The 70,289-nt window shown below is 47.1% G+C and overlaps 3 protein-coding genes across 4 annotated transcripts; all 3 read left to right on the forward strand.

The window, feature by feature from the left end:
• Window positions 1-11,377: 11,377 nt before the first annotated feature.
• Window positions 11,378-14,497, forward strand: HMX3 (H6 family homeobox 3). The gene is made up of 2 exons (XM_043927009.1): window positions 11,378-11,777; window positions 12,433-14,497. The coding sequence occupies exons 1-2, from the start codon at window positions 11,378-11,380 to the stop codon at window positions 13,110-13,112; spliced, it is 1,080 nt and encodes a 359-aa protein (XP_043782944.1). The 3' UTR covers window positions 13,113-14,497.
• Window positions 14,498-17,510: 3,013 nt separating this feature from the next.
• HMX2 (H6 family homeobox 2) lies at window positions 17,511-25,850 on the forward strand. The gene is made up of 3 exons (XM_043927010.1): window positions 17,511-17,599; window positions 23,508-23,776; window positions 24,721-25,850. Exons 2-3 carry the CDS (start codon window positions 23,509-23,511, stop codon window positions 25,275-25,277), a joined length of 825 nt encoding a protein of 274 aa, XP_043782945.1. The 5' UTR covers window positions 17,511-17,599; window position 23,508; the 3' UTR covers window positions 25,278-25,850.
• A 3,746-nt stretch (window positions 25,851-29,596) lies between these two features.
• On the forward strand, window positions 29,597-42,009 carry BUB3 (BUB3 mitotic checkpoint protein). Of its 2 annotated transcripts, none has more exons than XM_043926203.1 (8): window positions 29,597-29,812; window positions 30,347-30,541; window positions 31,919-31,988; window positions 33,890-34,041; window positions 36,536-36,694; window positions 38,476-38,653; window positions 39,025-39,241; window positions 40,234-42,009. In XM_043926203.1, the coding sequence occupies exons 2-8, from the start codon at window positions 30,347-30,349 to the stop codon at window positions 40,247-40,249; spliced, it is 987 nt and encodes a 328-aa protein (XP_043782138.1). In that variant the 5' UTR covers window positions 29,597-29,812; the 3' UTR covers window positions 40,250-42,009. The 2 variants fall into 2 exon arrangements, with proteins under 2 accessions (XP_043782138.1, XP_043782139.1); XM_043926204.1 differs by having other exon boundaries at window positions 41,484-42,009.
• Window positions 42,010-70,289: the final 28,280 nt, after the last annotated feature.

Consider the following 70,289-nt stretch of genomic DNA (forward strand, 5'->3'; position numbering starts at 1 on the left):
ATGGGGAGGGAGAAGGAAGGACAATTCCCAGGCAAGAAGGTACCTCAATAAATTGAGGTCCATTTCCTGCTGGGAGTGACAGCATAAAGCTGTGAGCACAAGGGAAAGCAGCTGTGGTTTGCAAAAAGATTGCCGTACAGTCATCCCTCAGTAACCAGGGGAGTTCCAGGACCTTTCCCAGATACCAAAATTCAAGGATGCTCAAGTCCTCTATATACAACTTCTGTATAACTTATGCATATTCTTTGAATACTTAAAATCATATCTAGATTACTTATAACACATAATACAGTGTAAATACTAGGGAAATAGCTGTAAACACGATGTGAATGTTCTGTAAATAGTTATAGAAGCATGGCAAATTCAAATTTTGCTTTTTGGAACTTTCTGGAAGTTTTTTTTCCCTGAATTTTTCTATCCAGGATTGGTTCAGCTGCAGAAACCCACATATAGAGAGGGCTGACTCTACTCAAAAGTCATATCTCAGTTCTACCCTTTATGGCTTTGGGTCCTGGGGCAGATTGGTCAACCTCTGCTTCCAAGTGTGATCTTGCAGAAATGTAAGGATTCATTTAACACGTGCTTAGTACAGCAGGTGCCCTAGAGTAGGCACCCAGGACATTTAAGGAAAGAATGATGGAGAAAAAAGTCAGTCTTTCACTAAAGACTTGTCCTGACCACTAGGCTTAATCTTTAGGTTTGGCAATCTGGAAATTAAACATACAGTTGAAATTAAATCCTGTGGGAGGCTAAACACTAGAATTACCAAACAAGAAAATTGTTCTAATTCTATAAGAATTATTATTTCTTATGTTCAACCTTAAAAAAAAAAATACCATTATCCCGTTTTACTTGTTTCAAAGTCTGAAATCTTGTTTATCTCATTTCGTAGTTTGTCTTCTCCACCAGAATGTGAACCCAGGAGATCAGTGTCCTCATGTGTTTTACATCTGTCTTCTCAGGGCACAGGCTGGAACCTGACACTTAGAAAGTACTGGAGAAATGTTAATCTTATTGGAGTGTGTGGTTCATGGTGGCTGTGATGCCATAGTGATCTGGTTGACAAAATAGGGCCCAGGTGGAATTGGACATGGGAACATTAAAAATCAGTGCAGTTTTGGGACATTTGTAAGTTGGGACAGAACACATCCTCATCAAAACTTTGAAATTACAATTTATATGCACATATATAGAAACATGGGCTTCCCTGGTAGCTCAGCTAGTAAAGAATCCATTTGCAATGCAGGAGACCTGAGTTCGATCCCTGGGTTGGGAAGATCCCCTGGAGGAGGGCATGGCAACCCACTCCAGTATTCTTGCCTGGACAACCCCCATGGACAGAGGAGCCTGGTGGGCTACAGTCTGTGGGGTCACCGCAAAGAGTCAGACACGACTGAGCAACTAAGTACAACACATGTGGAAACATACTATTAGGTCATGTGATCAGTGTTGGATTTGAACTATGGTTAATCTGGAATAGATCAGGCTCAGAATATTGTGGCTAAACCACCGTTGACTCTATCTTATTGCTTTCTCTTATCCGGATTGGTTTTTTCCTACTCAAGATATATAAACCCAGATTCATTGCTATCAATGAATCATCTGTATCCATCAGCTCTTGCTGCATAACAAACAGCCCAAACCCAGTGACTTAAAATAACAACCATTTATTATCACCAGGTATTACTATGGGAGTGGGCTGATCCAGATTCAGTTTGGCTGAGAGACTCTGCTTCAAGTTGAGTGTTCAACAGGACTTAGCTCCTCACCAGGGGTTGGGCCCAGGTCTGAGCCCCAAGACAAAAGCGCAGTAGCTACTCCAAGGGAATTCTCTCCATCTCTATGGTATAAAAGGTCTAGGTCCACTGTCCGAGCTCATTTCAAGCTCCTGCTGGCAACATGTCTGCTACCATCTCACTGGTCTAAGCAAATCAGATTAGCTAAGCCTGAAGTCAAAGGACAGCCACAGACACTCATCAACCACAGCAAGTCCAGCACCAAGCTTCACATCAGTGGGGTGGGAAGGGAATTATTCCCAAGGATGGCTGACTTATTTTTAATAACAATTCAATCTGTCACATCCTCAAATCAGGCTTTCCTCTTATGTTCTCTCAAGTAGTGTATTTCCCCCATCTAAGGTATATATGCATTTATATTTAACATTTCTGAAATCGGGATATGAAGGACAATTAGCACGTACACTTTTTTCCAGCTGTGCTGGGTCTTCATGGCAGTGCTTGAGCTTCCATAGTTCCAGCGCTTGGGCTTAGTTGCCCTGCAGCACCTGGGATCTTAGTTCCCTGACCAGGGATCAAACTTATGCCCCCTGCCCTGGAAAGCAGATTATTAACTGCTGGACCACTAGCGAAGTGTGTGTACTTTTTGATTAGCTATTTCTTGCTTTTTCTTTTGCCTAAAAAGCTGTTATTAAATTGATGGTGCATTTCAAGACTGACACTGTCTTAGAATGGTGGAAATTCAGCGATTTATGATCAACTTCCTGGACATTGGAATCTCAAGTGTGTTCAGCTTCTCCCTCTCCCTGACTCCGGTGCTGAATTGGTTACCACGTCCTGTGGCTCTGGCTCCTCAGTGAATCTCAAGTCCAGGCCCTCTCTTCCCTCCCCATGATCATGTTCCTGGACCTAATATCCTCTTCCCTCAACTGGAGCCATAACCTTCTGCCTGGTCTCCCAGACGCTAGACTCTCCCTGCTCCCACCCACCCGCACGCAGAGGGTTGATGTATCTCTGTGAATTTCAGCTCTGATCCAATAGTGCCTTTGCTCCAACACCCTCTCTGGCTCCCCACTGCCACAAGAATATCCCACTCCCTAGCCTGGCATTTAGGGTCTCATGACTTGGACCCAACCTGGCTTCACAGTTAACTCTCACTCCCACTGCCCCCTGCCTCACAGACTATGCCCCACTCATAGCAGGTGGGTCAGCCCCACGCTGCAGGTGCAAGTCTCTGGGTCCGGCACAAGCTGTTCCCTCTACCAGGAATACCCTCTCCTCCCCTCCCATCCACGCTTGTCGAAATCATCTCCATCTTAAAGTTGTTGTAGTTGTTTAGGTGCTCAGTTGTGTCTGACTCTTTTGGCGACCCCATGGACTCTAGCTTGCCAGGCTCCTCTGTCCATGGGATTTCCCAGGCAAGAATACTGGAGTGGGTAGCTATTCCCTTCTCCAGGGGATCTTCCTGACCCAGGGATCAAGCTCATGTCTCCTGCTTCAGCAGGTGGATTCTTTACCACTGAGCCACCAGGATGCCCTGGGTCAGTCCCACCCTGCAGATGCAAGTCTCTGGGTCTCCACACAAGCTGTTCCCTCTAAATGGAATACCCTCTCCTCCCCTCCCACCCATGCTTGCTGAAATCCATCTCCATCTTAAAGACCTGGATTCAATGCCATCGGCCTCCCCTCCCAACAACCATGAGACTTTCCAAGACAGAGGTTCCTTCCCGTCCAGCCCCGTGCCCTCTCTTCAGAACTCACCTCCACTTCCTCAGATCTCACCTGGAGCTTTCCCTCTATCTCTGTGCTTGCAATGATCCAGTTCCAACTTGACTTGAAGCTTTTTGTGGTCCCTGTCTGCTTCCTGCCCTAGATGGTAAGCTTCCCAAGCCAGAGATCACATCTGTCAAGCTTGCACCCTGGGTGTTGACATATAGCAGTTGCTTGATACATGTTTGCCAAACTAAATTCATTTTTCAGCTTTCTAATCGCCCCCATGTTGCAGAAAAAGCACATACACAGGGAGTGTCAGCATGCAGACCACACAGGTCACAGGGGCCTGCATACTTCAGATGATCAGTTTATCTGATCAATCATTATAGCCCTTTCAGAGTTTTAGAAAATGCTCACATCTTTCAGAGAGAAACCTTCAGAGCTATCGTTGCTTTTGGACCTCCTATTTAGGAGAAAATTGGGGCAAACTCGTGTCCTGGGATGACTTCCTTCAGCTTGGTGTTCCTGAAAGAACCAGCCTCATGGAAGGTCAGTTATGAACTGCAAGTGTGAGAATGTGCCCCTCTTTCAATTCTATCTAATCTCCAGGAGTTTTTCAGGGAAGTGAGAAAAGGACATGACAAAATAACAACACTTTTGAGCTGGATCCATCTAGTGTAACCCTTCACTTTACAGATGAGGACACAAGGACAATTGAGTTCTAGAGCGGTGACATGGCTCAGTCAAACCACACAGGTGCCCGTGACAACCAGGACTGACTCAAATCCAGGCTTCAAGCCCTTCCCCTCGGTTGTCTACTGAATGTTTGTGCCCCCTAGCCCCCAACACCCCTGCCCCCACCCCCACCCTGAATTCATACGTCAAAGCCCTAACCTCAGATGTGATGGATTTGGTGGGTAGGGCCTCTGGGAAGTGATGAGGTCATGAGGAAGGAGCCCTCTTGAATGGAAGCAGTGCCCTTATGAGATATGGAGAACGTCTGTCCTTCTGCCACGTGAGCATATGGGGAGAAGGTGGGCATCAGAAAGCAAGAGGAGGGTCTTGCTAGAGCCCTGATCTCAGACTTCCAGCCTCCAGAAGTGTGAGCTATTAGGGCAGCAGATGACAATGTTTTCAAGGCAGTCTGAATCAAGATACTCTGTCACCTCCCTCCTGCCCTCTGTCTACCCCACAACCTTTAATCAGCTACCACTTACTGAGCATGGACTAGGCAGACAGACCACACTGACCACTGCTCATTTCAGCTTCATGACTGCCCTGAGAAGTGGGCAGGGTCATTACTGTAGCTCAGATGAGGAGACGGAAACTTAGGGGTAAATAACTTGCCAAAATTAACACAGGCCATGAGTCACCGATTTGGGATCTAAAGCACAGTCTGTCCAATTCTAAACTAATTATTCGATGCTTCAGTTGAATCCCTATTCCCCGCTCAAGCCCGTAATAACCTACAACAAGAGGAGAGAGCTTTCTTTCATGACCTCTTGGGAGTTCTTTGAACCCCATGTGAAGACCTCGGTTCAGTCTGACCTGACTCTCAGCTTTTGAGGGCCTCATACCAACTTCTAACAGATAGATCTGAACTGAGTTTTCAGGGAAGGGAAAGGCTGGGCAGATTGGATGAGAAAGAGGAATGCAAGTTGCTCTTTTTTTTTCCACCAATATTTTGGCTTTATTTTCTGAAAAGGAATAATAAATATGTCTGATCATAGAGTCATGAGGAAGGTGTGGGAGGTGAGATGGGAAAGGGATCTTCAAAGTGCAGCACATACATAAGATTTGGTTAGCAAGGGACATATGTATACCTGTGGCTGATTCATGTTGATGTATGGCAGAGGCCAGCACAATATTATAAAGCAATTATCCTCCAATTAAAAAAAAAAAGACTTGGCTGGGATGGCGGGTGGTTCTTGGTTCACAGGTTCTCCTGTGGGACCCTTAGCTCTGACCCTACCCAGAGCCTCCCTTTCTTACTGCTATGGACTGAACTGTGTCCCCCCTGATCCCAGCAAATTCATGTGTGGAAGCCCAATCCCCATTACAATCATATTTGGAGATTGTATTGGTGCTTTGGAGAGGAGAGTAGGTCATGAGGCTGGAGCCCTCAAAAAGGGATTAGTGCCCTTAGAAGATGAGATGTGAAGGACCTCCCTGGTGGCCCAGTGGCTGAGACTCTGAGCTCCCAATGCAGGGGGCCTGGGTTCCATCCCAGGTCAGGGAACCAAGAGTTTGCAAGCCACAACAAAAGATCTTACGGGCGGCAACTAAGACCCCACACAGCCAAATAGATAAATAAACAAATAAATATTAAACAAGATGAGACATGAGACCCCTCTCTGCCACATGAGGATATATGTGGCAAGGAGGCAGCTGTCTGCAAATCAGGAAACATGTCCTCATCAGACACCAAATCGGCCAGCGCCTTGATACTGGACTTCCCAGCTTTCCATCCCTCCCTCCTCTGACAAATCCTTCAACTTATTCAAGTGACCTTTCCAGAACTTAAATCTGGTCAGATCCTCTTGCTTCCTGTTGAAAAGTTTTCCACTGATTTTCGATTGTTCTGTGCCACCTGCATGTGGCAGAAAAGAACTGGTGGTTCAGGGAGAATGGGTCATTCCTCAGGCATGGAAATAAGGAACACAGACTCAAAGGACGTCCGAGCTGGAAGGGAGGCGGCCAGGATAGCAGTCCTATGTGGACCGTGCGGACGGTCAACGGGCTCAGCTCCGGTGACTCCGCTGAAGGCTGAGAGGGCGAGGCTCCCCCCGCCCCAGTGTGTGAAGAGAGTGTCGCACGCACAGCAGACAGAGCCCCAAGTCCCTGTGTCCCTCGCTCCTTGCCCAGCCACCAGCAGAATCAGGAATTGAGTGGGAAGAAGTGAGGGAGCCCCAGGTCACAGGATCAGGTCCAAGGGACTCACAAGACAAGAGGCTTTGGAAAGCCTGTACCTGTGCCTGGTGGCTGGGAGGTGGACTTTTAAACAACACCTTGATTGAGATACCATTCATGTGTCACATGATCCATTCATCTAAAGTATATAGTTCAAGAGGATTTTGTATAGTCAAAGAATTGGGCAACCATCGTCACATCAATTTTAGACCATTTTCATCATGCCCCACAGAAACTGTGTACTCATTAGCAGTCATTCCCCATTTGCCCTCAATCCCCTAGCCCTAGGCAACCACTTTTTCACTTACTGTCTCTGTGAAGTTGCTGATTGTGCCAACATTTCATATAAATGTAACCACACAATATGTGTTCTTCTTATGTCTGGCTTCTTGCCCTTAGCATAATGCTTTCAAAGGTTCATCCGTATTGTAGCATATATCAGTATTTCCTTTCATCGATGAATAATATTCCAGTGTGTGCATATATCCCATTTTCTCTATTCATTTCTGGAATGTGGATTTTTTAGGATACAAATCCCTTTGGAACTTGATGAATCCAACACTGATGGGATTTTCTTCTCAGAGAAGGGCTAACCACTCTAAGGACATTGCATGTCATTTTATACAATCAAGGACAGCATAGCTATGACCCATTTCCGAGGGCTGGGCATTTTCTCAGAGTCACAGTCATTGACCCCTTCTTTAGCTGAATTCCAGGCAGCACTGGAACACACGGGAAAGAACTTTCCAGGAAAGAGGGCCAGAGCACATGGAGCCTGGGGCAGCGTCCTCAGGCCAACTGCAGGCTTTTGTCTAAAGTGTTACCCTCAGGACCAACGCAAATCCTGGCTAGGTTAACTGTGGGGAGCCCTCATGCCTGGGGGCTCTGAAATCTTGTCTAGAAGCCTTAAACAGTCACTCCCATTCCACAGATAAGCAGGTGGACTATCCCAGGAAACTGTTTCAAAAAGAAGGATCCTATGGAAGGAAGCAGAATTTTCTGAGATTATGAAAATACTCACCTCCCCAAGAACTCACTACTTGCTGACCTGTATGTGTGCATGTGTATGTATGTGCTGTGGATGCATGGATGCTGGGGTTAGGGAGCAGGCGCCCTTGTGAGCATCCTTTGCCAGGCCTCATTCTTTCAGGTGAAAGTCGGGTGTTAGTCATTGCATTTGCAGGCTCCCTCTGCCCTGTGCTGCAGAGGCCCTGTTCTGCACAGTCTACGTGCCTTGGATTAGCCCGTGAGGACTCTTCAGGGGACCTATTGCTAGGGCTCCTTTAGGCTTTGTTAAAGTGTTAGTCGCTCAGTAGTGTCTGGACTCTTTGAGACCCCATGGACTGTAGCCCACCAGGCTCCTCTGTCCTTGGAATTCCCCAGGCAAGAATACTGGAGTGGGTAGCCATTCCCTTCTCCAGGGGATCTTCCTGACCCAGGGATCGAACCTGAGTCTCCCGCATGGCAGGCGGATTATTTACCATCTGAGCCACTAGGAAAGCCCAGGTTTTCTAACATGCATTGTCAAAAGACTTCAGGTTCTCATTAAACCCTTAAAAAAAAAAAAACAACAAAACCTGCTTTAGGGTATGAACAGGCTATCTGAAGGACCCTAATCAGCTAGGCAAATCATCTGCAATGGAACCTGAATTCATTCATTCACTCAAGCATTCAGGCATTATTAAGAGGCTACTGAGCATCACTGGTTGACCAGTTGTGTGCTGAGTCCCGGGAAGAGGAATGAGACAGCCCCACCGCCCTCCGCCCTTCCAGCAGTTCACATCTACCCTGAAGACAGGGTGGGGGCCTAAGGGGTCAGTTAAAAGCAGGAACATGAAATCTGCCCTAAAACAGGGTCAGGGAAGAAGAGAGGCAGGGGGAGAGACAGGAGAGAGCATTTGCTATGGTGGCCAGGTAAAGATCCGCAGAGCTCCGCAAGTGTTTCACACTCTGCTTGTCTCGGAATTCAGGGGAAAAAAAAGTGCTTTTTTTGTTCGCAAGCCAAGACCGGGAAGAGTAAGCTCGCGAGTGTTTTTAAACGCTGTGTGCCAGGACTGTGGTTTCTCACCGGGAGCCAGCAGGTTTGGTTTAGAGGACGTCCCATAGAGGGCGCCGTTTGCCTGACTTTGAATGGAGTTGCGGGCACAAGTAAACAGGCTCGACGCCGCTCGCCAGAGGGCGAGTGAAGGTCTCTCTGTTCCCGTCTGGGACCCTATATCCACGAGCTTTCCGGAAGAGCCAGGGGAAAAAAATCTTTTTAAAAAAATCTGTTCTCCTGGCTGTTGAAATTCAGCATTCCTGAAATTTAGCAGATGGGCTGGGGGTGCTGACGCCCGAGCATCTCATCTCCCTGATCAAGACGCACACACACGAGCCAGCGCACCTGCGCGCCCCTGGGAGGGAAGACGCCGCGAGAGCTTGGGACCAGAGTGAGGTTCCGGCAGCGGCGCCGCAGGGCGCAGGGTCTGCTGTTCCGGCGGACTCTTCTCCAGCCTGCCTGCACCCCTTCCCATCTGGGTCTAGTCCCCCGTTGCAATTAGCCAAGAGCTCACTTTCCCAGCCAAAACTTTTCGGCGAAGTCTGCGGAACGCTTCTTTCTTCCCCGGCAATGAGCAGCTTTCCCGCTCGCTTCAGCTTAAAGAGCTCTCCTTGAGTCAGAACTTTGGCCAAGTTCTGTACGCTTCTGCCTGAGACTGGAGCGCTCCCTCAACGCGCGCGCGCGCAGAGACACGCAGGGGCCACTCCATCATAGTCTGCCGCGTGGCCGGTCGGTGTGGGCGGCGCCCTCTGAACTGGTTTAGACATAGGCGCCTCCAGTTATTTCTGCAGTTGGGGAGGAAATGACTTCTGGGTGTCCAAGCACTGGTTGGGTGACCTTGGCCCGGTCTCCTCTCCAGGAGCCTTTTTCTATCTATAAAACCTGAATGTTCAAGTCTTAGGGCTGTAACTGGTTCCAAAGTCAGATTTTTGGATGCAATGGCGTTTTATATTTCAGCAAAGCCCTGTGCAAACTCGAGGAAGTGATGATGATAATGAGGATAATAATTGTTTATGGAAGCACCATTTACAATGATTCCTGGTTCCCAAAGCAAATCAATACAGGGTTCACTACTGCAGGTGAATATTTGCTGAAAGAAACATTAAATGCGCCCTTTGAGATTTGTTGGGGAAAGGTGGGAAGCGCGGGATCGGAAAATAAAACGTGCGTACTTCTCAACTGGGTAACTAAAGCAGTCGCTCCAGCCAATGCAGGGCGGCCTTGAGTTAGGTGAGGGCTAGATCTAACGAAAATAAAAAAGACGATAGTAGGAGAAGGGGCTACCAGAAGACCTCGGGTGTATGGAAGCTCACAGTGCGGGGAAGGGAGTGACAGCCACTTTCCCACCTTTCTCTGACCAGGGACTCCGCAAGCAATTCTGGTTTATTTGATGCTTAGAGTCTTAAATGCCTGCCTTCCAGCTTTCTTGTGCAATTTGGAGAGTTGATTTTAAAGTCCATGGGGCAGAGTAACCTTCCGTGCAGCTCAGAAGTCCATCAGGGTTCTCCAGGGACTTGACGGCAGTCGGGACGTGCTGTGGTGCTGTGCCAAGCCCGCCGCAGAGGAAGGTGCGCCGTTGGCCGACAGATCGCACTGCCTCCACTGAAGCGTTAGGCGGCTCCAAACGCTGGCGGGAGAGGCTTCCCGGGAGAAAGTGCGTTTTCGGGGCAACGGGCTCAGAGTGGATCGTCAACGTTTGAGACCCAGCGGCCAGACGAGAGGAATGTCCTGCAGAGCGTAGCCGTCGGTGCCCATCGCCCCACCGAGTGACGCGCGGGCGTCAGCCTGTTTTTCGCGCACACCCGGTGCGTAGAGACGCACAACCGCTCCTGCTCTCGGGGGAAGGCTCTCTCCTCGGTTTCCCAAGGCCAAAGGCCAAGGCCACGCGGATTCCTGAGACCGCGGACGAGGTGCAAGGACTTTTAGTCCAGGCCCCTTCCTGTCGACGAGACGGTGGGTGGGGAACCTAAATCTCCTCTTCTTGGCTGCGCCTTTGGCATGCTTTAGGGAAAATGCTGGACCCCCAAAGCGTAGGCAAGTGCTGAGTTCACCGCAGATCGGAGGTCGCGTCCAGCCTCCTGGGCTGGCGCTGCTTGGCTCTCCAGCTGCGTGGGGGCGGCGGGCCCCTGCCAAGCCCCTGGGGGGCGGAGAAGAGGCAGCTGCGAGCGCGGATAACCCCGAGGTGACCCGGGCGGGCCCGGCCCGCCCCTTCCCCCTCCCGCAGGCCAGGCGGCTGGAAGCTGGTCCCCGAGCTGCAGGGGGGAGAGGGAGGCGCGGGCTCCGGGCGCCGCGGCTGTCAGTGCGCTCCGACCCGGGGCGCCGCCGGCTCCGCGTCCCTCGCTCGCCTCCTGCGCTCGTCGGAGCGCTCCGAGTGCCTCTTTAGCAGGAGCCAATATCCTTTTGTGCTAATAGGCTTGTCCTCATTTGCTGCCTAATTGGACTATATAAAGCCAATAACAGGCGGGCTCTTATAGCCCGAAGCCAAAGCGCCAAAATCCGAGGCTAGGCGAGGAGGGGGCGGTGGCGCAGGCGGCTGCGGGGCCCGGGCTCGGGCTGCGCCTTCGCCTGCCTAATCCCATTTGCCATTGTACGCGCCCAATCGCCGTATACTCCCCGCATTTAACTTGGATGACATTTTGATTTCATCATTAGCATCCGGCGCCGGATTGACGCAGCCCCAAGCCGGGGACTGGTCTTGCCGCCTCCTCCCCGGGAGCCGCCGCCGCCGCCGAGCCGCCTCGCTCCCTCTGTGCCGCGGCAGGGCCGCTCCCCGCCCCTCGGCACCCCTCCCCCATGCGAGCCCGCCCCGGCCGGGCCCTCACCCCGCCCTCCTGCCGCTGGATTTGCGCCCGGGGCGGCCCCCGACTTTGCGCCCCGTAGTTGAGTTCCGTTTATGGTCTGATTTCCGGCGCCCGTCCGCTCTCCCAGCCGCCCGCCTGTCCCGCTCCCTCCCTCCCGGGGACTCGGAGGAGAGGGGACCATGCCGGAGCCCGGGCCGGACGCCCCCGGCACCGCTAGCGCGCAGCCCCCACCGCCGCCGCCCCCGCCTCCCGCGCCCAAGGAGTCCCCGTTCTCCATCAAGAACCTACTCAACGGAGACCACCATCGGCCGCCCCCTAAGCCGCAGCCGCCCCCACGGACGCTCTTCGCTCCGGCTTCAGCCGCCGCCGCCGCGGCAGCCGCCGCGGCCGCTGCGGCCAAGGGAGCCTTGGAGGGAGCCGCGGGCTTCGCGCTCTCGCAGGTGGGCGACCTGGCTTTCCCCCGCTTTGAGATCCCGGCGCAGAGGTTTGCCCTGCCCGCGCACTACCTGGAGCGCTCCCCGGCCTGGTGGTACCCCTACACCCTGACCCCCGCCGGCGGCCACCTCCCGCGACCTGAAGGTACCGACCTATCTTTGAACTTTCGTTGTCTTTCCCCACGAGCCTTTCCGCACTGCGTCCCATCGCAGCCCCGGGACCACCACCCTCCCCCGCCCCATCCTCCCCGACCTGCAACCCACAAACGCGCTTGTTTGGCCAACTTCCTCCGTCCCCTAACTTGGAGCTCCTGCCCGTGCGCTCTGTTGCGCTGCCCGGGAATCCAATCCCACTTGGTGAGGAAAGAAGTGAAGTTGGATCCCGGGCATGGCGCTTCCCGGGAAAAAGGGATCTCGGGCACGAATGGGGAGGTGGCGTCAGGTGGCTGGGACAAGGGGAACTTGGCCTGGATGAAGGGAGTGACCCGGGGGGGGGGGTGCCTAAGCTGGAGGCGAATCTGCCTGCGGGCCCCTGGTGGGAGAACTGAGGAAAAGAAAGAAACCGGCCCTGCCGCCTTGTCGCTCCAGCCTGTCCCCGGGAGAAGGTCGGATGTCGGGGCGCGGCGCCCCTCTTCTGGCCCAGCCGGGAAGGAGGCTCGCGGGAATGGTGAGGCCTCGAGGCCTGGGGCCCGGAAGCCGTTGCGGTGTGAGCCTGCGGCCCCCCAGGCGCCAGGCCTCGCTGAAGGTCGTGTCCGTGTGCGTGTGTGTGTCTGTGCGTTCGTCTGTCTGTCTCTCCCCAGCCTCGGAGAAGGCCCTGCTGCGAGACTCCTCCCCCGCCTCGGGTACCGACCGCGACTCCCCCGAGCCGCTGCTGAAGGCCGACCCCGACCACAAGGAGCTGGACTCCAAGAGCCCGGACGAGATCATTCTGGAGGAGAGCGATTCGGAGGAAGGCAAGAAGGAGGGCGAGGCGGCGCCGGGCGCGACCGGGGCGAGCGTGGGGGCGGCGGCGGCGGCGGCGACGCCCGGCACTGAGGACTGGAAGAAGGGCGCAGAGAGCCCGGAGAAGAAGCCCGCGTGCCGCAAGAAGAAGACGCGCACGGTCTTCTCGCGCAGCCAGGTCTTCCAGCTCGAGTCCACCTTTGACATGAAGCGCTACCTGAGCAGCTCGGAGCGCGCCGGCCTGGCCGCGTCCCTGCACCTCACCGAGACGCAGGTCAAGATCTGGTTCCAGAATCGCCGCAACAAGTGGAAGCGGCAGCTGGCGGCCGAGCTGGAGGCGGCCAACCTGAGCCACGCCGCGGCGCAGCGCATCGTGCGCGTGCCCATCCTCTACCACGAGAACTCGGCCGCCGAGGGCGCAGCGGCCGCGGCCGCGGGGGCCCCGGTGCCGGTCAGCCAGCCGCTGCTCACCTTCCCGCACCCCGTGTACTACTCGCACCCGGTGGTCTCGTCCGTGCCGCTGCTCCGGCCCGTCTGAGGCCCGAGAGGGGAGGAGGAGGGAGCGCCCGGCCCCCTTCCCAAACCCCGGAGGAGACTGGGCCGGGCAGAGGGCGCCGAGACGTCCAGCGGCCTTCGGGAGCCGGGGCTCCGGCGCGCGGCCCCGGCCTCCCCTCCCCCAGTCGGTAGCGTTTTTTTTTTTGTAAGTATTTGCAATGCATTTTCGTGCAATTCACCCCTAATGGATTTGAGGCGCTTCCCCTCTTACTTTTGGTTTCGGTTTATATTAAGAGAAAGCGAGAGACAACATTTCCAGGTCAAATATTTCGGCTGGAAGCTTTTGTAAAATGTGCGATCCTCTCACCCCCCCACCCCACTCCCAGATTCTCATTGCGCTGTGACTTTTTGGGTTTATTTTTATACAAGGAAAGTAAACGCAAAGCCTGAACCCCCAGTTTATTCATTTTCTAAAGAACTATTTTCAGAAGTCGAGGGAGAGAGAGAGAGAATTCACATTGTACTTTTATTCTGGATCTCTGGGTGTGGCTGTTCCCCTTTACTCCCAATCAATTATTCCCCAATTTTCAGAATCTGAGCAGCTTCTCATAAGAACCCAGACTCAGGCCACTTTTCTCTCTCCTCTCTCCGGCAGAGGTCTGTCGCAGTTCACCTCTTCATTGGTCCCTTTTTGTGATGGATGAATTCTCTAAGTGTTTAAAGGGAAAGGACAAGATAGCCCACAATCGGACTTCTGATTTTTGAAACACCTCCACATCTGGCCTGGTGTGAATGATCTTATTTATTAGTAGCCTCTGTTTGGGAAATTTCATTTGTTGGTAAATTATTATTAATATTCCTATTGTTACTTTGTTCCCTGTTTTGAGAGAGTGATTTCAATATTAAAAAACAAACAAACCTATTTTTTATCCTCTCCCCCTATCTTTTTGTTCTGCAGTAACTGTTGTACTTTTGACCTGTGCAATATTGTACAAAATTTCCTGAGAGCCCTGCTTCTTCCTCTGCGGAGAGAAGCTGACGTTTTCAATGTCTAATCCCAGTCAATCGTTTATGAGGAGGAAATTAAGGAGAAAAGGGGGAAGGAAGGAAACAAGGATAGGTAGGGATGCTCAAAGAAGTAAGATAGGCATACTGGAGCGCTTTAAGTGAAGGACAATCAATTTAGGAGAATTTTAACTTATTTGATAAATGTACAGATTTCTTGTAAAGTTCACCCTCAACTCCTCAGGGCTCCTGGCTCTGCCGCCCAATCTTTTTCCTTTCTGTCGGCTACACCTGTTGTTCCGCGGTAGTTTGTCCCTGCCACCCATCACCCTCCCCCCTGCCCGGATTCAGGCCCTTTTTAAGAAAAAAGGGGGGGGGGATCACAAAATATTGTTACACTTCATGTTGTCGTGAAATGGAATTAATTAAAAAGAAAAGCGAAGCATTTCCTGTGGCCAGAGTGTGTAACTTTGGACGGTTTTCCCCAGAGCAGGTGTCTCCAAACTCTTTTCTGCCTCGCTCTCTGGCTGCCTCTGCAGACTGGCCGAGTCCGACCTCGACGTACACCCCTCTAATCGGGGGGCGGCGGAGACAGAGGCGGCTTTGTTCAGAGACCAGAGCTGCGCTCTCCGCCCCCCCCCGGTGCCGTCTGCCTCTTGAAACGCCGGTGCGAGCAAGGGAAGAATGCGAGGCGGAAGGGGTGAGGACCTAGTCTTATCTAGTTCGAGAAATCGAGCGCAGCGATAGCAGCGAGCTGAGACCTCTGGTTATTTCCGATCGCAGGGCAGCCGCCTCGTATTCCGTTCCCAGGCCGCGGGGTCCTTTAGGAGCCGCGAGCTTCTGGGCAGAACATCCCTGGGCACCGTGGGCCCGAGTGGAGTTGGCTCCGGCTTCCTCCGGGATGCGGGCTGGGGAGGGAAGAAGGGGGTGAACTTGGAGCTTAGCCGGGGGAGCCAGAGGCCGATCGCGACGTCCTCCTGGGCGCGGCCAGGCCGCGAGAGGGCGACCCTAGGGAGGCGAGCCAGCCCTAGAGACCGCGGCTCGCGACTCCGGTATAGAGAGGCCTCCCCAGGCCTGGAGGCACTGTGGCTCCCGGGGCGGTTCGGATGTGGACACGGCCATGGTCTGTCCAGTGCCGGGGAGCAGAGGCCACCCGACTGCGGCGGCGGCGGCGACCGAGAGGACTGTCTCCTCGTGGCCAGATCCTTTTCTGTGCACCGCGCCAACGCCTCGCGGGCGCACGCTTTCTTTGGGTCCCCCACCCCGATCTCGGCCGCTACGGGGAAGCGCAGCGCTGGCGGTTCCCGGGCTCTCGCCGGGCCCCGGCCTCTACGCTCCGCGTAGACCGCCTGCCGAACCCCGCGCTCCCGGAGCCGCTCGCGAGCGCGGGTCCTGAGGGCGGAGGCAGGGGCTCGCTCCGGAGCCTCTCGCCTGTGCGGCGCGGCAGCCTGCCTTAGGGCTTGGGGTCCGCACGCCCGGCTCCTGGCTGGGCGCGTTTGAAGCTGGGGAGCCAAGAAGGGGGAGATGAGGAACCCGGAGACGGCGAAGACTCGGGCGAGCACACCAAGGGCGCGGCCGCTGGGGAGCGCCTGCACGCGCCCCCATGCCTTCTCCCAGAGCTTTACAGTTGCTCAAGCCCAGTCCACAGGATTGATTATACTGTGGCTGAAACGTCGAGTATCGTTTTCTATTGACGGGAAACTGCCTCCAAATAAACTGGCATGCGTATTTATGGCAAGATTTAGCCTGGACCTCAGTGGAAGACAGATCTGCCTTTATTTCCCTCTGGTTTGGGATAAAAACGAGGGCATGTGTCACAAGTGAAAAATAAACAGAAATTCAGGGGCCAAATATGTTATTCCATGTGTTACCTGCAAACACAGTGATGCCTTTTACTGTTGGCAATACTAACTGCGGGACAGGCCAATAACAGCTCATTAAAAATAATGTTGCAATAGCAAACACATTCTTAGATTTTACAGCCAGAACACGATGTTATCAACCGCCAAAATACTTCTTTATTTGTGTTTGGATTCTAGAAAACGGTTCTTGACTGACCCGGTCTTTACAAAGTCGAGAAATAGCTGGTTCTCCACCGGCACAGTTGATTCTTTGTCCTGGCCTCCCTTTCCCTCCCTTTGAGGACCCCCCCCCCCCCGTTGCCCTAGGCAGGGGAGTCCCAGGAGCCAAGGTGCATGCCCTGGGGGAGGAACGTGGCTGGACTGTGGCCCGGGACTGGCCGAGATGTGAGCCTAGAAGCCTGCCCAGGCAGAAAACCTCCAACTCGCTACTTTTGGGTGGGGGGGTCTCAGTATTTCTCAGGACGCAAGAGACAGCACGGAGGCTGCTCCCTGAGCATGAAGCATTCTAGGCTCTACTGCAAGCCTGTGTAGAGGCCAAGACAGCACTTGGTGAGACTGAACTGGCCTGGGGTCATCTGCCCCCTGCCCCCCACCCCCAGAGAGAATGCTTCTGTAGGTGCTGCCTCGGGAAATTGCCAGGAGCTGCCAGAACCGCTCAGCAGAAGGGGTTATGTGGGGGCGAGTGAGGGTACCTCCAGCTCAACTCCTTCAAGACTTCTGTCCTGGGAAGCCAGAGCTGCTGGTATGCCCTAACCTAGGACACTGAGCCAACACCCCTGACTATCCCTTCGGATGGTGGAATCCAGCCTTCTCTCTGATCCTAACTTCAGATCCTTCCCCCCATGGGAACCCCCAATTAAGTCAGTGCAATGGCATCAGCCTCCTGGCTTAATAGTTTCTGCACCATACAAACAGACACACACAAAAACAACATACAGGATACACTCACACTCATAGGTGATTTAAAACACTCACCCCACCCCACCCCACTTTGGTTAGAGCTCCTGACAGACCCCATATGCAGGGGTTCCCAGGAAGCAACCTGTATATGTGTTGAGCATCACATCTGCATTATGATCCCACAGCATCACAACAGCAGACTCAGTCAGGCACATGTTGTTCTGGGTGCCTGGGCAGCTGGTTTTCTCTGATGGCCCCAGGCTAAGGCAAGCTGGGGAAGAGCCTTGGGGAGAAGATTGGGTAGGGAGCGAGGTGGCGCTGAAACCTCTGCTGCACGAAGCTTGAAATCTTCCGAGCAGAGATGCCTCCTGTTCCCTCCTCACCAGCCACCTGGGACAAACTGTGGACGCCACCAACATCCCACTGCAGACCCCCATATGCTTATAGGCCAGGACCTCACTCGGAGCCGGGGGTCCCACTGTGTCCGGCTCTGAGCACCGGCGAGCATCTCGGAGCCCTGGGAGACTAGTGAGCAAGCTCTCGAGCTGTTTCTGTTGGCAACACAGATGTATTTCTTTTATTTGGTAGTAAATAGAGCAGGTGTGTGTACATCAAATAAGGCCAAGACAGATATAAACTGCCCCCGCCCCCGCCACTGGACGCTCATTCTGAACCAGGACTTCCCTTGGCAGGCCCTGGCACGCCAGAACCCCAGAGCGCGCGCTGGAGGGTAGAGCGGGGAGAAAGAGGAGGAGGCACGCAGGTCGGTGGGATTTGCTTTCTCTTCTGCAAGCGCACGCTGGGGCAGCCTGGGCCCGGGCGAGGGGAGTGGGGGTCAGAGCAGCGGTGGCCCTGAGGGCTCCACAACTTTCGACCCTCGGGGGCTTTGACGAGAGCTGGTGTTGTTGAGCTGCCTGGGCCTGGGCCAAGCGTTCCTGCTTCTACCGCGCGGGGTACCTGAACTTCCCTGGAGAGGCCCTGCGGGGGCTGGAGACTTATCTGAGAACCGCCCTGCCCGCCTCCCGGGCCCCATGTCGCCCCACCCCTCGCGCTTGTCCACGCCCCGGGCCCTGAGACCCATTCCGGAGGTTTCTTCCCCTTAGCGATCCGAGCGTGGACCGCCAAGCGGCCAAAGACCTTGCTAGTGGTCACGGCGGCGGGGTCGGAGTGTAAAAGCCGTGAGTCCCTTGGAAACCCTCACTTGGGGGTCCAAAGCACAGCTGGGGAAGCCCCTGGAATGTCGCCCTCCAGGGCACTTGCACCTGGCCGGGCAGAGGCACTTCTCCGCCCCTCCTCCCGGCTTCCCGCCCATTCTCTGCTCGCCCACCCCCGCCCAGCCTGCTGCCAGTCTCTGCCTTTTGGGTGCGAGCGATCCGTTCGCCTGGGCGCGCGCATCTCGCAGTGTGCACGGCCACGTGGGCAGTGCGCCTGTCTGGGCGCGCGGGACGAATGGTGACCTTCGGCCTACGAACATTTGGGAGGGTGCTGTAGGCGAATGGCGGAAGAGAGAAGAGGGCCACAAAGATAACCGCAGTGCTGTACTCTGGAGCCCCGCCTGGAGCCCCGGACCCGGATCTTGAGATCTGGGATGCGCCCGTTCCCGAACCTGGCGCCTGTTGCGGAAGTACCCTGGAGGTTTATTGGGGGTTGGGGGGAGCGCTTTCTAGGTAATCCGGTCTCAGACAGCAGCGCAGCGGGTGTCCACTTTTCCGCTAGGGATCTTTCCCCACCCTTCTGCCTCCAGGATCCCGTTGCACTTCCACCGTGTGTCCGGGCAGTTTCGGAGACCAGCGACAAGAGATAGTTGGAGGCAGCGGGCCTTCTCAGTTTCCAGGAGATGCCCACTTGTACTCGCCCAGCTCCCTTCCTTGGCTGCTGCTCCAGGCGATGCCTCTTCGCAGCGAAAACTGCCCCCCAAATCTCTGTCGCCGGATTCCTAAAGGATCCCTTCCGGTTGCAGTGGACCGAGAGGAAAAAGAGTTGAGGGAGAGGTGAGAGCGAAGAGAGCGAGAACGCGCCGAGAGCGCGTGGCTCCCATCATTTAGACTGGAACTGCGAGGTGGAGTCACCTGGCGTGCCTCACCCGAGCGCTAAAGTCTTAAAGAAAAAGAAAGAATCCCCTTCTCTCGTGAGCTTCGCCGCCCTCGCCCCCCTTGGTGATGGAGTGCACGCATCAGATTTTCATCAAAGTTCTATTAAGTGAAACATAGGTTGCAGGGCACCCTTTGATTGAAACAGTTTAAATTTTAATTGTGTTTTTAATTTGACATATAGTTGCAGAAAGGAATGACACTGCGTCGCCAAGGGGCGGTCGATTTTCTTAATTTCTCCCAGAGGAATTGATGAGTCTATCAGGCCACTAGATTGGAAACCCATTAAAGCTCTCTGGTTAGGCTGTTAATTGGAACTTGATGGATGTGGGGAGGGGGGTGTTGGGACTCGGCTATGCTGATCCAATCTTCATGACTTTCTGTTTTCCAATAAATTACACAATTCATTTTCCAGCCGCAGATTACATAAATTGTACACCTCTGGGGCTCTCTTTTTCAAATAGGGAGCCCTTTTCCCCAAAAGCCTATTGCAAGATGTCATTTGCACCAAAGAACGAACAGCAGAGGCCCTTGAATGAAAATCGAAACATAATCAACGTTTATACTTAGAAAATTTATTGAGATCATTTTCTCTGGTATTTCCTTATTTTAAAGTTTCGACGCGCCATATATCATAATCCACTCGCACAAAGGAGGGGTGGGGGCAGACTGTGTTTAATATTTATCGAAGCTTGATTCCAAGATCAAACTTGTTTATGACTTCATCTGTCATTTCGGAGGGAGCCTTCTTCCACTATTACCCGGCTCAGCCAGCCTATTTCCCGACTGCCGCAGAGCAGAGAGGATCAATTTTTATTAGGCTTCTCGGCAAGTTTGCTCTGGGCCGCTTTAATATTGAGCAGCAGCATAATCTCGAGACCTAAACTTTAAGCGTCCTTTCAGTCTCGGAAAGTTTATCATTCCTTGGAACTCGGTTATGCCTAATTCCCAGGAAACGGGAAGGGGAGGGGGGAGCGATCCCAAGGATGACGAGGGGCCTGACTCCCGGGGTAGCGATGTTAATCTGGTTGAACTAAGGAGGGGCGGAGCTACCCCAAGACTAGGAGGGTGGGGCGGGAGGTGGGACCGAGTGGAAGGATTACCACGCTCTAGGGCAGAGAGACAGGGTGTCTGTGGGTGGTTGTTCCTGAAGCTGAAGGTTCCTGGCCGTGTGGTTTGCAGCTGCGCTCAGCCCAGGAGAGGGCGTCTGGGTCTCTGCCTTCGCCATGAATTCTCGGGGATCCCCCGCCCCAAGTGCTAAGAGAGGGCGGGGAGATCCTGTCCTGGGCCTCTGGCCCCTGCAGTGGGACTGCTGTCCGTAACCGAGGGGTAGCGGGAGACCCCGCCCGTGACCAGTTAAAAGGAGAGGAGGCGTGGAGGACCCGTTTGCCCGGTCTCCCCCCACAGCCTCTCTGCTGCAGCCTTCCCGCCTTCGGCCTGCGCCACCACCACCATCATTTCCCGGGCTCGGGGCAGTGTGTCTGGCGCTGCAGCGCACGTTTGCGGACGAATGCTTGCCACGGCGGAAGCGTTATGCCGACGCAAGCCTGAGGTTTACGGTGTTCGCGTCCGAAGAGGTGCCTGGGCGGAGGAGGAGGAGGCTGCGCAGGAGCGCGCGCCTGTGCAGAAGCGCGCGCCTGTGCAGACCAGACCGTCGAAGCGATCGCGAGGAGCGTAGCGAGCAGGCGGAGAACCTGGCCAGAAGGCTCCTTCTGGCTTCCCTCCCAAATTAGCCCGCGGAAGCGGGTGGTGGCGGCGGCTGTGGGTCGCGAGGCTGCACGGTTTAAGAGTCCTCAAACCAGGCTGCACGCCCGCCCCCGACCCCCCGAAGCTTGCCGGGTCTGGGAGTTGCTTCTCCGAGGCTCATCCCAGAGGCCCCGCCTCTGCCACACCTGGCCACTGCCTTGGCAGAGGCCAGCTCCACCCAAACACCCGTCCGGGCGGGCTTGAGATAGCCGGGGTCCTCACAGTCTACCCCGCAGCCACTCCCAAGCTCAGCATCAATGCTTGCCCCCGCCCCTCGCCCCTTCCCCAGGGCCGCGTACAGGCAGTGGGACAACCTCGGGCTTCCATCTTGCTTACTCTACTTGGGCTGGTCACTTTTTTTTCTCCTGGGCCTCAGTTTCCCCGCCTGTACACTGGGGCTAAGGATCGGCACCACAGGTTTGCTCTGAGGATTCAAGTGAAGAATGGCCAGATGCGCTCTGGATAGTCCAGGTTGCCGGCGTCGAGTATTTGCTAGCTCAGAAGGGTTCAACGAAAGCCCTCCTTCTACCCCCAAGGATGTTTCTTCCCCAGGCTCCCGCTCGCCGCGTCGGCCTATTTCCCGCGGGGTGGGCGCAGCCCGGCCGGGAGACCCACGCGGAGAGGTCGCACGCTGGTGTGAGTCGGCTGATGGTTTCCAGGATGCTCCCTTCTACCCCGCAACTGTGCGGGGGCGCGCGGGCCGGGCTGTGACGTGGCCCGGGAGCTCGCGCCGCGGCCGCGCAGAGGAGGACGCGCAAATTGTATTTCAGCACCGGGTCCTTCCGGGTTAATGAGCTGACACCATGATTAAAGCTGACCATTTGTAATGTGTCTCGACCCCGCCGCCGAGCCCTGAAGAGGTTAATGCGGTGACGGAGGCCGGCACCTGCCCCTCGCCGGCCTCCCTCCCGGGCCGTGGCGCACAGCCTCCGGCCCCCGCCCCCTCGCCTGCCCCTGCCCCCGCTGCGCCGCCGACTCCTAATCAATTAGCCCATTAACGAGCCCTTGGAGGAGTTAAGTAGGAAGAGGTTCTGCTACGGGTAGGGCTGCAGTCGGTAACTCACCGCAGCTAATGATATTATAAGCGTTTTACTCAATAACCCAGGCGCGGCGCGGGCGAGGAGGAACTGCACCGTCATGGGGGCAGCGTCTGGACATTTGTGGAGACTGATTCAGAGTCTCCCCTCTCCCTTGGCTGCATTTGGGGGGGGGCACCGTAGGGTCAGGGCTCCTGGGATCATTTGGGCGAGCCGTACCGGAGGCTGCAGACCCCGGGCTGAGGTCGCCTGAGCGCCTTGGAGTCTTGCCTCACCTTGGGTTCCTCAAGGCTTGTGTAGACAACTATGCCCCCGAAACGTTTTGCCTGCGTCGCATGGGTTCCGCCTCTGGTACCAGTTGATCTGGGAATTAAAAAAGCAGGAGTCAGGGCTTTGAGGGGGGCGTGCAAACACCTTAGGGAACTACGGGTAACTAAGCGCCTACCGCAAGCTGTGCTCAGAATTAGGCACTTTGACCTCATTTAGCTTCTTCGAGGCGATCGTTGCTTTCCCCTAATTTAAAAAATGAGAAAACCAAGGCTCAGAAAGTTTAAGAATCCTGTTCAAGGTCACCTCCCCATTTGAATACCCTTTGCCTAATCCTAAAACTATAGTCCTCACCTCTTTCTCCCCTTTCCTGGGGCAAATCGCTATTTTTGCAGCAATTCCCTGACCTCCAATATTTACCTAAAAACGAGAGTCAGGGAAGACATTGCCGAGCTTTGGGCTGTTTACAGAGGTTTACAGGGTACCTTTCATTCCTACCTAGGCCATTCTCAAAACAGGTGAAGGGAAGGGGATATTAATGGGGCCATATCACCTATGAAGCCAGTGAGGCTCTGATGGGGACTTGACTTGTCCAAGTTCACCTAGCGTGTAAATGGTGGTGCTGGGACTTGAACCTGGATCTCCCGAAACAAGATCTAGGGCCTCCCCACCCCCCATAACGATCATGCAGTCCTGCTGGGCCTGTGACAAGGTTGGGGTCTGTAGGGAGGAAGGGCCAAAGTTGTCTGCTCCCAGGCCTCCTAGTTAAGCTGCTAGGAAGAGCATCAGTTCCCATGTGCACGCTCCTAAATCCCACGACCCTCAGCCTCCCCCCGCGGGGCGCAGAGGCCTGTCAGCCCTACCTGCCTTCCCAGCAGAGAAGGGATGAGGGTCATGGGGAGATGGGGAGGGTCATGGCGAGCCTGTGAGCCCCTTTGAGGGTGCGAGGACCTGTCGCCTAAAGGAGGCGTGGGGCCACTCCTGTTCTGAGCCCCGGGCTGCCCCTGTCTCTTGAGAGAGCCGGGGTCTGAGCCATCAGAGATGCCACAGAGGCTAGGAACCTGGCTGTCATCCATCCTGCTTTCGGTCCAGGCTGGTTGGACACAGCAGATGCCCGCTGGACTCTTCGCGAGCTCGGGGGAGGACAGCGGCTGTGAGAGCCGGGCCTGTGCTTTTTGAAATTTTCCGGGGCCGCTCGGCGGCGCTGCGATTGGCCGCGTCGGAGTAACCTCTATGCAAATGAGGCCGCGCCACCACCGCGCCGCCGGGGACCCGGCGAGCTGGCGGGCAAGGAAGGGGCATTCGCGCCGGGGCTGGGCGGGCGCACCTGAAGCCGGGCGGGCAGGGACCCCTGCGCAGCTGTCGGGTGCCCACGTTTCCCCAGCGCAGAGGGGACGCCTCGCCAGCTTCGCCGCCCCCTCCCCCAGCTCCCCTCCCCGCCCCTCCCCCCCGCCTGCCTGCCTGCACCACCTTCCACCCAGATCATCTCTAAAGGGAGTTCTTGGTTTCCTCCGATTTCTTATGAACCCAGGATGGGCAGCAAGGAAGATGCGGGCAAAGGGTGTCCGGCGGCCGGCGGCGTCTCCAGCTTCACCATTCAGTCCATCCTGGGCGGGGGCCCCTCGGAGGCGCCGAGGGAGCCGGCCGCCTGGCCGGCCAGGAAGCGCAGCCTGTCCGTGTCCTCGGAGGAGGAGGAGCCGGACGACGGCTGGAAGGCACCCGCCTGCTTCTGCCCAGACCCGCACGGCCCCAAGGAGCCCGGCTCCAAGCACCACCCCCCCATCCCCTTTCCTTGCCTGGGTAAGGATCGCAAGCCGCCGGGTCGGCCTGGAGCAAGCTCTAGGGGAGGGAAACTGTACCGGGGCTCTCGCGTCGGGCCCCCCGCCCCCGGCCAGAGCCGCGGCCGCTCGGGGTCCGGGGCCGAGGGTGGGGACGGGGAGAGGCGAGCTCCTCGCTGACTCCTCCGCCCCGCGGGCGCTCGGGAAGAAACCTGGAACACGGATGCCGCGCGGCGCGGTTTGGGGGAAGGTTGGGTTGAAGGGAGTGTTTGTGGGTTTGGCACAGGGCCGGCCGCTGTCAAGGCTCTGCCCGCAATATCCCCTTTGCACATCGGATACTTTCTGCACACGAGGTCTGGAACTCGGATCTGAGCGGTCCGTCCGTCCGTCTCTACCGCAGTCGCCTTCTGCTTCCTTTTCTTCTCTCTCTTCCCCTCTCTCGACCTCTGCCTCTCTTTCTCCCCTCCTCCTCCTCGGAATGATTAGCACTCCAAGATGATTGACAATGGTGCCTTTCAGAGATGGTTCCTCTTTACAACATCTGACCAAGGGGAGCCCCGTGTCAGTCCTTGGCGTGATTTCCGAACAAACGGCCTGTGAAACGATGCCACCCTATAAAGCTCAGGGAACTCTTCCAGCTCAGTTACTACAAGGCAAAATCATCTTTTACAAAGATGCTAATGTTCCCCCCTCCAGACTTCCTCCCCCTGTTGCCACAGGTCCTTTCAGGAAGCTGGGAGCACAGAGATCCCAGGCTCCAAGTAGCTGGGTCCCTCTCCTGTTGCTTTTCAAAAGCCGGGTGCCGCTTTCTGGGTTTCAGCGAGAGGGCGAGAAGAGTAGGAGCTGAGATCCAGGAAGATGGGAACCAAGGCTGCAGGCGCCAGCCAAGCCCCTGGTCCTAGCAGGAGCTGGGGGTCCCTGAGGCGCCCCAACTCCATGGCCCTCTTGTCTGTTCTCACTCCCCAGGTACCCCCAAGGGCAGCGGAGGAGCGGGGCCGGCGAGCTCGGAGCGCAAGCCTTTCCTTTCTTCTTCGCACCCGGACTTTAAGGAAGAGAAAGACAGGCTCTTGGCCGCGGGCTCACCGTCGCCGGGGCCCGAGCGGCCGCGGGACAGCGGCGGCGCCGAGCGGCAGGCGGGCGCGGCCAAGAAGAAGACGCGCACGGTCTTCTCGCGGAGCCAGGTGTACCAGCTCGAGTCCACCTTCGACATGAAGCGCTACCTGAGCAGTTCGGAGCGCGCCTGCCTCGCCTCCAGCCTGCAGCTCACCGAGACCCAGGTCAAGACTTGGTTCCAGAACCGCCGCAACAAGTGGAAGCGGCAGCTCTCTGCCGAACTGGAGGCGGCCAACATGGCGCACGCGTCGGCGCAGACTCTGGTGGGCATGCCGCTGGTGTTCCGGGACAGCTCGCTGCTGCGCGTGCCGGTGCCGCGCTCGCTCGCCTTCCCCGCGCCGCTCTACTACCCGGGCAGCAACCTCTCGGCCTTACCTCTCTACAACCTCTACAACAAGCTCGACTACTGAGAGCGGCCCGCCGGCCCCGCGCCGCGCGCCCTCCCGCCCGCTCCCCGCCAGGCGGGCGCGGGCTGCCCCCACCCCCCCACTCCGGAGCAGGCGGCGCGTTCCCAGAAATATTACTAAATACACCATGTGTATTCATTATCTCTTATTTATGGCTTCTGCCCTACTTTGGTTTGATTGTTTCTGGTATTTATCGGCATCCCTCCAGCCAGATAATTTGCTCTCTACCCGCCCCCCCAAACAAACCAATACATTTTGAAAACCATTTTGGAGGCGACATTCTAGGGTGGTGGTCGGACAGGGAGTTTCGGTCAGATTGACATTGGCCGGTAGGCCAAAAAAAAAAAAAAAATCAGGAAAAAACCCCCACCAAACCAGATACATTCTTCTCCCCGTATATATACCTGTATATATGCACACGCACACACGGCCGGCCAAGCCAGTCCTTGGGGGCTTTGAACAATGATCTCAATGCCTCTTTCCATTTCCCTTGTCCCGAGAATGGATAGGGGCGAAAGGGGGATAAATTTCAGATCTGTAAATATTTTTAAAAAGAAAAAATAAAACATTTTAAGCATCGTTGCTAACTTTGGTGCAATTGATTGGCCGGCGTGCTAACGCGCAGGTTTTTGTCGCTTTTCCACGGACAGTGCAGGAGTGCGTCAGAGGAGGTCTGGCTCGCCCCACCTGGAAGGTGGGGCGGAGGTCAGAGGTTAAAGGTCGGGCGCCGCCGAGATGGCACGTGGTTGGAGGCGCACCCCATTCCACTAGCCTGTGCCCTAGTCTCCGCGCGGTCGGAGACTCAGCCCGGCCGGGATCCAGCTCCCGGGGCGCCGAGAGGGATAGATGCGGGACTGCAGTTGCCAAAGCAGTTGCCTCCTGGAACGAGCTTCTTTCTAGTCCTGGGAGCGGCTTGGTGTTGGCGGCAGCACGGGGCCGTGCGACGTGGTCCAGTCAGTGACAGGAGCCTCCTCTCCGAGGGCACAGGGCAGGTGGGGCGGCCCTGCCTCGATCAGCTGTCCAGCCCGGTTTGCTCGTCCCCCAACCTGGCGCGACAAGACTTACAGCAGCTCGCAGTTCCCAAGCCGGTGGCAGGGTTGCGCGCCCGGCGCGGCGCAGGAACAGAGCACAGAGAGGCGGCCCTTCGGCCGAGGAGGGATGAGGCCCGAGACCGGGCAAAGAAAGCTCAGAAGGCAAAGGCTCCGCCCCACACTTTTTGTTGTTGTTCGTGGTTTTGCATGGAGCGTGGCTAAGTGGCCCGGTGTCGGGCAGGCACGTGGCAGCTGGCACTGAATGGAACCTTGATGCGCTGTCTGCGCGCCCACGGACTTCAGCGCCCCAACACCTGCCGCCGCACCCTGGCTTGGGAGGGCGCGGCATCAAGAGGACAGAGGCGCGCGAGTGTCATGCAAATCGCAGGCTTGCAGTGTGAGACCGCAGCCACCTGTTCCTTGTACAACGTCGGAAAAAAAAAAAAGAAATAGCCTGAGCTTTCAGGAGGCTGACGGTTCAGTGTCACGTGAGGCGAGCTCCCGGGTTCTCCGGCCGGAGCTACTCCTTAGCCGCTGCTAAGGTGCTGGGAGTCAGCAGCGCGGAGGCCTGATCTCATCCTCTAGAAGGAAAACCTCGACTTGATGGACCGGTCTCTTGGAGTCAAGAGACATGGAAATTATCTGCAGTTTGTGAAAGTATGCAGGATATCTGTAATCCGTCTATGTGATCCACAGTATCATGTCTAAAATACCTGAAGCTTTATTCATATTTGAGGTTTCTATTTTTTCTTCTCACGTTAAATTTCATGAAATTTACAAACTATTTCAAGATGACACCTGAAGGATGCTACCCAAGAACCCATGCCAAAGTTGTTAGGTCAATTGCATTTATTTCATTCCAGCTGAGTTCAATAAATATTTACTGTATCCTAGTAAATAGGGCTGGGAACTATGCTAGATATCCTCCAGTCAGAGAGAGAAAACTAACACTGCATCTTTCTTCTGATACTTTTGGTACACATACTTCAATGATAACCGGCTTTAAAATTTTCTTTTCCTCTCAAGTTGCTCTTTGAATATTCTATGCAAAATTAAGGCAAATAGCCTTCAAGGAACTACTTGTAAAGAAATGTTTCATCCATATCATTTTGGTCAGCACTTCCATAGATTGTTTTTTTAAAAAGAGATGATGGTTTTAACAGCATTATCATTATATCTTTCTTGGGCTTACTTCTTTTATAGGAAGTGGTTTTGTGTAGACAGTTAATGGCAAAGTAGTTTTTGCCCTTAGGATTTTAGGGATGATCCATTTCATTTGTCATATAGTGGGAACTTCACTTTTTTACTAATCCAGAAATTAGGAGTCAAAGGTGATCCAACAGTGTGATTAGTTTCTAGGAATTCCTCTTTCTTATAGGTAACTAAGTACACACACACACACAGACACACATGCACACACAGCTTTGCATTTGGATTTAAGATGTTGTTCAAGACTCCATTGTGGCCAGATTTCCGATCTCAAGACTATCAATTCATTTGAATAATCAGCAAAATCATCAGCCTCCTTTCAGCCTCTAAACTGGATTTAAAAGATTGACGTTTCTTAAAACTCAAATCGAGTCCGGCTGCAACTGCCTGTCCAGAGGGACCTGAATCATACACACACTGGATAATGAAATACACTTAGATTTTATTAGTGGATAATTCATGCTCAGAATCTTGAGCACTAGTAGAATTAAATAAACAACTGGGAGAGGGAACCAAATAAAATTATTTGGAGATAAAATTATTTAGCCAAAATTAGAATGGAGGTAAGGCACTGCACTTTAAAATTCTTAACCGAGCCATCAAGTTGTTGAAAGAGGAGAGAGAGAAAACCAAGTATAAGGACTGGTGAGGATGCTGGGAAAGACTGAAGGCGGGAGGAGAAGGGGACGTCAGAGGATAAGATGGTTGGATGGCATCACCAACTCAGTGGACATGAGTTTGAGCAAGCTCTGGGAGTTGGTGATGGACAGGGAAGCCTGTCCTGCTGCAGTCCATGGGGTTGCAAAGAGTTGGACACGATTTGAGCGGCTGAACTGAGAGAGGGGAAGAATCTGTACTTTTGGCAGGAATATCATCAATACACTGGGCAGAAGAGTGGTGGTTATATGTTTGCTGTATCACGATTCATAAAAAGAAGTGCACCTGAGTCAGTGTATATGAATGCATAAGGACCAACAGCACCTTTTCTCTATTAAGTTGCCTTAGAAATTAAACACTTTAACCTCAACAATTTTCTCCCACTTCATACAAGATTGTATAATAAAGTAAGATTTTTTCCCGCACAACACAAAAGGCAGTGAAAAAGATGGTATAGCATGGATTAAATTGAAAAATTTTAGCATGCTTTTGATATTCAATACTAGCTGAGTCACAGATTCTAGTTATTAAGTATTGCTTTTCTTTCATGGAGATCAAAGTATTTCTCCTTACAGAAGCAACCTTCTTGATTCTCCTATTTCTGGAGGATTCTAGAAACAGAAAATAGAGCAAACAGAGCCTATAAGTCTAGGGTGTTGTTGGGGTGTGAGAGAGTGGAATAGAGAGAAGCTTGTAGCTGTCATTTTAAGGTCTTACTTGGACATATGTCTGTAAGAGGCTTTTGAGCTTTAACACACTTAAGAGTAATTATCTGTTTCCCAGTCTGTCCAACCTTCTGGAAAAACAGTTCCTCCAGAGCAAGAACTGATCCGATTAATGTTTTCCCTCAGCCTTCTCACTAGGCCTGGCACGAACTGGGTGCTCAATAAATGTCTGCAGAAAGATGGAATGAAGAGATAAAGCAGAGTATAAATAAGGATGAGTTTCTCTGAAGTCAGAAGATCTTCGACAATAGGAAATGTGAGCGCCTGCCTCATAGGTGGAAAGTCCAGGAAAATGAGAAAAAAGTGGGGCAAAACATTCGTTAGAGCAAATATTTTCTTCTCCACTCTAATTTTGGTTAACTTTCCTGGATATGCACGTCCAGTGGAAGGGAGACTAATTCAGTCCTATAAAAATACAGACCAAAATGGGGTTCTTGTGTCCGAGACATGGGGAAGGCTCCAAGAGTCAAATGGAAAGGGCATTTTTCCCGCCTACTATTTAGAAGACAGGACAAGCGTTGGCCACAGGACTACATTTCCCAGCATGCCCCATAAGAACAGGAGCGGGCGTGAGCTCCGCCTTGGCGCGATGCTCTTTGGGAGTTGTAGTTTTCACGCGTCCAGCACCGGCGGGGCGCCTGAGCCTGGTGGCGGAAAGCAGTCACGTGATCGGAAAGGCTGCCGTTTGCCTTTGTGCCGGAACAGGTTGACTGGGTCGCCCGAGCCCGGGGCCTCGGGACGGACCAATCGACTGCCTTAGAAGGAGACGTTGGCGTTTGAAATCAGCCAATGACAGTCTTTGTCTGCAGCTTTGTCTCCGCCTACTTTGCCCGACGCGCGAGAGCGGCGAGGGAAGCGAGGCGGCGGCGAGCGGCGGCGGGCGCGGCGGCTGAGTTGCTTCTGGAGGGACCCCGAGGTAGCCGGGCGAGGTGGCCGGGCGCAGGCACGGGCTCTCCGGGGATGCTCCCGGGGTTCCCGAGCCGGCGGAGCAGTCCGCTGGGAACCGGGTTTACTTCCACGGCTTTTCTATTTATTTTAGGAGTACACGGGGCTGTAGGCCCCGGGGGCGGGGGCGGGGAGAGGCCGGCGTGCAGAAGCCCCGCGGCTGGGGAGAGTGTGAACCTGGCGGGCGAGGCTGGAGTCAGGGGTATGGCGGCGCGGGCCCGGCCGGCAGGGAAGCTCAGGAGGAGCGGCGGGGAAGGGGGCGATGAGGCCCGACCGGCGAGGGCGCGGCGGCCCCGCGCAGGCGCAGAGGCCGCGTCGCCGGCCTTTCCCTCGGTCCCGCCCCCCAGGGACACCCCCTATCTACTCCCCGGCCCTTCTGCGAGTCGAGCCCCGCGACCCCGGCCCCTTGGGGGACCCTCCCCCACCTGCTGCCTGGCCCTACTGCGAGTCAAGCCTCGCGACCCCGGCCCCTTGGGGAGACTCTCACCAGGCGCTTGTTCCCTAGATGACCGGTTCTAACGAGTTCAAGCTGAACCAGCCCCCCGAGGATGGCATCTCCTCTGTGAAGTTCAGCCCCAACACGTCGCAGTTCCTGCTAGTCTCCTCTTGGGACACGTCCGTGCGCCTCTACGATGTGCCGGCCAACTCCATGCGACTCAAGTACCAGCACACCGGCGCCGTCCTGGACTGCGCCTTCTACGTAGGTGTTCTCCGTTTCCGCTCCTGCATCCTTTTGAGTTTTCTGGTGTCCCTCGTGATCAGCGTCCCTTTGCAGTGTTGGGCGAAGGCTCTTGTCGGTAGAGTTACTTGGACAGCGCCCCTCTTTCCCCTCCTCCCCCACCTCCACCCCAACACTTAACCTTGAGGTTCCGGTGCTGCTTTGTTTTGCTTTTTGGCCCTGGGGACTTGACAGACGTCAGGAACTGGGTCTTCCCTTAAGCTTCTGATGAAGTTAACACTGTGAACTTTTCTGGACAGAATGTACTTGAAACTCGGGGCAAGAATGTAAAATTTGGCCGTCTTACTTATTAAAAGGTTTGCTTGCTAGTAAATGGGAATACGTATTGGCTCTCAGCCAGTGTGGTGAACAGTTCTTCCTTAATTTGCTTGCTCAGTAGTTTGGTTGACTACTTTAGTTTGCTCAGTTTTTTGTACGGTTTTTTGTTCGTTTACAATGAGTGAGCCCAGTGTACTTCATTCTGAGCATAAACTGAGGAGTTGGCTGGTAGATAGAGGAATTTTTCCACACTTTTTTTTTCCCATTTAAAAATTATTAAACCCAAGAGAGTCAACTTTACAAGTTATGGAAGGATGCAATTTAAAACCACAGTTAGATACTATTTACTCCTAAACTCATTGCAATATAAGAAATTATAAGTAATGCTGAGCAGGATGTGGTAAGGCAAGTGCTTTATATGGATGGAAAAGTAAATGGAGAGGATGTTTCTAGAATGGAATTTGCCAGGGAGAAGCAAGAATCTTATTAATGTCCATACCCTGCTGCTGCTACTAATGTCCATACCCTAGTTTTCCTTAATCTTACTCCTAGAAAACTCTACTAAAAATGCTATCATGTAGTTGTTTATTGAAATAAAAATGTGAGGAAAATTGTTTGACAGTGAGGACATAAAAAAATTGGAAGTTTAACTATAGTATGGATTATTATGAAATCACTACTGATAATATTTCTGTGCATTAATTGATGACATGGACTATATTTCTGAAACTAAAAAGTATCCACAGTTAGATTTCAAATTTTATTTTTAAATTATCTCTATTTTTATAAGAAAAAGATTAGAAGAGAGATGGTAGAGTGTTAGCAGTAGTTATCTCTAGGTGATTGGGCCACAGGAAACATTTTCCTTCTTAGTATTTTCTAGATTCCGTAACCTGTTACATGTGCACGCTCAGTCGTGTCCGACTCTTTGCTACTCATGGACTGCCAGCTCTCCAGATTTCTTTGTCCTTGGAATTTTCCAGGCAAGAATACTGGAGTGGGTTGCCATTTCCTACTCCAAGGTTAAATACTTTTTAAAGCTCTGTAAGTTTTAAATGACTTGAAACTTGTATTTTGTAGGATCCAACACATGCCTGGAGTGGAGGATTAGACCATCAATTGAAAATGCATGATTTGAACACCGATCAAGGTAACAGCCACATTTTTACCGCATTTTACTGGTAACATGTGCTTACTTACAAATGTTTATTTAAGAAGAGTAGTTCCTGAATTGCTTAGATAAAAGTAAAAGTGGCTTGAATTTAGGACTTTTTTGTTTAAATGATAACCATTAAGTTAGAATCACAAAATATCATGTGTGTGTTTTAACAGTGTAACTCTTGGTGAACTCCATCCGCAGTGTCTGCATGAAGTGGCACTTACCTGTTTGACCTTTGCCCTGCCCCCAGGAGGGGGCCGGACCCTGCAGTGTCTGCCTCGCAGTAGAATTTTTCCGGGATAGTGCTGTTTCAGAGTCCTCTTTTCAGAAACTAGTGTAGTTCAGACTGAAGAAAGACTGGGTTTTAAAAATCTAACATTATAAAACAGCCAGTTCTGTCCAGGTACCATAGTAACCCTGCTTGTAATTGTTTAGCCTAGAACATTCTTCACTTGCATTTATTGAGTGGAAGACAAGGTAACACGTTTTCTTTTAGTTGATTTCTAAGAGATGAAATGAATTACTCACATTTTTATGATGATTTTGGAGTAGAATAGAGATTGGAATGGAGCTCAAATACACAGAGCTCTCTAGTGAAGGTTTTTTGTTTATGTTGTATATGCATGTGTTAGACATAGATGTACCTGAAAAACATAGCAAGGCACAGAGATACGACTCAATGAGGATGAGTTGGACAGTGAGAGAATGGATGGAAGGTGGGCGCTGTATTTTATCCAGAAAGAAAAGAAGGATCCAATCAGAAGAGGCTTTTATGTGAAAGCTGTTTTGTCATGTAACTCAAAACTGCGGATGTTTGGTTTTGTTTGCTAGCAGTTTTTTCTACATAGGAAGTTAGCTAGCAGGTTTAGGTTCTCTTTCTTTGAAAACCCAAGAAAACCAAAAAGCAAACAAAGATTTTTGATGCTGGAGACCATAATTAAGGGAATTAGCTGCTTATTCTCAGGAGGTCTTTGCTGAACTTTATGAGATACTTTTTCTTGTTTAAATGGAGTGTTTTTAAACAGGTAGTTTTCCTCTTTTGAGGATCAGAACCACATACTCTTTGTATTTGTTGTTACCTTAGCATGTGGTATAGATTCTGGCACATAGTAGACAGTAGATGTTAGTTGAATGAATGAATGAGATAATGTGAAAAGTTGAAAGGGAAGAAATTGTGTATTAGAAATTTGATGAGCTTCCCTGGTGGGCTAGTGGCTAAGACGCTATGCTCCTAATGCAAGGGGCCTGTGTTCAATACCTGGTCAGGAAACTAGATCTCACATGCCACAACTAAGAGTTCGAATGCCACAACTAAGACCTGGCATAGCCAAATAAATATTAAAAAAGAAAGAAATATAACCACCGTGAAAACCAAGTGGTTATTAATCGTGAGCCTCCCTGCCTTCCTCATCCCTAGCTTTCAGATAATCCTGTTACTACTTAAATCAGTTTGTTTGAAACATCAGCTTAATGTGATAAGTTTTATCCAGATCCCTTGGACCAGAGTTCTCAGGTATATCTTGAACACTTACCATGTATTAGAACATGAACTAGATACAGTCAGAACTATAGAGTTGAAACAAGGTTCCTGATTTGAAGGAATCTAGAATCAAGTGAGGAAAATAACTGATACGCTATCATTTTAATGTAGTTTGAAACTCAAGGTAGCTTTTTGTATTACTGTGCCAGTGAATCAAGCTATGCACTGTAAGATGGACAGGGGTGAATGGATGACTTTGTAGTCCTGGAGAAGTTTTTCTGTGTGTAGATACTTCTGTTGAGTGGGTGGAAGTGGATTCATTACAGTAGAATGAATGTTTCCTTTTATTGTTCACCTGAGGAATCTTTAGTAAAGCTAGGTGTTGGTTGTTGGTTTATTTTTTTTCCTACAGAAAATCTTGTTGGAACTCATGATGCCCCTATCAGATGTGTTGAATACTGTCCCGAAGTGAACGTGATGGTTACTGGAAGCTGGGATCAGACGGTTAAATTGTGGGATCCCAGAACCCCTTGTAATGCTGGGACCTTCTCTCAGCCTGAAAAGGTAGGCTTTTTATGTTCATGACAAGAATTCTGGTTCTTGGGGTGATTTGACTTGATAAATGATGAAGATGATGTTGATTTTAGAGGTTAAGAGTTGATGAGTCTATTTTACAAACCCAACTAAATATGTAAAGGAAAAGTAATCTTCATAATTTCGTCAGCTTTTTCCTGACAGTTGTCATATTTGTACTGGATAGCACTAGTGGTAAACCCATTTCCATGTATTGTAATGCTTTAGATCCTAGGGCTGAGAAGCAACTTTTCAGAGGTCATTTAGCAAAGACTGAAGTTGAATTTGACTTCCCCCAAGCAGGAAGTGGGATGGAGCACCACTCATTTTCACTTATGGCCTGAGCTTTCTCTTTAGCTGACTGTGAGAGGGTGAAATGGGGTATCATTTAAAGTTTAGTGAAAAAGATGTCCTTTATTCCCTGGCTTTTATAATTTATTTATTTTTAATACTGACAGATGTAGTTGAAGGAGGTAGTGAAGGAAGCTTCTTAAAACTGAAATGTTGTGTATTATTCTAACCTTTTGATCTGTATAATGAAAGTGTAATTGAGCATTCTTGCTGTATCCTCATCAGACTTTATCAGGTGGTAGTTAATTTTAAAGATTGATTGTTTTAGCAGTTTAAAGGTATCCTTCACTTGAGTCTATTTCCTCAGTGTAAATATACTATTCAGTTCCTGTTAGCTGTCGTTATATACTGTATTGCATCCAAAGAGCCATTATTTTTGTCACATCACAGTTGAATCTACTCCTGGCAAGACCTTTGTTCAGAATAAAATAATTGCATTGTTTCTAGTTTTGATTTATGGTTGTATGTAACATGTTAAGAGCTGTGATAAATTGCTGACAGAATATCATATAATGGACAGCCACACTGAATCAAGCTGCTTATTGGTTCAGCAAGGTTCATTATGTCACTTTTTTTAATACGGTCTTTGATAAATGTATATACCTAGTCAGTAGCATGACAGTGTTTTTACTTGATTTACGATCAGTGGGGATAGAAAGCACTGTTAGAAGCTTGTGTGTCACCTGGATAGTAAAGATTTAAGATAAAAGTCCTATTCTGATTGTACTGTTATAAATTGATCTTTTTCTGGATTCTTTGTTTTTTTGAATTCGGCGTTTCATGTGTCTTACGCTAATTTCTGTTTTTCTGCAAATGTTTTTTGAATAAACAGCAGTAAGTCTTACTGTATCTCTTATTGAAATACACTTGTATTAAATCTACTGTTCTGAGTATTTTAAATTCTGTGTTTTTCCCTTGGTCAAATTAGTTGTTGAATTTTAAGGCTAGATTGTAGAAATTATCAGGTTATTATGTTCTTAAGTCCAGTCCCCCCACCTCCACCCACCACCCTCCCGGGGAGGGGAAGGGGCATGCTTATGTGGTTAATATGTTAGTGATAACTAACCATAAGCTTTAATTACTGAATGTTAAGGAGATGTCTTACCATGTAATGAGGCCTCTTCATTTTTTATAGTGATTCTTCAGGTTTTAAAATATTAAATTAGATTAAATTAGTTGCTTATTAATTGAAAGTGATGATCAGAGCACAATTATATACCTGAAGTCTAGATTTTTAAAAAAATGATTTAACATGATCGTGAAAATACTATTTTCATGAAAATACTATTTTCATGAATTTGCTATCTCTATTTGGTCTCCAGATAATGTATTTGAAAGTAAGTCACCTTAAAGCCTTATTTGCAGGAAATTTTGTTATTTATTTTACTATTGAAGAAAAGGAATTTTGAGGGGGAAAAAAAACCAGTTGCTTTTAGGGGATAAATGCTTTTAAAATTTTCTGTAAACATAACTCTGTCTTGAGTGTTTAGTGTGACATCAAGGCGTAAAAATTTGCTTTGTCATATGCCAGACCACTGACCTTACTTTTTAATTTTGAGTTAGTATGCCACCAAAAGCCAGTAAGCAGGTTAACTCTCTCACTCTTCCTGGAAAGGCCTATTTATTAAGTGTGACAGGTGGTAAAATCAGAGAGTTACAACATGAAATCTCTTTCCAAAAGGTGGTCATAGAAAAATAACTGAAAATGATTGTCTTATGAAAAGCCAGAAGCCCATTGAAAGGTATCTTGAGTTTTTATTGCTATTGTCTCCTTTTTGAGTATCTTTTACACTTTTGTATTATGACTAAATGAAATGAGAGCTATAAAATTATTTAATAATTTAGTTTGTTTTAGTAAGAAAGAGAATCGTCTTCAGAGATACTTTTGGAGAGTTAATTAGAATGTGCATTATTATGATATGTGGTTAAGTATTAAGAATATCCTGGGTGTATTATTTTGTGCCAGTTACTTGGTTTGTGTAACTGAAGTATTTAAAATTTTGGTACCTGTGTTTGTGAATCTGTCAGCTAACTTTTTTTAAATGGTTTTATGACCCGTGGACTTCATTTTGGAGCAGAATGCCATTTGCAGGCATGTAGGTGATTTTTAGCACGTTTCGGTCTGTCTTGAAAGGTGTACACCCTGTCGGTGTCGGGAGACCGGCTGATCGTGGGCACGGCAGGCCGCAGGGTGCTGGTGTGGGACCTTCGGAACATGGGCTACGTGCAGCAGCGCCGCGAGTCCAGCCTCAAGTACCAGACGCGCTGCATCCGCGCGTTCCCCAACAAGCAGGTACTGACCTTGCCTCCCCCGCCCGCTGTGGGAGCTTGAAAATAGTAGAGTCCTTAATAATAAGGATTCGGTCACTCCGTTTTACGCATTGCTTTCTTTCTCTTTTTTTTTTTTTTTTGAGTGGTGATTGGAATTTCTGTTAGGTGTATTTTCGACAGCCTTTTGTTAAAAAGTAATGTGTTAACTCAATTTTAGAGAAGGCTTTGATGTTCACAGAGGGTAAGTAATCTGCCAGTGGTTTTCTGATTCCTTGGTGCTGCTTCTCCAGGAAACTTGACAGGTATACAGTAATGGAAGAGAGTTTTGCAGGTATTTTAATTTACAAACCAGCAAATTCAGATTTAAATCTGAAAATGTAGAGTTATGGAATTTGCTGTTTTCTTTTTTTCCCGTTCCTTCTTTTTTTTCTCTTTTGTACCCTAATACTAAGAGAGCTTTTTAGCCAGTCAGAGCAGAACCTACATTTTTTTTTTTTTTAAAGGAATGCCTCTGAGGTTAGAGAGGAGCTGTGCCTCATATAATGACTAACTCTTGAGGAACAGTGTGGGTCACCTTCCATCATCATTACTAGATCAGGTGACACTTTATTAGTGTGCCCCTACCCCTAGTCTTGAAAGTTTGAAGGGAAGTTGGTGGTGGAGTCGTTTGCTCTGGGAATTTTATAAGAGGAAAGTCATTAAAAACAGCAGATATCTTTGGAATCTTACAGCTGTCCTTTAGTGGTTGTGGAGCTTGAAAGAATTAGGTCTATTATTCTGTTCTCTTAGCTCTTTATTTCAAAAGGCTAGTACCTCAAATGGTGATCACAGTTCTTCTCAGGATATTGTAAATTTCCATTGGAATTGAAGTTATGAAAAACCTTAAATGCATGGTTAAAATATGCTTGCATTTATGAATATTGTGATGTCATATATCCAAAATTTTCTGAGTTTATCTGTAGTTTATAATGGAAGCTTTTTAACTAAAAGTAACATTTTACTGATTCTTTTTTGGTTACAAGTAGTATAATGGAAGCTTTTTAACTAAAAGTAACATTTTACTGATTCTTTTTTGGTTACAAGTGTTAATAGTTTTTTAGGAATAAATCCTTTTCATATCTTGAAAAATTAAAGAAGTAAAATACAGATTTCATATTATCTTTCTCTCTTATCTTCTCTGACATACAGTTTGACGGCAGGGTGAGGAGAGGTTTGAAATTATAGAGCACTTTTGAACCTTGCTGAAAATCTGTGTTGTTTGGGTATAAACTTGACTTGCTGTAGTTAAATGCAAGAGGCAGGATGATAGAGATGAAAGGCTGGTTTCCCAGTTGGTCTGGATTTTTGATACACCCTCAGTGAAGAAGATACAGTTCTTCTTAGAGCTGTTAGAAGTGAGGAGGCATCAAGCCAAAAAAAATACATTCCAGGTGATGGAATGAATTTGAGTCCCCTTCTGGACAGGATAACAAATAAATTATATTGAAATAATTTAAAAATTCCTGTTGAGGTTTGACAAAATACCTAGACATTTTTGATTGTAATGTGCAGAGTACTGGTAAAGAAAGTAAGTGATGGTGGCCTTTTTTGTTTGTTTTTTAATAGAACAGGTAATAAGTGTTTTTAAGCTTCTGGAGTGATCTTAACTATGTTAGTACTGCTTAAACATTTGTTTAAAACACAGCCATATTCTCTTCATTTTAAAAATAATTATGTTTCTTTAATGTGGGTTGAATTTGGGAGTATATGCCTTGTTTTGGAATCTGTATTCACTAGTTTTGTCTTCTGATTCCCTCTTGTCAGGGTTATGTATTAAGTTCTATTGAAGGTCGAGTGGCAGTTGAGTACTTGGACCCAAGCCCCGAGGTACAGAAGAAGAAGTATGCCTTCAAGTGTCACAGACTAAAGGAAAACAATATTGAGCAGATTTACCCCGTCAACGCCATTTCCTTTCACAACATCCACAATACCTTTGCCACAGGTAGAGTATGGAATGTTCACTTCTATCTGCTTCTAATATAATTTAGGTGTTAATTGAACGCTGAATATTTGTACTTGGGCAGGTTTTTTTTTTTTTTTTGGTCATTCTGTGTGGCATGTGGGATCCTAGTTCCCTGACCAAGGATTGAACCTGTGCTCCCTGCATTGGAAGCGTGGCATATTAGCCACTGGACCACCTGGGAAGTGGGCAAAGTTCTTAAAAATTGTGCTTGGTTTTTTATGATATTTAAAGGGGAAAAAAATTAGTATAATACTCCATGGGAAAAATGTAACTTCTGTGATCTTAAAAATTGTCAAGCTAATGGCTATTTTTGTATCTGCTTTTAAAAACTATTTTGAAATCACTTGCAGGTGGTTCTGATGGATTTGTAAATATTTGGGATCCATTTAACAAAAAGCGACTGTGCCAGTTCCATCGGTACCCCACCAGTATCGCCTCACTCGCCTTCAGTAATGATGGGACCACGCTTGCAATAGCATCATCGTATATGTATGAAATGGATGACACGGAACATCCTGAAGATGGTATCTTCATTCGCCAAGTGACAGATGCAGAAACAAAACCCAAGTGAGTATGCTTCACCTGTATTTGAGCCTTTTCTTGCATTCAACCCAGGATTTATTAATTTTTCTAAATTCATGAATAGCATTGTTGATGCCTGCTCGATATTACAGCTGACTCTAGGGCTGAAGTTGATTTTATCTTGTTCTCCCAAGCTTTCAATATCCGTAGGTTGATAGACGTCTGATGGATAAAATTGTGCCTAGTTGTTTTGTAGAGAAGAATGTCAAACTCTCATTCTTCTTGAATAGGCACTATTATTTGAATCTCTGGAGTTATTACTAGCTCATTGCTTCAAAATTAAGTTGAGGAATTCAAGAATAATTTATTTTAGCAAATTCTATTTAAGATATTTAAGAATTTGAACTGCCAAAAATCTTTCCTCTCCACAGAGGTTGTTTCTGTAATATTTACACAGAATGAAATGACCTTCAGGTCTTACTGGAAATTCAGAGTAATATGGCCTTGCCTGGAATAGTAGATTTCCTTAGTTTTGAAATTTCTGTAGATGTCTTTGGCTCTTGGGTGTAACTGTTGACAGGGAGGAACCATTTACATTTTCTTGGTACGTAGGGCAGAGCTTTTTACTTAGTTACCTGTACCAGACTTGAGGGAAATCTGATACCTTGGGCACTTGTTTGACCGTAAAATGCCAGCCCCCAAGAGTCTTCGTCCTGCTCCTTGTCCCTGTCTCCTCAGGCCCTGGAAGGAAGTCCCCAGTAAATATTTATGGAATAGCTGACTTCAGGATTCCTGTACTCTTCTGAATTAGAATGGCATAGAGGGCCCTTGCTAAATTGCTTGAGTCCCTGAGAGAGGGCAGAGGATGAAAGGTTCAGTACCGTATGTGCCTTCACAGGTTTACCTTTAGAGAAGACTTAGCGTGTGAAGCCTGTTGGATAAAGGGCTGGGTGTGCGTTTGATCTCTCACTTTTGTATCTCTTGTCCTGGCCGGCCATTTTGATCTCATGCTGTTCTTTTTTCTTTTGAACTTGTAGGTCACCATGTACTTGACAAGATTTCATTTACTTAAGTGCCATGTTGATGATAATAAAACAATTCGTACTCCCCAATGGTGGATATATTACTATTAACAAAGAAGCCAGGGAACATTTTTTAAATTTTAATATCATAAGAACCTGAAAATATTGGAAAAGAGATTTTTTTATTGTTTGTTGTTTTCTTTTTTTTAACACTTTCTTTAGCACATGAGATGGTTTGATGGTTTTTCTGCATTTAAAGGTATTTGGGCAAACAGAAGGGGAGGGCAGCAACAGCACTTCTGAGAATCAGTTTTGACCTTGATTTTTGTTTCCACTGCGGAAATAAATGTTTGTAAATAAATGTAGGTAATAAAGCCCCCTTTGCATTCTTTCTGGGCCTTAAATGGTAGAGAAGAAGGCTCTTGAGTCATTTGTTTCTCTTGCTGGTTATAGTTGCTAATTCTAAAGCTGCTTCAGACTGCCTCATGAGGAGGTTAATCTACAATTAAACAATATTTCCTCTCGGCCGTCCATTATTTTCTGAAGCAGATGGGTCATCATTTCCTGGGCTGTGAAACAAAGCGAGGTTAAGGTTAGACTCTGGGGAATCAGCTCGTTTTCAATCTTATTAGGGTGCAGGAGGAAAACTAATAAGAAAACCTCCTAACATCATTTTGTGACTGTAAACAATTATTTATTAGCAAACAATTGATCCCAGAAGGGCAAATTGTTTGAGTCAGTAATGAGCTGAGAAAAGACAGAGCATATCTGTGTATTTGGAAAAATAATTGTAACGTAATTGCAGTACATTTAGACAGGCATCTATTTGGACCTGTTTCTATCTCTAAATGAATTTTTGGAAACATTAATGAGGTTTACATATTTCTCTGACATTTATATAGTTCTCATGTCCATTTCAGTTGCCCAGCCGCTGGTGATTAAGGTTAAAAAGAAAAAAATTATAGTGAGAATGAGATTCATTTCAATGTAATGCCCTGAAGCAGAACATGAACTTAGCTTGGCCTATTCTAGGTAGTTCCAAATCGTATTTTTGTTGTCACACTTTTTGTTTTTTTTTTATTTATATTGTTTGCAAATGTATGTATCTGAATGGTACTTGGACCTTTACTGAAATTTGTTTTATCCATGATGTATTTTTAAAAATTTCTTTTGCTACAGAAAGAGGTCTTTTATTTGTAAGTATTTTAGTGAAAACTTAGTGTAAGTCTGAACCCATCTTTTGAAATGTATTTTCTTCATTGCAGGTCCACCTAACCATCTCGTGAAAGTGGTTTCTCTATGGAAAGCTTTGTTTTGCTTCCTACCAATACATGATTGTCCCTTAAGGGATGCGTTTTAGTCATTGTGGACACGTTATTTAGTATGTGAATTTTTCTGTTCTCTTGTTGGTGTGCCCTTTCCTCCTGACTGTAGGATGAGGAGTCTTTGTGTCGTTGTGCAGTAGTCTGAAGAATTGTTTTTCCCTCAGCAAGCCCAGTTGCTGTGTATGAGCAGCTTGAGCTCTTTCTGTAAAATAACCTAAACCTGTTATTTCCATGCTGTCTAATAAATCAGAGATTCAAAACCCTTAAATGTTGGATGTTTTTAAATGTTGGTAATTAATGTAATTTACTTCATAAAAAGCCTTCTGTAAAGCAAACCTCCCTTCATCAGGGGTCCTGGTGGGGATGACATTGTACCTTCGGTCCACACTGCCTTGTTTAATTATGTCTATTCTGATGTACTTTGGGGATTCAGTCTTGAATAAAGTGATCTGTTGGAGTTCTGCCATTTCCCTTGTGTGCTCTCGCTGGATCAGCAGGGCCCTCGAGCCAGCTGTGTGGCTTCGCGGGACGGGCACAGCTGCAGGCAGCTGCCGGGCCCCTTCTGGCCCAACTTTCCCCGGGAGTGCCAGGGCCGCCGGGCCCCTGCAGCTCCAGCCCCACTGCTGGTGCTGTCAGTGGGCGCACTCGCAGCCAAACGACAGACCCGTCTGTGTGTATCCATCAAATGCTAAATCAAAGGGAAGCCCTTGGGATGGTAAATAATGTAATAGCCGGAGACTAACTGATGGTATTGGTTCTTTAGTGTGATTATGTGCTTTTTAAAGTCATAACCACTTGGTTGAGGACAGAGCATACATTTAAAACATGGTTTAACTGAAAGAGAATTAATACAGTTTCATAAAAGGTGACTAAATTAAAGCAGTGAGGGAGCCCTGGTTTTGAGGGCATGGTGTGGCCGAGCTGTTTTTGTAGTCTATCTGGATGTCCTCTTGTGTCTGCAACCTAACGTGTCTCACCCTGAATGTGTCTCCTGCCGCCTCTGCGGACCTCTTCACCAGCTCTTCTCACAGTTGGCCTGTCTGTCACTGTGGCTGCCTTCCCCTCAAATGGCCTATGTGCAGCACCTTAGCGTTTTCTTTGGGTTCCCCTACCCAAATTCTCTTCTGTTTTCAAGTGTGTCGTTGTTTTTTTGTCTATCTTTTCTTTCTTAAAGAAAAGGATCCTTAAAGGGTCCCTGCTGGCCATCTGGGGGTGTGCTGCAGGCTCCAGCCTCTACCCTAAATGCTCCGTTTTCTCGAGCAGTAACTTTAAGCAGCACATTTGAACCATGATCCAGAACACACAGAGGTCAGTAGAGTGTGTACAGACAGCAGACAGAGCGGTGAAAAGCATCAGTTGTCTTCTGTACGTCTGACACACCAGTTCCCTTCCTGCCTGCCTGCCTTTTTTCCCCTTCTTTTTTTAGGAAATGCTGGTTATGGCCCTCTGAATGGATTTTATGACTAATGCCTTGCCACCTCTAATTTGAAAAACCACTGTATGCCACACAAAACCTGTTCTTTTTATCATGCTATGCTTGAGACCCTCCAGTGCCCCCTGTTGCCCTTCATTCACTTCGCAGTAAATACTGTATGCTTCTTCCAAGGCCTGCAGTTCACCAGGAAGGGACCGCAGACTGTCATGGTGCTCTTAGAAGAATGGGGGTGGAGCTGACCTTCACTGGGGAATTCTGGGGGCAGATGGGAGTGTTCTGGTGGCTTCAGTGTCTGGTTCTGAGCTCCGCCATGCAAAAACTTAAAGGTACGTTAGTTGTGGGGGGTACTGCTTTGTTCTGAGGGAAACCCACGAGACAGCCTGCATCTTGAAGCCTTTGAACCTGACTTTGAATCTTGACTTTGCTGCTTAATTCATTGCACCATTGGCCATGTTAATTTCTGAGTAGCAGTTTCCTCATCTGTTCAATGAAGGTAATAACTCATGAGGTTACAAATGAATATGTAAAATGTTCATTAGGGCACGCCTGACACAGCCATTGCTTTCTTGGGATGAAAAATATTCAATCCATTGCTCTCAGTTACTAGCTAACCTTTCAGTTTATTTTTCATAAATGAACACTCAGATATCTGTGGAATTTCAAGTTCTTAAGTTTGTCAGTATAGTTTTCTTTTAAAAAACATTTATGAACTATTTCCAACATTCAGAAAAACTCAAAAGAGTAACACACCTATGAACCCATCTTCCGGATTTTTAAAAAAGATTTATTTTTAATTGGAGCATAATTGCTTTACAATTTTGTGTTGGTTTTTGCCATACATCAACATGAATCAGCCGTAGGTATACATATGTCCCCTCCCTCTTGAACCTTCCTCCCACCTCCCACTCCATCCCTTTTCTCGACTGTCATCATCCGGATTTTAAAATGTTAACATTTTGTCATTTACTTCTCTTTTATTATTTTTTAGAATTTTTATTGGAGTATAGTTGCTTTACAGTGTGAAGTTTCTTGCTGTATGTGTAAGCTCGTGAGTTATACTTTATATACACTTTGTTAGTGAGTCAGTCATCTGTAGTACATGCATCCCTCTTTTGGGTTTCCTTCCCATTTACGTCACCACCGAGTGCTGCGTGGAATTCTCTGTGCTATAAGTAAGTTCTCTTAGTTATCTGTTTTATATACAGTGTGTATACACCGTGTTTATACACAGTCTCCCAATTCATCTCACCTCTTTGTGTGTGTGTGCGCGTGCACGCGCTTGTATTCAGTTGGCCCCATGGACTTCAGCCCACAAGGCTCCTCTGTCCATGGAATTTTCCAGGCAAGAACACTGACGTGGCTTGCCATTTCCTTCTCCAGGGGATCATCCCGACCCAGGTGTCAAACCTGTCTTGCGTTTCCTGCATTGGCAGGCAGATTCTTGACCACTAGCGCCACCTGGGGAGCCCCCATAAGTTTATACTCTACGTCTGTGACTCTGCAAATAAATCCTACCATTTTTCTAGATTCCACATATAAGTGATATTGTACAATATTTGTTTTTCTTCCCTTTGTTTCAAAGTAAAACGTTGCACATATTTGAAGCCTCATTTGTAACCCCTCTCTCACAAACTTCCCATTTTCCATTCTTAAATGTTATACTTATTTATACCTTTATGCTCATGAAGCATCCACATACAGGCAAACATTGGTGGTATTGTGGGTTCAGTTCCAGACCACTGCAATAAAGTGAGCAATAAAGGATTCACATGAGTATTTTGGTTTCCCAGTGGATGTACAAGTTATGTTTATTCTCTAGTCTGTTAAGTGTGCAATAGCATTATGTCTAAAAATACAGCATATGTACCTTAGTTAAATATTGCTAAAAATGCTAACCATAATTTGAGCCTTCAGTGAGTTGTAGTTTTTCGCAAGAGTATCATCAAAGATTACTGATCATAGATCACCATAATAAACATGGTAGTAATGAAAAAGTTTTGAAATACTATGAGAATTACAAAATGCAAATACTGTTGGAAAAAATGGCACTGATAGGATTGGCATAAGTCTTCAATTTGTTAAAAAAAAAAAACCAATATCTGTGAAGTGGAATAAAGTAAAGCATGATAAAGCAAGGTCTACCTGTAAATGTTTTTAAAAATTTGCAGAAATAGTAATACTGTTTCTATTTCTATCCTGGAATGAACCCACCCCACTTCTGACATCAGATGGTATTAATAAGATGAGAGGGAAAGGGTCAAGGCTACAGCAGAATCATCTGTAGGGAAACGGTTAAGTCTTACTGGGGACAGTGGAGTGGCCGGGCTGACTGCCTCCCTTTCTATTTTTTTTTTTTTTTTGGTTTGGTCGTGCTACAGTGTCATGTGGGATCTTAGTTTCCTGACCAGGGATTGAACCTGAGCCTCCAGCTGTGGAAATGTGGCATTTTAACCTCTGGACCGCCAGGGAAGTCCCTGTTGAGTAACCCCCTTTCTTGAACTGTAAGATCAGTTACTATTAGAAGAGGAATGCCTCTTTGATGTATTGGGTCTTCAAGGGTGAAAGCTGCATCATCTTAACAGAAGTTCATTCCTCAGGAAAATAGGTGAATGTGTTAACAGAACCCAATGGATTAGGTACATTAAAAATAAAACATCCTTGGTGTCATCCAGAAAATAAACCATAGGACTCGTTGCATGGTTCTTCTCTCCTGTGACTTCCCCTCCTCAGTCTTTGAAACATCTCTGGATAGCCCATCTTTCACTTGGTAAAGTACTGATTTAAACTATTAGGACTAGTTACAGCGGTTTCCTTTAAAAATGGCACCTGGCTACATTGCTGTGTAACTAGCGATAAGAGAAATGAGAGCTGCCAAGCCTGGTGACCACGAATACCAATTGGACCATTGGATACAAAGGCACTTTTCCCTCGTTCAGTGGTATGTTGCAACAAGGCTTTCATTTTTGAAGGATACCCACAGAACTTGTGGAGTTGTCATGGGCATTGGCTTCTTAGTCGGGAAGATATTTTGTGTCATGATAGAAATCTGGAGGTCAAAACTGGACTGGACTGTGATTTATAAAGAACTAATTGGAGGAACACGCATGAATTAGCCTGCTTGTTTACTATAACTCAGAATTTGGCAGCCAGCTTTCAGAACTTATTGTAAATGGAAAGCAGTTGGTGCTATTTTGTTTTGCTTTGTTTGAATACACCACTGGTGGTATGACTTTTCCCATCACCTGACTTGAGTAGGGAAATGGAAAAAGAAATGCGTTCCTTTTACTGAGCAGGGTGTCAGGCTGAAGTAATTGAAGGCTCGTTTCCAGTGGTTTATTTCATTAACTAATTTCCCAAGAAATATTTGTTCACCTCTGACCATCCTAGCTAACTTTGTGCAGTTAACGCAAACCTGAAGAAGCCATACAAATTGTACCCACTGGTTTCAGAAGCATCTAGGTTTGCTTTTCCAATGTGGTAATGAAGTACCTTTCATCTCTTTATAGGGCTCTGTTATAGGCTATTGCAGTAATTTAAAACCTATGTACCTAGACTCCTGACCTTGTTATAACATCACTTTATAATTCTCAAAATACTTGGCTCTTGAAGATTTTCTTAGCACCAGCCATGTATTCTTAAAGAGCCCAGATGATTTGTCTTTGGTATTACATTACCTGTATCTCCTTAGCCGGTCAGACCTAACAGTCTTACTGTATTGCCAGATAGAAACCCTTCCGTTTTTTTTTTTTTCTTTTTTCCGGTATTTTATAGCTTAACCAGGCTGTCGCTTGTTAGCATTCTCCATATAAAGAAATGCCCCTTTGGGGAACAATGGCAATGTTCACCTTCAAGCTTCGGACGTAGAAGCAGCCCTCCAGCTGGGTTCACTGTTGGTTCATCAAGATTGCTGGTGACACTGGAGAAGCACAGCTTTCCTTGGGCGTCTAACATGAAGGTGGTCACGCACTGGAGGGCAAGGGTGTTACCGTGAGGCTCTCAACGTGCTTGTTGCTCTTAGCTGCTGATGTTCATCCAGCGAGCGTGGACCTGAGTTCCCGGCACAGGTCTGGAGCGGGCGCTGTGTGCTGAGAGCTTGGTTCTCCCTTGCTTACCTTACTTACGTTAATAGAGTGTGCTAGGTTAAATGTTGGGCTCCCCCTTTGCTTTTCAATAAGATCTACCATTTGTGCCATTTCAAAACATCCTGTGCTTATGCCTGCCAGTCGTTATCCAGAGGATTTTTATTTTTTTGACTCAAATCTGAAGCTATTGGAGAGTGAAAAAAATCTCATTTATATGGACTTCACTATCAGAATTTGTGACAAATTGACTTAGGAGAAAAAGCAAATAAGATCAGAGGGGATATATTTAACTCTTGAAGGGAGACTCCTTTATGGAGATTGGCACATTGTTAATAGTAATATTTGATCTGTACATTGAATAGGATTTCTGCCTGGAAACACTGGAATAACCATCTGCATTACTGAGGTTGAGCACATTTACTATTTTTTTTTTTTTAACAGAGGAATAATTATAAGTACTTTTTACTAAGAACTTGCTATATATATGTACTATGATAAATGTCTCATATGCATTAAAATCAGCCAATCCTTACAAAAAATAGTGAAACAATTTGGCGACAAACCTGTGGATACATACAGAGAAACTAGCCTCTTGGATTACTTGGGAAACAGTAAGACTAAGCTGAAACTTAAATTGGGTTATCAAGGCAAAATTTTAATTTGGCTGAGTCAAAATTTCAGAAAAGGTTTCTTACTCATTATTGATCCAAAATGAATACAGCCTAGAAGAGAGGGTTATTCCTAATTCCTCTTGGTCAGTGTTTAGACTTGTGTTACCAAGATCCTGGTTGGTGTCATCTTTTTAATTTAGTTTCTCCTTGGTTGGAGTTTCTTAGTGGAGTGGATAAGAAGAATAAAGATTAGAGAAAGTTATTTTTAATACTTTGTTGCTTTGAGCAGCTAATTGTAGATTTTCAATAAAAGGGACAAAAGTTCCTGTGAAAGATTCTATTTTTTGGCAGCTCGGGAGGAGAACCTGGCAGGGGAGGGAAGTGGACGTGTTGGAAAGATGGCATCTGTGCCGGAGGCTAAGCCTGTAATGTGTGTGGTTGGAATTGTCATCACTTTTGGGAGAAGGGGATTCGTCTTTGTTTTTATTGGCCCTCCAGAAATATGGATAAAGGTTAGGAACTGGAAACTGAAGAGACCAGTTTGAAACAGGCCTTCTCTGACATGTGTCAGAACTTGCTGAACAATGCGTATTCCAACTCCTTGGGCATCCAGGGAACTGAGATCTGAAAAGCTTCATAGGCCTGACCTCTTAACTGAATGCTGAGGACCTCATAGAAAACATGGTGTCACGCTGTTCCACTGTACTTGTCCATCACTGCCAATTGCTTGCTGAAACACATATTGGGGGTCTCTCACAACAGCTTCATAAGCCTCAGGGATCAGAAGCCTGTGCCAGGCCGAATGTAGTGACGGCACAGTCTTCCAGGTCTTCTGCTGGCCGCTGCTCATGGCTCATCATGCAGATCTACAGTTCAGACCGTGCAGGCCTTCATTCTCCCCCCACCCCTTGGCTCCTCTCTCACTTCCCTCTTCCTCTTTCCCTCTCCTTTCCTTCAATCAATAGGCAGATTATGAAAGCCTTTCGTGCAAAAGTTGACTTAGGAAAATAAGGCCATCGGTGGATTTTGGAAATAGGTGCTAAAGACATCATTGTGCTATTTGGTTCTGGTGATGGAGGTGGCGATGCATAAATCAGACCAAGCTTTGGCTCTGGGGTGGCATGCATTATGTTGTAATAATTGGGTCCTTTGGGGGTACAATGAAATAGCACATTTTACTTCCAGTCATTAAAAACACATGCGTTGTGCCAGGCAGTAGTGTAGAATGTGCCCCTGTCCTCACTTCTAGGCCCAGCTCACGTTTAAGCAGAACATACCTCTGGAACGTCAGAAGACAGTGTTTGGGGGCACCAACGAATTGTGGAACATGCACCTTAGTAAGCTGATCATCATTTGGATGGTGTTTAGACTTTCTGAGTCTAGTCATTTTGAAGAGGAATATGCTAGGAAAATATTGTGAGCTTATTTGTTCTTGAAGCAAAATTTCTACCCTGAAATACAACTTCTTGGGAAAAGTGTGGAGCCGGGGTAACCGCTTTGGGCTTGACGTCAGGAGACCGAGGTCTGGGCTGGTTGGCTGGATGTCCGGGATCTGTGCTGCACTTGAGTCTCTGGCTCTTCCTGAAAGGCTCGCTCGGGTTCGTTCCCATGCTGACCTGGCCTGACCCGATGTCTCTTTGCCTTCAAAAGGCAAAGGTTCTTAGCTTCTGCAACTGTGGACTCGTATTAACTCTTTCAGCAGATGAATTTTGAAATAAAAACAGATGTTTTACCTCTCCCTACTTAAAGTCCTTCAATAACTTTATCATCATCCCTGTTGAGGGACACTGGATCAATTTGTTTTCCATTATTTCCTTCAGTAGTGTTCCCTCTCACAACAAACAAATGAGAGTGATGATATTTTACCGATGAGGAAACCAAATCCTCAAGAGGTTAAGTAACATCCTCCAGGTCACACTGCCAGTACCTGTCAGATCAGGATTCATCCCCAGCCTAACTTGAAACTCTCTACACCATTTTGTTTCTCTGGGCCTATATAGTTGAGTATGACATGTATTATTTTCCTGTCATTTATTCATTCTTTAAATATTTTCTCATACTAAGATCTAGCTTATTTGCTAGGTAATGAGTTCACTCAGGGCCAGGACTGTGTCTAGATTTTCGTTTTTCCCTACGGTGTCTGGACCAGAGTAAGTGTTCAACAGATACACGTATGCTACATGAATGACAGCCAGAAGAGGGGGTATAGCTCATGGTTACAAGGGTTTGCTTGACCCACCTAAGTTTACAGTTTCTTCCACAGGGCTTCCCTCATGGCTCCATTGGTAAACAATTTGCCTGCAATGCAGGAGACCCTGGTTCGATTCCTGGGTCGGGAAGATCCACTGGAGAAAGGCTGGTGAAGGGATAGGCTACCCACTCCAGTATTCTTGGGCTTCCCTGGTGGCTCAGCTGGTAAGGAATCTGCCTGTAATGCGGGAGACCTGGGTTCGATCCCTGGGTTGGGAAGAACCCCTGGAGAAGGGAAAGGCTACCCACTCCAGTATTCTGGCCTGGAGAATTCCATGGACTCTATAGTCCATGGGGTTGCAAAGAGTCAGACGTGACTGAGCGACTTTGACTTCACTTCACTTCCACAGGGTATGAGTTCTTTAAACCCAGATGTAACCCTTGATGGAAGTGTTTCTTACTGTGTTTGAGGATTTAATGATGGAAGCCATGGGCACTCCCTTTGCCGCCGTTTGAAGGAGAAGCGTGAAGAATATTGAAGTTGATCCATTGGGAAGTCATGCCCAATTATCCCCAACTATTTCCCCAATTTATCTTCAACTGTATTCTTCCCTCTTCCCTGCTTTTTTCTTCTCTTTCTCTCGCACACGCAAAATCCTTTTGATGTCTTACTCTGCAAAGCCTTTTCCCATGTCCTGCAAGGCACCTTCCTACAGTCCCTACATCACATTAGTCTCACCTCTTCCTATGTTCCCCAGAGCATACTTCTCTGTACTTCAGCTACAGCACTTATCAAAGCCCCAGTTATTCCTTTCTTCAGAATAAATCTTTTTCATGAGTAGTTTCTTTTTTTTTTTTAATTTATTTTTTTTGGCTGAACCTCATGGTATGCATTATCATATTTCCCCAACCAGGGACTGAACCCACGCCCCCTGCTGTGGAGGCGTGGAGTCCTAACCACTGGACCACCAGTAGAATGCAGTAAATATGGAACTAAAATGAAATTTGTCCAGAGATTCTCCCCAGGTGCCATGGTCCATGTATTAGGTGCTGTGAGGGCCTTTAGAAGTAACATAGCATAGTCCCTAACCTCAAGGGGTTTGAAAAAATGAAGAAGATATTTTCAAAATGAATGAGTGAGATGAATGCCCTTGTCTTAGCAGAGGCCAGAGAAGAATGGATCTAGATCTTATAAACTGGCTACAGTAATTTTTGCCAGATCATAACTTGAGCTGGATATATTCTTTAGGTTTTCACCCCATATTCAAAGCCATGTAAATTTCTTTTCTTTTGGGTGTTCCCATGTCAGTGTACTTTTAAAAATACCTGGTGGTGACGTTTCTTGGGAGATCATGCTTGAAGACCTTGAGTTACCTTCTGACCATATTTCAGTCAAGGCTTTAATCACATCCTCAGCCGTTTGAATTATTTAGCATCTTTTTGAGATTACATTTTTTATTCCTAATTATATGACAAAGATATATACCGTGAAATATTTATCATGTAATTATGATTAAAATGTACAGTCTCCCCAAAAGATGTGAATAATAATGTTAAGTATTCTATATTTAATTAAGGGAGCCTGGTAGATTGTGCTCGGTTGCCTTGGTTAAACTGAGAACTACACTTCCCAGCATCCCCTTCCCTGCCTGTTTCCGGGTGAGAGTTGGCCCAAAGAGGAACAGACAGGGATCTGGAGAGCCATTACTCTCCAGGGTTTTGTTGGCTGTCAGGTGAAGGATGGATGGCAGCACAGGTCTAATGGGTTCCTTGCTCTCTTCTGCATCCAACATTTCTTTCTGACTCTTGGCTCTGAGGCCCACCTGGAGACTGAGGCTCACCACCAGATTGCGGCGGTTGGTCTGCAGACGGACAGGATCTCACCTACACAGAGGCTTTTCCCCAGCTTCCCCGTGAAGTCCTTTCAGTGGCCGGACATGCCTGCCTTCTCTGATAGATTGCTTGGTGACTGCTGATCCTCCAGAACCCTGCTTCCAGAACTTCACGCCCCCTCCTTGGCTCTTCCCACAACTGTGCCCATTCAGATTCCTGTAATAAGCCCTGTTCTGTGAACCGCCCCCACCCCCCCATGATGTCTCTGCTCCCCTGGCTGAACCTGACTGACGCGAGTAGGAGAATTAGAAGCAAGTGAGAAGTTTTTTTTCAAAAGAGATTTTTATTCTTTCAGAGCCTTTTGCTTTTAACATTGTTGTTAAGGGCAAATGTTTAGAGGTGAATGAAGGTGCTAAAACCTTTCTGACTCGCTTCTGTGGTCTCTAGGGCCTAATGGGATGTCTTTGTCATGTGAAGATGACCCTGCTGACCCACTAAGCATTTGTGAAGGTGGGTTTGTGCTGATCTAGACAAACGCAGATTTGTGAAAGCTCCTAAAAGAGGACTGACCTGTTTATTTCTGTCCTTCATCCCTTCCTCCCAGTCTCTCAATCTGTCTCTCTATCACCCTTATGCTTTTAGGACCAGTGGATGGTATTTTTTTGTTTTTAGGGGTTCAAGTTTTAACTAGACTAGGAATGCAACAGATTTTACTTAACCTTACTCAGGAACATGCCTTAATACTGCTAAGATCACTGACCACCAAAGTATTCCCTTGAGGGTCATTTTTTGTTTCCCTAAACTTTTCATTCATCTACCACTTCCCCACCCATTCATCAGTCCATTCCTCCATCTATCCATTTGCCCATCCATTCATCCATCCATCCATCCACCTACCTCCTTATCCTAACACTTCCAAATGACCTGATTTGGACACAGTGTTGTGTTCAGAAGGGTGGGCTGTGTAGCAGACCTGTTGGGTTCAAGTACATTTGCTGTAACTAGCTAACAATGGAATTTGGGGTTGTTATTTGACTTCTGAGTCTCATGTCCTCAGCCTCTTCCTTGGAAATAATAATGTGGTGCCCATTTTATAGGGTTAGTTCAGTTCAGTTGCTCAGTTGTGTCTGACTCTTTGTGACCCCATGGACTGCAGCACGCCAGGCCTCCCTGTCCATCACCAGCTCCTGAAGTTTACTCAAACTCATGTCCATTGAGTCGGTGATGCCATCCAGTCATCTCATCCTCTGTCATCCCCTTCTCCTTCTGCCTTCAATCTTTCTCAGCATCAGTGTCTTTCAAATGAGACAGCTCTTCACATCAGCTGGCCAAAGTATTGGAATTTCAGCTTCAACATCAGTCCTTCCAATGAACACTCAGGACTCCAACACCACAGTTCAAAAGCATCAATTCTTCTGTGCTCAGCTTTCTTTATAGTCCAACTCTCACATCCATACATGACTACTGGAAAAACCATAGCCTTGACTAGATGGACCTTTGTTGGCAAAGTAATGTCTCTGCTTTTTAATATGCTGTCTAGATTGGTCATAACTCTCCTGCCAAGGAGTAAGCATCTTTTAATTTCATGGCTGCAATCACCATCTGCCGTGACTTTGGAGCCCAAAAATGTAAAGTCTGCCACTGTTTCCACTGTTTCCCCATCTATTTGCCATGAAGTGATGGGACCGGATGCCATGATCTTAGTTTTCTGAATGTTGAGTTTTAAGCCAACTTTTTCACTCTCCTCTTTCACTGTCATCAAGAAGCTCTTTAGTTCTTCTTCACTTTCTGCCATAAGGGTGGTGTCTTCTGCATATCTGAGGTTATTGATATTTCTCCCGGCAATCTTGATTCCAGCTTGTGCTTCATCCAGCCCAGCATTTCTCATGATGTCCTCTGCGTATATGTTAAATAAGCAGGATGATGATATACAGCCTTGATGTACTCCTTTTCCTATTTGGAACCAGTCTGTTGTTCCATGTCCAGTTCTAACTGTTGCTTCCTGACCTGCATACAGCTTTCTCGAGAGGCAGGTCAGGTGGTCTGGCATTCCCATCTCTTTCAGAATTTTCCACAGTTTATTATGATCCACACAGTCAAAGACTTTGGCATAGTCAATAAAGCAGAAATAGATGTTTATCTGGAACTCTCTTGCTTTTTTGATGATCCAGTGGATGTTGGCAATTTGATCTCTTGTTCCTCTGCCTTTTCTAAATCCAGCTTGAACATGTGGAAGTTCATGGTTCACATATTCCTGAAGCCTGGCTTGGAGAATTTTAAGCATTACTTTACTAGTGTGTGAGATGAGTGCAATCGTGTGGTAGTTTGAGCATTCTTTGGCATTGCATTTCTTAGGAATTGGAATGAAAACTGACCCTTTCCAGTCCTGTGGCCAGTTTATAGGGTAGATATAAGGATTAGATGAGATAATGAGTATAAAGTGATTAGCACTAGTTTATGGCCTATTTCCTGTATAAAATATTAATTGTTACTATTGAGACAACTTTCTTTATCAATCCTTTATTTAACCCCAACTTTATTGAGACATAATTGATGTATGATTGTTGTTGTAATTAATCAAAGGTGAATTTTTGTCTTTCTCTTCAAGAAGCTTTTGGTTTCCAGAGCTGGTCAGGCACGTAAGCCAAATGATGTGGTCTGAGGCTGAGAGGAAGAGATAAGAATTAGATATTTTTCTCTGAAGCCTAGAGATATTGAAAGTGTAGTGAATGAACATTACGTGGATACATAACAAATGTAAATATATTACATAATCATAATAATAATCATTATTAAAAAGAAAAAAGTCTCTCAAATTACCACTCCCCAACATATCTTCTGCACAATTACACTTTCAGTTCTGGATCAAAGCCCTGTGAGATGGACCCAAAGCCAGAGGACTGTGTGTACAACCCCAGTTCACACTTCCACAGCACATTTAAATGGACTTCATGCTTGACTCGAGGGCAGCTGATTTTCTGGTTGGACAGCTGACTTTCTGGTTGGGCCTGGGGTAGTGACCTTGGACAGTTATTGTCTTGCAGAAGAAAGATGAGTTGGATCAAGTGGAATTCACTTGTACTATATGAAAGAGACTGAGGTGATGGTGGTGGGTGGATGGACGGTCCTGTACATTTAGGGATGGGGAAAGCCACTTCTGGTCCATGTGTAAGAAAGTAAGTTGAGGAGGGAACAGAGGTGTGCACTGAGGGGCAGGGACTGTGGGACCCCAGAGAAATAGAGATCTTGCTTCCAGGGAGACATTTGGTCTGGGGATATTTTTTGCAGTGTTATGTGGGCTGTGTCTTCTTTTGCATTTCTTGGAGTCTCTGGGATGTGGTTCTACAGGTTCATTTGTTCTCCTTTGTAGTGACTTTGTCCAGTTGTATCAAGTTTATACTCACCTTATAAAGTAAATTGGGAAACTTCCTTAATTTTTCTAGTCTCTGAAATGATTTAAAACAATGATTATATATTCCTTGAAAGTTTGGTAAAACTTGCCTAGAAAAATCATCTGCACCTTGTGGGTTTTAAGTGTTAGGGGTGGTAGACAGTCTTCATTAGCAATTCAATGTGGTTTATTTCGGCTATTTCTTTTGAGTCAGTTTTGGTAATTTTTAACATATGTATTTTAGAAACCTATTTATTTCATGTAAATTTTCATGTTTATTGTTCATAGTATTCTCTTATGATTTTAAAAAAATCTTTACTGTTTATTATTCCTGATATTGATTATTTGTGACTTTTATTAATCAGTTTTGTTCTTTGGTTCTGTTTCATGCTTCTTTAGTGGAACACAAAACTCACTAATTCTCAGTCTTATTTAGAAATAAGTGTATATAAATCCCTATATTTACTTTTAGGTACAGTCTTCATTGTATCTCACTAGTTTTGATATGAATTATTTCATACATGTTTGGTTCCACATACTTAATAATTTTCACTGGGTTTTCCACTTTTATCTCTGAATTATTGAGATGTACATTTAAAATTCCAAACATGTGGGCTGTTTTTTAATTGATTTATAGCTTAATGACAGCATTGTCAGGAAGAGTGGTCTAAATGATACCAATTTTTATTATTTGTTCAGTTTCCCATTGTGACACAGATAAATTTTGATGTATCTACAAAAATTTTTCTCTATTTGTCAGGTGCATGGTTCAATTTTTATACTTATTACATTACTAATTTTGTTGTTCAGATCTGTTATACTCTTATTAAATTTTGAACTATATTATCTGTCAGTCTTCTGATGTGTTAAGATCTCCTGCTATGTTGATTTGTCAGTTTCTGCTTGTAATTTTGATTTTTCTTCATGTATTTTTTTTCTTTTGGCTTTATGCATGTTTATATATTTTATGAATTATAATATCTTAAGGCTATGTTATCAGATATATACAAGTTTATTATGAAGTATGTCTCTTCATCCCTGTGAATACCTTTTGCTTTAAGTATTATCTAATGTATTATTACTCTGTGAGCTTTATTTTAGATAACATTTGCATGTTAGGTGCATTTACATATATGTATATTTTCAGTCTTTCTTATGAATTTCATTTATGTCTGTTTTAAGTGTCTTATAGCTGGATTAAAAATGCAAATGCAGTCTCATAATTTGTTGTTCAACTGCTCAGTTGTGTCTGACTCTTTGTGACCCCATGGACTGCTGCACGCCAGGCTTCCCGGTTCTTCACCATCTCCCAGAGTTTGCTCAAATTCATGTCAGTTGAGTCGGTGATGCCATCCAACTGTCTCATCCTCTGTTATCCCTTTCTCCTCCTGCCTTTTCCCAGCATCAGCGTCTTTTCCAATGAGTCACCTCTTTGCATCAGGTAGCCAAATTCTTGGAGTTTCAGCTTCAGCATCAGTTCTTCCAGTGAATATTCAGGGTTCATTTCCTTTAGGATTGACTGGTTTGATCTCCTTGCTGTCCAACAGACTCTTAAGAGTCTTCTCCAACACCACAGTTTGAAGGTATCAGTTTTTAAAAAGAAATTAATAATATCAATCTTTTAATTGATGAGTTTAATCCATTTTGATTTTTTTGTGATCACTGATACATATGAATTTATTTCTACAGTTTCTACTGTCTTATTTATTTGCACATTTTTGTTTACTATGCTTTTGTTTTCTCTTTCCTCTTTCTCTGCTCTCTGTTGTATTGATAGTTTTTCGTATTCCTCTGTATTCCCCTACCTCACTTCTTGTTTGGAAATTATATGTTGGTGTGCTTAGCAGCTCAGTCATGTCCAACTCTTTGTGAGCCCATGAACTGTAGCCTGCCAGGCTCCTCTGTCCATGGCATTCTCCAGGCAAGAATAATGAAGTGGGTAGCCATTTCCTTCTCCAGGGGGTCTTCCTGACCCAGGGATTGAACCTGAGTCTCCTGCATTGCAGGAGGAGTCTTTACCATCTGAGCCACCAGGGAAGCCCATAAGTTGGTAGTTGATCTTAAAATTTTAACACTCATAATTAACTATAAAATTTTCTATCACACTCTATAATTATTCAATAGTTCTAGCATCTTCCCATCATCTACAATGGCCTCTCACATATTACCCATTCACTGAGCACTTCACTTCACTATCTTATAATTGATGTTTATAGTTTTACCCAATTTTAAATTATCAAAGTTATTTTTATAATCTAGCAGTTAATTAAATGTATTAACATATATTATGTATGTATATCTTTGCCCATAGTTGCTTTTTCCCTTTTGTTAATTTTTATTCTTGCTGAAATATATCCTTTTGTAGTTTTATTTTTCCTTAGTAATCTGAAAATATGTATGTATTCTAGATAATGTCTTTATTTTATCCTCACTCTTGAAGGATAGTTTAGCTGGATATAAAATTCTAAGTTGAAAGTCACTTTTCCCTCAGCATCTTCTAAAAACATTTTTGTCATCTGTATTTCCATTGACAGGTCTGTTGTGAGTCTAACTATTGTTCCTTTACAGAACATCTGTCTTGTTTCCCCCTCTGTTACTCAGGGTTCTCCAGAGAAACAGAACCAATTGTGTGTGTGTGTGTGTGTGTGTGTGTGTGTGTGTGTATGTGTATGGGTGTATATGTGTTTTGATGACTTGGCTCTTGCGGTTTTGATGGTTTGGTGAGCCCAAAATCTGATAGAGCAGGCTGCAAACTGGAGACTGAGCAAAGAGTTACAGTTCAAATCCAAAGGCAGCTTGCTGTTGAACTAGAAAGAACTGGTGTTGCACATTAAATCTGGAGGCAGTGTGTGGCACAACCTCTCCTGCGTGGAGGAGGTCAAACTTCTGTTCTATTCAGGTCTTCTGCTCGTTAGATGAGGCCTACCCACATTATGAAGAGCAATCTGCATTTCTCAAAGTCTACTGATTTAAACATAAATTTTATCCTAAAACACCCTCACAGAAATATCCAGAATAATGTTTGACCAAGAATCTGGGCATCATGGCTCAGCCAAGTTGCACATAAAATTCACCACCACACTCTGCAAACTATTGTTTCTTTATCCTTTATATTCTGTAGTTTTCATTGTGATGTTCCTAGGTGTGGATTTTATTTGTATTGCTGCTTGATACTCAAAATGTAGGAATGTGTATTTCTTATTTTGGAGTTTGAATCTGTCTCTTTTTCTCCTCTTATAGTTTAGCTGGCATTGCTGTGGTGTCTGGACAGAGGGATGATCAAAATGTGAGCTTACTGTGCTATCTTGACCAGTTAGTGCATGTGGTTTAAACTTTTTTTTTTTTTTTAGTTTTAAAAATGTCATAAGATAGATGACCTAACTGGAAACAATTAGAAAAACAAAAATAGCAGTTAAAATATTGAGAATCTGCTTGTATTGTCTACAATGAAAAGAAATGTCTATTTGCAAGGGGTTGTTTTTGCAAATCTTAAGCCAAGTGGGTCCTCTCTCAGAATTTATTCTACCGGCACTACTATTATAATCGCCAAGTCAGGAAGAGGAGCCACTCATCTTGGCTGGCTGATGGCAGGATGGTTTTGTTCATGTCATTTCATGTTTTGGTGTGAAATGAAGATTGTGCCATCCTGACTTACCTCATTGGAAATAACAGCTGTGAAAGCACTTTGACAAACATTTGAAGAGCTAAAGCCACAGTGAGTGGGGTTATTATTAATACCGTTTGTTAATAATTCTCATGGGGGAGGGTTGCATGGCCTGTGGAAATGGTTTTAGAAGCAGGGGCAATCTATGTTCTTATCAATTGTATGATCTCAGTGGGTAGATCAGTTAGTCTGACTCATCTTTAGGAGAAACAGATAGTAGCGGTCACTCCTCAGCCCTTTTACTTCATTCTGTTAGCTTAGGATCAGAGGTCAACGTTCCTTTGTCTCATCTGGAAACCTCAGCAGGGCCAAGTTCCATCTTGGAGTTAAATGGTGGACTTGAGAAGCCCAGGCACTTTGCCCTTTATCAACCCCCAAAGTGGTTTCTCTTTTCAGAACTTTATCTATATGAAGTCATTCTCATCCCTGAGAAAACCAACTAACTGCCTCTCATTATTATTATTTTTAAAATGTTCAGATCCTCTGATCATTTTCTTTATTTATTCACTTTTGGCTGCACTGGGTCTTTGTTGCTTTGCACAGGGTTTCTTTAGTTGCAGCGAGCAGGGGCTACTCTTCGTTGTGGTGCATGGGCTTCTCATTGCAGTGGCTCTTCTTGTTGCAGAGCACAAGCTCTAGGCGCATGGGCTTCAGTAGATGCAGCTCAAATGCTCAGTAGCTGTGGTGCACAGACCCTGTTGCTCCAAGACTTATAGAATCTTCCTGGGATTGAACCCATATCCCCTTCATTGGCAGGCGGATTCTTATCCATTGTGCCACCAAGGATTCTGCCTTTCATTATTTTTTGATTCCTTGGCTACAGGGCTCTAGGACTTCAAAGAGTTTCGGAGGGACATGTCCACAGGGTCCAAGGAGGCAGGTCGGGCTCAGCCATTCCCTACCCAGCCCCCACCCCTTCTTGCCTGCCACTTCCATGTCTCCCCAGGGCAGGGGCTTGTGGTGAGCGTGTTCACAATGCTGGTTCTCTGTCCTTTTCTCTTCCTACTGTCATTCACGAGGGCTGCGCCAGGAGGGAATGCATGTGGACCATGGAATCTCCAAAAGGACAGAGGATTCTGACATGGTGCTTAAGTAGGAGCACCATTCCTGCCCAGCTAAGAGGTGACTGTAATTTGTATGTAAGAACTTGGACTTGGCCACAGGGAACCTGAGTGGGGAGCTCCATGGCCTTGGGCAGATTTTAGCTTCCTTACTGGCAAAATGGGAAGGGAATTGTAGTTGTCAATGCCCCAAAGTCCACAGCAGAAGGAATGGTATGTTTTATTGCTCTGGTTGTGCCTATCTCAGGAAAGGGGCTGATTCTCACTCTGGGGTGGCTCCTTGATGGGTCCTGGGGTGGGGTCCTCAGCATGATACTGCAGTATCCCTGACTCTGGTTTAAAGTGGCTTCTCTAGTTCTTTATTTGACTGTTTTCTAAGAATCTCAATTCCTTTCTGAATTCAACTTGCTCTAAAGTCAGGAAATTCTATACTGTTAAATCTATTTGTAGGGCAGCAATAGAGATCCTTCTCTGGTGGCTCAGATGGTAAAGAATTTGCCTGCAATGCAGGAGACCTGGGTTTGATCCCTGTGCTGGGAAGATCCCCTGGAGAAGGCAATGGCTACCCACTCCAGCATTCTTGCCTGGATAATTCCATGGATAGAGGAGCCTGGTGGGCTACAATCCATGGGGTCACAAAGAGTAGAACACGACTGAGTGATGAACACAAAACAGCACACAGATAGATTCACAGACATAGGGAACAGACTTGTGGACACAGTGATGGAAGGAGACGGTGGGATGAATTGAGAGAGTAGCTTTGAAACAGATACATTACCATATGTAAAATGGATAGACAGTGGGAATTTGCTATATGATGCAGGGAGATCAACCTGGTGCTCTGTGGCAACCTAGAAGTGGGGTGTGGGAAGGAGGTTCGAGAGGCAGGGAACATGTGTATACCTTTGACTGATTCATGCTGAAGTATGGCAGAAAAAAACACAACATTGTAAAGCAATTATCCTTCAATGAAAAAGAATAAATTTTAAAGAAGAGAAGGTATTGTAAACTGGAAAAAACAATAAAGTCAAGTAACTCAGATGAAGCCTCCAGGATCAGTACATGTTCTTCTTCTGGTTCCCTGTATGAATAAAGGTTATTGTTGCAAGAAGTTGGCATGGTTAGGGACTTCCCTGATGGTCCAGTGAAGGACTGGATTCCACACTCCCAATGCAGGGGGCCCAAGTTCTATCCCTGGTCAGGTGACTAAGATCTCACATACTATAAGTAGAAGCCTCCATGCCACAATGAAGATCTCATGTGTCGCAACTAAGACCCAGCACCGCCAAAATTAATAAATAAACAGTAAAACAAAACAAAGCAAAACAGCATTGGGGTGGTCACATTAAATCTACCGCTTTGATGCTAACGAACATTAAAAGTGAAGGGCATAGGGAGAGGGGATCTCATGCAAATCCAGGAGGCTTTTGAATGGCTGGAAAAATCATTGCATTAAGCCACAATAGACTTCAATCTACAGGTATGTTATAGTTTTATGTTTTTAAGAGAACATTGAATAGCTGTAACTGCTTTTGTATTGGAGCAGGAAGGCTGGACCCAAACCTGAAAATCTTTCATCTCTTCTCCCTAATACATCCTCACAAGTACATCACAGTCTTGAGGAAGTACAATTAAAAAGGGGGTAATCCTTTTTTCAAGTCCTCAGCTTTAATTTTCGTGATTACGGTAGATTATGAGTCATTCTGAGTCTCCGTCTCCAGGAGAGACAGCGCCTTCTCTTCAGTCCCTTTCAACAGTTGTTTATGGCAGTTTCAGCCTCTTTCTGCCTCTCGGAGGCTCTTTATTTTTAAAGCAAGGCAGACAAGGCCTAAAATTATTCCATTAAAGAGGGGCAATTTTTGTAATGGGACTTAGAGTGCTTTGCAGAAGTGCAGGCAAGTTTCTTCAATATCCTGAGCATTATTCGCTCATTTAGTTAAATGATGTTTCTAATTCCCTGGTAATTACGTGTAATGAGGCACTTTTTCTCTTCTTGATGAGACTTTAGCCTAATATGAGATGGCGTATTTTTTTCTTTTTTTTTTTTTCCATGGGGATAATTACCCCTTCCCAGGAAAAGCAGGGTTTGTTGCACAGAATATAGCAAATTATTTTATTTCCTGCCATCTTGACTGCCAGTAAATTATAAAATTAAGTTTCAGTGGCGCATTAGCACCATTTTGGAAAAAGCTCGAGACTATTTTTCTTTTTCTTTTCTTTCTTTTTTTCTTTTTTTAAAAAATTCATGTACTGCTGTCCTTTGGGACTGTAGAGGCTATTATTCACAGAATAGATGTTTTTCTGCCAATTCCTAGTATTCAGATGTATTGAAGCAGCAACATAGGTTTAATTTTTCTGGCTGATATCCAATGTAGAATGTTCTTGTAAGCGTCTTTGTGTTCACATAATTATCATCACGAAGTTAAGTAATACGTCCCCTCTTTGCTCTCCCCTCACTCCTCCTTTGGATGTCAAATTACCATTTTTTTGTGTAGTGCTTCAATTAGATGCAAAGTAACTAAATTTGAATCACATGAAGGTGGCGACACCAACCATTAAAGGCAAGAAATTCAGAGTTAATATAGTCACTGTACTTAACTCTTCTTGTTGTTAAAAAGCAAATTTGAAGAGGGAAGAATATGAAGGGAACATCAGTAATTAAGGACAATGTCATGTTGAACTTTGGTTTCCCATATTCAATCATTTTTACTGACTTTAAGACAAGTGTGTGTGCGTGCATGTGTGTGTCCATGTGTGTGTGTGCGTGTGTGTGTCCATGCATGTGTGTGTGCGTGCATGTGTGTCCATGCATGTGTGTGTGTGTGTGTCCATGCATGTGTGTGTGTGTCCATGCATGTGTGTGTGCATGTATGTGTCTGTGTGTCTGTCTGCTTCTGCTTTTTTTGGTCTTTGTTTCTGGAGAAGAAAACATTTCTTAGGAATAAGCAGCAGAATGGGATGGGAAGAGAAAAAGAGAGCCAAGGACTGGGAGTCAGGAGTTGAGTTTTAGGGTGGGCTCTGCACCTAACCGGGCTTCCCTGTTGGCTCAGATGGTAAAGAATCTGCCTGCAGTGCGGGAGGCCCAGGTTCAATCCTTGGGTCGGGAAGATCCCCTGGAGAAGGGAATGGCAACCCACTCCAGTGTTCTTGCCTAGAGAATCCTATGGACAGAGCAGCCTGGTGGGCTACGGTCCACGGGGTCACAAAGAGTCAGTCATGACTGAATGACTTGCACTTTCTGCCCCTAACTGGGCTTGACTGCCTCTTCAGGTCTCAGTTCCCTCCTCTGGAGAATGCATGGGTTCCAGCAGATGAGCTAGTGTTTAGGAACCTGAAAGTTCTTCATTTCAATTAGTGAAAGGCTCATGTATGGGGATTGCTCCAAAGCAACCTAGACTTGTGTGTGTGTGTATTTTATGCCTCTTCTCTGCTCCACCACTTTCTGGTTCCCATGGGTCCAGTTGCCCCAGGGCCCTGGCTTGCCAATGGCCTGGAGGGTCCTGTCTGGTGTCCACTAAGTTCCTGCTTGGTGTGTGTCCACTCGAGACAAGTGTTTTACATCAACCAGGATGCTTCAGCCCAGAGGTGTTTCCCTTTGGTGAGAACATGTCTCTGCAACTTCTCGTTGGTGTCCCAGTATTTTCTCTTTATTGAGGATGACTGAAGACTCTTTATTTGTCCTTTTTGGATAAATGGAATGCACCTGTTTGACATGGGCTGACCTCTTTGTTTGGGGAATGTTCACTAAATTGATGTCTTTCTCACATGTGTATCAGCCTGCAATAAAAACCTCCCATCTGGAGTTTTTATTTTAAGAAAGTGCTATTTGGGGTACTTCTCTTTAAGGGTATTTGTGTGGCTTACCTCACTTTCCCCTTGGGATCACCCCAGTTTCATGTTTCTGATGGGCTGTGTTTGTCTCCCGTGCACTGGATGACTCCATGCTTAGCTGGGGGCCTGGCGCAGGTCAGCACCTGTGTCCTATGGGACGAGGAACCTCTGTGTCACAGTGAGAAGTGCATTCAACACTGGGGTGCGTAGGGTCCCCACAAAATGTATGTCCACCTAGAACCCGTGAAGGTGACCTTTCTTGGAACTAGGGTCTCTGCACATACAATCGTCACTGTTGTTATTTTGATTTCATGTTGATCAGCTAACCCCCAGGCTTTGAAAAGGACACAGAAACACAAAATCAGTGTTGTAATCTCAGGTTACAACTCTGGAGCTTTTATTGAAAGCATAAAATTTTATTTATAAGAGTGAACAACGGTAGAGGATACCTACGTGGTATGGGGTAACTGGCCTCTGGCACTGGGGAAGCTTCCAGTAGATCGGCAAACTCTGAGTTCCTGTTCACCAGAGTGACCACCGACTACTTGCTGAGATATCTTCTCCAAGGTACAGGTGGCTGAGGTTGGAGGCTGAGGGAGCGCGTAGAAAGGCAGAGGTCTGAAAAGTTCCTCTTAGCATTGGAATTCACACAGATTTGAATATTCAGTCCTAAGGGCTATAAATAATGTGAGTTTTCATTGACGGGAAAGCAGTGCTACATTTAGTACAATAATTAGTTATTTGATTACTTTTGCTTTAGCCTGAAGTAGAGGACAATTGACAAATGTGAATACCACAGAGACTGATGGCGTGCAGTAAACTAACTTTATTTATGACAAAATGCAATTTTATTAATATGAATTGACAGTAATTAATTTGCTAGTGTTGTTAATAATTGCATGTAATTTATGAAATATTCATGCTAGACCAGAATAAAATAATGCACAGGTCCTCTGGCTTATTTGTTTAAAAGTCTGAATATTTCAAAAAGCCTTTCGAATTCAATGTGTTCATGTTACAGTGGCCTGAAATCCCACAAAATAACAACAAGTATTTTAGTTGCACTGTGCCTTTACAGTCCTTATTTTAGCCATTCTTAACTTGACTTCTAGGCACTTCCAGGGATACTATGCCTGTACTTCAGGGCCCCATGACACCCCTGAAATTAAATAGGAGGGTGTAGTTTTTACAAGGGCTTCCCTGGAGGCTCAATGGTAAAGAATCTGACTGCTAATGCAGGAGTCACAGGTTCAACCCCTGGGTCAGGAAGATCCCCTGGAGACAGAAATGGCAATCCATTCCAGTATTGTTGCCTGGAAAATCCCATGACAGAGGAGCCTGGTGGGCTATAGACCAGGGGTTTGGAAAGAGTCAGACACGACTTAATGACTAAAAAACAACAACAAATTTTTATGAGCCTCCTCCAAAAGATTAAGTACTTACTACATCATCAATCTTCATTAAAGTTCCCCAAATAGTTCTTTTGTCCCCATTTCACAGATAGGGAAACTGAGGCTGAAGAAGCCTTAACTCTTGGTAGCCACACAAGGTCAAGTGGCAGAGGCAAGCCTCAGCTGAGGTTCTCTGGCTCCTTCTTCCAGGACCAACAGAGTAAAATCTAATTTTGCTTTTATTCCATTTTTTTTTTTTTTTTTTCTGAATGAAAGTATGGGCTGTTTCCCCCTCCTAATTCAGTTTGGCCCTCTTGTTCCTAGAAAAGGATTGTAATTAGAGAGAATCACAATTGAATTGAGCTAATGCGATCAGCGACATGGGGCTGGAGTCTGTGACCCGGCTCTGTCCAGGCCTTTACTCACTGTCTCGCTTCACAGAACCCCTCCCACTCTGGGGGCTGCAGCCCAGGGACCCCAGGGCAGCTGTATTTAGGGGCCGGGAGAGGCAGCTGTTGGGCTCTGGAACATGCGCCCAGAAAGTCCTAGCTCAGTTCTAACACTGCAGACTGACTTCACCGGCCTGTAGCCTGTTCCCATGTGCAGAAGGGCCCCGTGTCTGGTTTCCTATTGTTGCCATCTGAAGATTCTGTCTCACTTTTGAACAAGGGGACCCCACGTTTTCATTTTGCACTGGCCTCAAAAATTATGTAGCTGGTTCTGTGCTCCCTCTGGAACCCTGAGGCCAGTCGTTTCGCCCCTCTGAAGCTCCATCTGAGAAAGTGAGATATGATGCTTTACTCCACAAGGTCCTCGAGGAGTTAAGTGAGAGCATGCCCATGAATGCAGCCCAAGACCAGTGCCAGCATCTGTATTAGAGATCATCTCCCAGCATCAGCATCTTCTAGCCCTCCCTGACCGGAGCTGCTTCCAGAAGGAAGGCAGAGGGGGGTCTGAGTCCAGTCCAGGGCTCCTCCTGGGCACCTACCCCTACCCCGTCCCAGATCAGAGCCATCAAAACCTGACAAAGACCTCAGTCCATAGATAATTCAGGGTGATAAGTTTGCCCTGAATTCTTGGCTGTGGTCCTCGAGCTCAGCGCTGAAGATAGACTAATGGGGGAGGGTCGTTTAGGGTTCAAAAGACCACCTATAGTTTACCTGTTTTCATTCTGCAGACGTGCCCGACTCATTTTGAGAAGAAAAGAAAAATGTTTTCTGCATGAAGTTGTCACCTCACAGTTTGGTTTTCTATACCTGTGACCTTGGACACATTTTCCTCTCTGAACTCAGTCTTCTCATTTGTAAAATAATAATAATTTCAGTTACCTCCTGGGGCCGTGGAGGGGGGGGCATTGGACAAGAAAACTCAGGTGGAACTCTTGGTACAGTGGTTGGCCAGAAGGACACACTCACTAAGAGTTAGCTTTTCTTTGCCTTCGTTTTCTGATCATTATTAATTGATAACATTCGTGTGGCTAGCAGACCTCAGCCCTCTTTGACAGGGTGGATGAAGGGTTCGATTGAGGTCAGAGGAGTCACTCTAGACCTGCCAAGCCCCCTGGCTGCCCCACTCCCCCCAGTTTCTCGCTCTGTTCATCCCCCATCAATAGCCTGGGGCCAGCTTGTCACCTCTGCTGTCTCCAACCCCCCAAACCTGGGGAGAGATTTCAAGTGGGAGCCGGGCTAGTGTACTGCAGCCTCCTTCTTCCTTGAGCCTTGCGTTTAACTCCCCGGACATCATTGTTATGATCTCCCTGAACTAGGATTGTGATCTAAGTGTCTGTGCCCAGAATCCACATGAAGGTGAGCTCCTTATAGACACAGAACCCTTGATTTCATTCTGCCCTGGAACTGGTTCTTAGGGTACTTGTGTTGAATAAAGAATGAAACTGAACTGTGAAAGGAAAGGACCTTCTACTTCTAGGCAGCAATTTTTTTAAAAAACCATTTTAATCATTTTTAAGTGTATAATTCAGTGGCATTAAGCAGAGCCGTGATGTTGGGCCACCACCACCGCCATGATCCACGTCCAGTACTTTCCCAGCATCCGGCGCTGAGACTCTGAACTCATTAAACAATAAGTCCCCGTGCCCCCTGCCGCCAGCTCCCCTGTCCCTGGCCACCACTACCCACGCTTCTGTCTCTATGAATTTGTCTATTCTGGGTGCCTTGTCAAAGGGGAGCCACACAGTTGTCTTCTTGTGTCCAGCTTTCACTTAGCATGTTTCCAAGCTTCATCCATGCTATAGCATGCATCAGAATTTCATTCCTTCTTAAGGCTGAAAAATAGTCCATGGCATGGATAGACTGAGTTCAGTTTATCCACTCATCAATCAGTGGGCAGATGCGGCTGGTTGGGTTTTGTCCAGCTCTGGCTAACTGTGAATAGTGCTGCTGTGAACAGGAACTTTGAATCCCTGCCTTCTGTTCTTCCGGATCTATACCTAGGAATGGAATTACTGGATCATATGATCATTCTATGTTTTCTTTTTTTTTTTTTTAAAGAACTGCCAAACTGTTTTCCATGCAGCTGCACCTTTTCACAAACCCCCGGCCATGTTTGAGGACTCAGTGTCTCTACATCTTTGCCAATACTTCTTATTTGAGGTAGTACTTTTAACCACGTGGCAAACCATCTCCTGTTCTTCCTGTAAATACACAGGCATCTTGGCTGAAAGCAGACTTCCGTCCTAAGTGGGGAAGAACTGGTGAAGGGAAGGCGGGAGTCTGGGAGAGATGGTCATGAGCGTTCGCTCGGGGACACTGAGGACCGCCCGCCCTTTAGTAATGGACGGTGCGATCTCTGCGGCTGGGCCACTGAGCGCTCCCGGTCCTCTCTGCCTTTCCAGGGACAAGTGCTTTAGGGGAATGGAGGACGTAAGACAGGGAAGGTGGTGGGCGGGGCTGCCCCACTTGGTTAATTCTGACCAAAGAATGCAGAGTGAAAGTGTGTCTCTGCCTGACTCCTTGCAACAAGTAACGAACGTTCTCTTTTGGGCAGAGGTGTGGGCGGGATGGGGTGGCTGGGCCCACTCACGGGCAGGATGAGTCTGCCAAGCGCAATGTGCCAAGAAGCCAGGCGTTTCAGATCGTAACTTGAATTGTTTAGCGAGCCACAAGCCTCATGAGGTCGCTGAGCCATCCAACACCCCCTGCTCCGCCCTTCCAATGGGGCCCCAGGGAGACTGCTCTGTGGGGACCTTATCCTGTGATTCTAGGCACACAGCAGCTCAGCCCACCAGGCCCTCTCGCTGCAGCTGAAGGTGAATAGCCTGGAGGTGGGGATGAGGCTTCCTGGGTTCTCTGGGCTGAGAACTCCTGGATCTGCTAGAGATCCTGACCTGTCCCTGCAGAGACCGAGGCCTGGGGAGGGGGCTTGGGTCCGCTGGTGTAGCTGGCCAGCTTCCCCGGTGGAGGGCTGAGGACAGCAGGAGCCTCTATGCCCTGGGGGTCCACCTGCAGGGCAGAACCTGCACGCAGACACGCTGACCTGCGGTGGGACCGACAGGGACAGAGGCTGGGTCCTTAACTGAAGGCCAATGGGGAGAGAGAGAGTGCTGGCCATTGGCCAGCACTTCCCGAACACTCCAGGCTCGGCACCAGTGGAGGGGTGACGGGCACAGGACCACCATCTTCTCTTCCTGGGCAGCCAGTGGTGTCTGCAGTTTGCTGAGTGCTTACTGTGTGTGTGGCATCGTGCCACGTACTTGGCAGGCCCCTCGCCCCATGGTGGGGATTCCTAGATCCCCTTTGCAGCATGACTTGGGCGGTGAGTATGATATTTCTCAGTTGCCTGGCTTTGGGAAAGTCAAGTGACCTTTCTGAGCCTCAGTTTTCTCACCTGAGAAGTGGGGATAATAGTCTCCATGGGGAGAATAAATGTGAAAACCCTCTCTGTAAAGGAGAAAACCTGTTTTAGATGTTGATGCTCTAAGGGGTGCAAAATCAGTGTTTCATAAAGTCTCAAAGATGTTAGGAGATACATTAATGAACAAGGAGAACTTAGAATGTCTTACATGTTCAGGTGCAAATATTGAAGGAGTCCCATGCAAATAATTATAAGCCATGCCAGCAGAGTGACCACTGCCCAGCTAGTGGGAACTGAACAGGGATCCCCACTCTGGTCTTTCAGAGACCAAAGCCCATTTTTTAAAAAAAATAATTGGATTTTTAAGATATTTATTTATCTGGCTGCATCGATCTCGGTTGCAGCATTTGGGATCTACTTTGCATCATGCAGGATCTTTGGCTGCGGCACTTGGACACTCTAGCCGTGGCACGTGGGCTCAGCTGCTCCGCGGCATGTGAGATCTTGGTACTCTGCCCAGGGATCGAACCAGCATCCCCTGGACGGCAAGGCGGAGTCCCCAAAGCCATGTTTTTAAGCACCACACTACAGGGCTCCTGTGACTCATGTGAGTCCACAAATCACCCTGTTTGGCAGGCCAGGAAAGAATAACCCCCTTAAAAGATGGGAGACTGAGGTTGGAGAGAGGACCCAATATGTGGAGAAGTGCTAGAGGGTGGGGTTTGAGGACACTTATTTTCAGAAGCTAGGGTCTGGAGTTCCTCAGGTCAGTTCAGTCATTCAGTCTTGTCCGACTCTTTGCGACCCCATGGACGGCAACACGCCAGACTTCCCTCCTTCACTTTCTCCCATAACTTGTTCAAACTCATGTCCATTGAGTTGGTGATGCCATCTGACTCATCCTCTGTTGTCCCCTTCCCCTCCTGCCTTCAATCTTTCCCAGGATCAGTGTCTTTTCTAAAGAGTTGGCTCTTCACAACAGGTGGCTAAAGTATTGGAGCTTCAGCTTCAGTATCAGTCCTTCCAATGAATATTCAGGGTTGATTTCCTTTAGGATTGACTAGTTTGATCTCTTGCGATTCAAGGGACTCAAGAGTCTTCTCCAACGCCACAGCTCAAAAACATCAATTCTTTGGTGCTCAGTTTTCTTTATGGTCCAACTCTCACATCCATACATGACTACTGGAAAAACCATAGCTTTGACTAGACGGACCTTCCTAATTCATTCATTTATTTAACACATGTTTATGGAGCAGGTATTAATACTATGTAAAAGGAACTGGTCTCGGTGAGCAAAACCAGATGCAGTTCCAACTCTCATGGAGCTTCTAGGCTGTGGATGAGGTGAAGCAAGTAATCTGGGCTTCAGAAAGTTCACCCTGCTTTCAGTGTGGAGAATACACTCAGAGAAAAACAACTCAAAACGGCAAAAAAACAGAGAACATAT

This window comes from Cervus elaphus, chromosome 15 (assembly GCF_910594005.1).
Source record: "Cervus elaphus chromosome 15, mCerEla1.1, whole genome shotgun sequence".
Taxonomy (NCBI): Eukaryota; Metazoa; Chordata; class Mammalia; order Artiodactyla; family Cervidae; genus Cervus; species Cervus elaphus.

Bases quoted from the DNA above. Each gene is read 5' to 3' on its own strand.
- HMX3 (XM_043927009.1), top strand. From the start codon at position 11,378: ATGCCGGAGCCCGGGCCGGACGCCCCCGGCACCGCTAGCGCGCAGCCC. The intron at 11,778-12,432 runs GTACCGACCTAT...GTCTCTCCCCAG, and splicing joins CCACCTCCCGCGACCTGAAG to CCTCGGAGAAGGCCCTGCTG.
- HMX2 (XM_043927010.1), top strand. From the start codon at position 23,509: ATGGGCAGCAAGGAAGATGCGGGCAAAGGGTGTCCGGCGGCCGGCGGC. The intron at 23,777-24,720 runs GTAAGGATCGCA...CTCACTCCCCAG, and splicing joins CATCCCCTTTCCTTGCCTGG to GTACCCCCAAGGGCAGCGGA.
- BUB3 (XM_043926203.1), top strand. From the start codon at position 30,347: ATGACCGGTTCTAACGAGTTCAAGCTGAACCAGCCCCCCGAGGATGGC. The intron at 31,989-33,889 runs GTAACAGCCACA...TTTTTCCTACAG, and splicing joins TGATTTGAACACCGATCAAG to AAAATCTTGTTGGAACTCAT. The intron at 38,654-39,024 runs GTAGAGTATGGA...AATCACTTGCAG, and splicing joins CCACAATACCTTTGCCACAG to GTGGTTCTGATGGATTTGTA.